Source organism: Rhipicephalus sanguineus, chromosome 6 (genome assembly GCF_013339695.2).
Source record: "Rhipicephalus sanguineus isolate Rsan-2018 chromosome 6, BIME_Rsan_1.4, whole genome shotgun sequence".
In the NCBI taxonomy this organism is placed as follows: domain Eukaryota; kingdom Metazoa; phylum Arthropoda; class Arachnida; order Ixodida; family Ixodidae; genus Rhipicephalus; species Rhipicephalus sanguineus.
The window spans coordinates 97,552,057-97,624,145 of NC_051181.1; positions in this window are offsets into that span (position 1 = coordinate 97,552,057).

Sequence of the window (72,089 nt, forward strand, 5' to 3'; positions counted from 1 at the left end):
ACGCCCTAATAAATAGGACTTTTCATTGTACATGCATCAGAAATAATATGATGACTGTGCATGTATACTCCGAGGAAAACTACAAAATGAACAATGAATATGTATATATGAACACACACACATACAGTTATTATTGCACATGATATCTGCCACAGATTCCAATGCTAGTGTACCTGCTACTCAGGTATCCTCAAAAGAAAGAGCATTGAAAAGTACATGAACATGAAACAAACTTAAGTGTCTCTAAAGTTTGTGAAAATTCAGCTAGCCAGCAGCCTTATCTACCCAGCCTAACAATGTAACAAGAAACACACAAACGAAATAAAACTGCACAAAAAAGAACATAAATTAGGCGTTGTCCTTGAGCTTGTCGAGAATCTCCAGCAGTTTACTGCTTGCCCAGCAACATGGAAAACTCTCTTCCTTGTGCAGCAAACTTTGAATTAGTCCCAATGTTTGGGCGAATGCAGACGGGTAGGTAACATCCTTTATGTAATGTACGGAAACACAAGAAAACTGTCTTTTCAAGCGTGGAGTCATCTTTCAGGGTAACACGCTCGTCCTCAGCACAAAAAATAAACTTTGTTGCCGAGCTCCAAACAATCATGGGCCCTGGCAACCCATGGACATCTGCAAGATACTGGAAAAAAGTAATAATAACTATTATATGTTTTATGTTCTGTACAGCACATCTTCATACAAAAAGCTAACAATTCAGAGGCAGTGGATGGATGAATGCCAGCACTAAAATATTGCAAGCTTTAGATGCAAAACCGTGCATAAATTGACATTGTTATGGGCGTGGTTTATGCCACAGTAAATAAATAAGATTCAGCCACCCCCGATACGCAGCTATAGGTGCCACTGCTTGAAATTTTGCTAATGCATTCAAAGCAGCCACAAGTACAATGTCAGATCTCACAAGTGTATAAGCAAGCGTTTCTTTGTGTTTCGCACGCAATGTTCATATCATATATCTGTTCCATGAAAATGGGTAAAAACAGCAGCCAAATGAGTGTACTGAGACCATAAGTTATGGAAAGCAGAGCCTTGGCTTGCTTCAATAGTAGGCTGAAGCCACCTCTCAGTGATGACATATCATAGGTGGTGACAGATGGCATGTGTGTTGGGCATGTCCTTTTGCACTAAACTTGAGTGCTGTAGTGTCACGCTCACAGGGCAAACCTGGAAATACCTGGTTTATGTTTCTGTTGGGAAATGGTAGAACCACAGGACAATCAAAAAGGCCCGAATGGGTTGCCTACATTGACTTACATGATTGCTTATGTGTGTACGCCTTTGTGCATACAGATGTACTTGAACTATCTTAAACTATTTTAAACAAAGGAATTGACTGGACCCTATTCAATGGCAGAAAAGGAACTCTGCTACAAACAAGGTGGACGTTGCGACAGAGTCCACACTGAAAAAACTAAAGGCCATGTCACCACTAGGATACACAGCGGTTCCCAGTCATCATGTAAGGTGGCTACGCATGTAAGGTGGCTACATATAGGTTAGTATCAATATTCTTCGCAGCACCAAGGAAACAAACTTCAATCTACATGGATGTTCTAATACTGAAATTTGACATATAATCTTTCGTTGAGTGAATGATACAAATTACATTGAAAGTCAATGTCAGAGTACTTTAGCAGACTCAAAGGGCCCACTTTGTGTACACAGATGCATGCAGTGAATGGTGCTGTTGTATATAGACTAATATCACAACTTTGCAGGTCCTTTCGGCTGTCAATGCACACGTCTGAGAGTGGTGCAACCACCTGCTTATTGAATATTGTCTTTCTTTCATTGAAATTAGAGCTCTTTTGCAGAAAAACATTCTTGTATTCAAAAGTATTTTGTGTTTGCATACAGCATAATTGGGCGTAAAATACCCTGAATATCTCCTTTCAACGTGGTCATGACAAACATATGTATTGGTCGTCTGGCCAGACATAGAATATCTTTTTTTTTAAATTTCATATGCTGCGCCGAAAATTGCTGCATAATTGTGACAAAATTGTCGCTCGAAAGAAAATTCTTCAATGGAATGAGCTAGCTATAGACTTAATTGTAATTTATCAACTCTCCACCAGAAACAAATATCTAAGTTATATCTGTTGCAGTACCTAAACGCAGATAAATAGTTACATTGTTTATGAACGCTTTACGATAGTCATGCAAGTACAATACTGATTCCGTTTTTGAGCAATATATGAGAGATAGATCCGCTTCAGGTGCACAATTGCAGATGCTGCTTGATATCGTTCTTGATTCGCGAACCACATAATAGTGAGCAACAGTGTTTCGCTTTCTGACAGTTTGCGACCTTCATGCATTTCTAAGAAAAGGTCCGAGCAAGAGGCTCTTCCGATGCGCCTTACACAGATCTATAGAGACTCGTTAGGAGCGGTGCTTTGTTTCTAACAGCACAATTAACACAAGATTGGGAGCATCAAAATAAACTCACCCAGTCGTGCATGGTTCACGGGGCAGTGCTCGCAGTAGGAGCACCAGGCAACTTGATGTGGCACGCCTGGTTCCCCTGGCTGGCGGTTGTACGCGAGCAATCTGATGCACTCACACTCACATCGCACTGACACACTTTGCACTCACACGTGCCATCATAACTGCACACTCCTCTCTGAATGCCTTTGACGTCGGTCGAGGTGTACATCCCACGCAGCAGGGCCTGATCGGCACTGCCGAAACGTTGAAGCACGCCAAGACGATCGCGGGACCGAATTCTCAACGAAAAGAGAGAGACCATGCAAGGAGCGGGCGCAAAAGAGACGGACACCGCTCGACGCGCATGGGAGAGAGAACTGTAGGGGGGATAAGTCAGCCAGCGTGAGCAGGGAGAGAACGCGATCAAAGGTGAAAACTTCCTTCGCACGTTGAGTTTGTAGACGACGTGGGCGTTGTTTGAGTGATAAATTTGCGTATTCACGAGTAAACAGAAACAAAGGCACGTCTGGAAAAAACAAAAACGGTGCGAGGCGAACGAGGCAGCAGAGGCGACTGACGTAACTCGGCACGGCCGCTGCGTTTCCAACGGACGTGCTTCGCACGAAATCAGATACGATTGCCACGGTCAGGGAGGCGCTGGCTGTATTAATGGCTGTATCTCGAGTTCACCGGCCGCATCCTGTGCCAACACAGGAAACACTACACGGCGTCAACGTGGACTTCGAGCCTTGAGCACGCTCGCTCGGCGCTCTCTCGCTTCTCGCCGCGGCGCCGATCTCAATTTCCCGCATAAACAACGGGCCCTGTATAAGCGTTGCGTCCGCTCGAGAAATTTTCGCGTCAACGAACCCGGGCTCCATATAAGCGTTGCGTCCGCTCGCGGCCGCATATAGCGGGCCCACCCCGTCACCGCAGAATTTGTCACGCTTAATGGCGATTGAAGGGCCGCTTATATGGAGTACCTTGTGGTGGAACAAAAATGGGCCGCTTATGTGCCGGACGTTATACGGGACTTGAATAAGAGTGCAAGAAACGGCCAGAAACGAATGCTTGGTAGAACTTTGATAACGTCGGAAAATCATTTAATAATCTTCTGGAAGGCACGTTTTACACCGGATATTTTGCTGCTCTGCGGTCCACGAGCTCGTCATTTCTCGTCTGGGAAGCCTACGTCTTAAGCCTAACGTCAATCTTTCATCACATTTAAGAGCACAACATTAATACATAAATGTAAAAGAACGCCAAGTGCCACTTCAAATGAGGAAATTTGGGAATGCCAGGATGTTTGTGATCTTTGTGTTCCTGACATGCGAGATATCCGCTAAAACTGAACTTGAAAAGGATGGTGCCAACACCCGCTATTATCAAGAAAACATGCTGATATTCGTGGCGAATATAGGCTGCAACAGAATGGGTTGAACCTTACCTCCATAGTTGTAGCGATGAGCCGTGTTACAGCTGAATGTTACACTTTCAGCATGAATTGAATTAGATGAGATGATTTCGGCAATTTGTTCTACCATGCCTAAGGCATAGCTTTCGTAATAAAAACATTCTGGGGCCGTAACAGCCATATGGCGAAGGATTGCCGGTTAAGCAGTATTCACATCTCTTCTGTAGTTAACAAAAGCTTCCTTAAATCAGACTGGAGCGTGGGCGCCTTGATTGATGGGTTTGTTTAGTGTTTATAACGGATCCTTCTCCTTAAAAGAATAATGCAAAGGCTTATTCTGGTACACATCTTGACGAAGTTTGCTTGGAAAGTTTTAAGAAAGATAGCGAGGTTTGGCGTGCTGTTTGGTAATTCAATAGCGTAATGCGCGAAATTCTGGGACACCTTACGCGTGCTCTACTTTTTCTTCTTCCAACACAAATATACACAGATTGTCATGCTAAATGTATCATGGTGTTCTACTTTTGCATTGCGAATTGAAGTGTCTGGGGCGTTGTTTTTATAGAAGGGTGTTGAGCAAACTTTAGCATCAAAGTAAAGCCATCGAGAAATCGCGCTTTTTATTTGTCTCAGTAAATGCATTCCAGAGCCACTCATGTCCTCGGGGCTGAAACGAGGATGGCTCCTAGTCTACATTTATAGCTGCGTGCATTACTTCACGCGGAATTCTGACATCCGATAAATCTCTCACTGACGGGCCTTTTTTGAATAAGAAGGTCTGGCTTACATCGGATCTAGAAAACGCGCCTTATGCTGGGTTTCGTATTTTTTATGCTCATTTTGTTGCTAGAAACTCCAATGCTAGGCAGTAGAGAAGTTGTATATGCTGGCTAAATTTCTCGCAGCCGAAACTGAAACGACAGCACTCGCGCTCTAGACTTGTCAATGTCGCCGGCTCGCCACATTTTTATCGGCGGCATCTATCGAAGAAGAGGAAACTGGTAGCTCGCTATTTTGTAGAGAATATGTCTGGTAAAAAAAGAACAGCGTGCTTTAAACTGCCGATACCGTATACAATAGTAAGAGATGCTGCCCGCAGCTAAAATACAAGAACGCTCTTTTCAAAGCACATTGGTATGGATATAAATTAGCACGTCAGTTCAGTGACAATAGTGTTCTGTTACTGGCTTACAATGTTCCCATTTCGATAACTTGCCGGATTTTTTTCGAGGGATCAAAAAAAGATCGTGTGAAGTAGCTAGAAAATGCCCCTTGTGCTGACTTAATTAAAACATTTCTCTCGAAGTACACAGGCATAACTCGACACCGCTTTCGATTTCGCTGTTTTGCTGCACACATGTACTTTACAGATAACACGGCGGACAAAAATGTCTTTGCACTCGGTGTTCATACTCTCGAATAGTGTTTTTCCTGCCCTGCTCCTTGCCGCCTCAGTTCCTCCTTGAAGAACCGAGGCAGAGAACAAAGGAGGCTGGAATGTACAGCTCGATAGAGGAGTGCCTGTCTCGACACTCCAGGAAGAGAGAAGCTCGCTAAGGCGAAACATTCGGCATGCTGTTGTTTGGTCCAGTATGTTTATTTTAGTTTCGGCGCCTGGAGTAGGCGGCTTGTGAATTCAGGTGAACATTTCGTTTGCTTTCTTGATCCTCCGTTGTGGCATCTGTCGCTGTACCGGGACAACGATCCGGTCCGTATGACACTGAGACCTACAGGAAGGAACTTGCGAGCTGCGAGTGCATCTTTAGGGTTTACTTTATCTTTTTGTGTGTGGCGCTTACAAACAGATCGACAATGTCTACGCTGTATCGAAGAAAATCGATTTTTGTTTTTGGTACAAGCCGGGTCAAAGTTTGTCGTACCATTCCTGAAATTGTCAACGACACTTCTTTCATGTTTGTTCGTGGCGCTGTAAATATATTGAACATCGTGTAGCCACAGTTTATATGTCTTGCTCTGCTACACACGATTGTTTCTGCACGATTGCCTACTTAATTTAAGCCTATAAATTTGCCAGTCAATTTAAATGTCCTCACCTATTTAGCTAAAGGTGATTCAAGTAATGACTGCCACATCGACAGAAATTAGTTACTTGAAATAGAGACAAGGAAAGGACTCTAAAGACGGAGAATTCGCTCGTTATTATGGTAATAACGTGCACAAACATGACCGTTTTCTCTGCCAGGCCGCACTGCTTTTTTGCATAGAGCCATGGTGATCTCGCTCGATGTAGATAGTTTTCAGGGAAGCCACACTTAAGTGTATAATGTGCATAGAATGTTCTTGTTCGATCAGAACATTTCTTCGATAAGCAGAAATGTGACAGAAACCCGAAGGTACAAGAAGCCGGTCTTTAAATGCATTTGCGTGATTCCGTACCCTGCACTTGAAGCACTAGATTATTATGAACAATTTTCTTGCAATACAGAAAGTGGGTGCTGTTAGAGGGATTAACGTCATTTATGATTTTACGCTCATCTCACGTCTTATCTCGCCTGTTCCACTTCTTCAGAGCCTAGGTAGTGGACCGCATCATAAAGAAAAGATATTGAGGCAGACAATGACGGGTCGTACATACATGGTCCGGGTAACCTGCCATTAAAAGGCGCTCCTTCTGATTAACAAAACTACTAGTTTTCTTATGGGGGCATGATTTGCGAAGCGCGTTGCCAAAACAAAGAGTGGCAATTGCTTGCTTGACCAGCTTAGAATGGGATGATTGATATGGAAGCAGCATCTTGGTGTCGCGAGGGTGATAATCCCAACACACATGATGTTCAAACAGAAAAATTCATAGGTCTGAAAACTGAATGGCATCCTTAACGGGTAGCTCATGTGTTATCACCAGACTGTCAAGATGATGGGTGAAAAGATTAACTACATCACTAACATGTACTTATCTCAGTAGCAGAAAGTGGGCTAAGAAAATTAGACAGATTGATACCTGTGTAAACAGTTCTCAGGGAATGAAAAAGGTTGTCGTGCCGTATATTCACAACGTGCCACACGCCCTGAAGAAAATTGGAAGTAGGTTAAGGTAGATGTGCTTTTTTCTGCCCCACAGAAACTAATGAGCATTTGCAAGGCCAGGGACCCATTAGCCAAGAGGCGTGCAGAATGTGTGAAGAAACATCAGAATCCATTTGTGCCATGTGCAAATAATGCAGCGTATCGGTTCCCGTTTTCTTACGGCAAGGTCTACTTTGGGCAGTCGGGGAGATGCCTGAATGATAGGCTAAGGGAACATAAGCAGAAGTTGGGCCGTTATCGTGATGGGCACGTGTCTGTGCATTGTAATGATTGTGGGTGTCAAGCGTTGTTTAGGGAGTGCACAGTCGTATATAGGAATGCAGATAGGACTACCAGAGAGATTGTGGAAGCCGCCATGATCGCGAGGGCCGGTGATAGCTGTGTCAGCTGCCCGTCGGTGGCACTGACTGCTAATGAATTGGTCTTTCTTGACGCTGCAGGTTTTCATGGCCGATGAGTGGTGCTTTGCGTACGGATCTATTTATACCGTTTCTTTCGAAAATAAACAATCAGTTGAAAGTTAGCGCTCGCCCTGTTGTCTCTTCCTCGTCCGTGTGTGTTAGCGCTATGCCCCATTCTGAAGCATATAACCAACTAGCCCAAAAAGCCACGTAGGCTACGTTGTTTCGCACGACGCGCAGCTCGTCGTATACCGATAGGCCCGGTGCACCCTGTATATATTACGGAAAGGGTTTCCGTGCGGTAACGTTCACGCATTACCATTCTTTAGCCGGCACGTTACTACCGCACTTTCCGTGCGGTAAACCGGAATTGCTAGCTAAAACACTCTAACATAAAGACGCAGGGTAATCCTTAGGTGCGAGTGTTTCGTGACTGCCAACGGGGAATCGTGTGCAGTCCACAACGCACCACCACTTGCCCCCCACATCTCACGCACTACCACGAGGAACTGAAATTCACACGCCCAGCCAACGAAGCGCTGGCCAAGCACACATAGGGTTGCCACCTTTTACTGAGAAAAAAACCGGCCCTTCGACGGGGGAGGGGAGGGGAGCTAACAGGAGATTAAAATAATGTTGAAGAATATACGCTATGTCAATTCTTCGGCATGCAGTGACATTAATGTAACATTGCTTTCATTGAGCCAAATAAACCCAATGCACAAACAAAAGCAGCACACTCAGCTAACCAACTAGCCAAATTGCAGACATAAAAGTAGCCGTGATTAGAATGACGCTTCGCTTATTACTGTGAACGTGCTGCACTGAAAAGGAACCGCAATGCTTCGTCCATAAAAAAGCTCTTCTTTTCGTCTGAATCCAACAGGCCAGTGGCATCATAGACACAAAGGAACGTTAAAATGCCCATATGCCACAAAAATGTCCGGTATTCATGTACCCATACACGCGCAATACTAATATGCTATATTCCAATGATCGCTAGACTTGAAGGGATCCCAGAATGTGGCTGACTAATAGCGTAAGAGTTTTGGTGATTGACGATAAATATTTACCGTCGTAGTTGTTGAACTGACGCTTATAAAACACCCAAAAAATAAATAATCACGATATTATGACAAAGCCGGCCAATGGCGGCCGGCGCGGACCGGCAACCGGCCCACCATCTGAAAAACCGGCCTGGCTGGTATGAAACCGGACAGGTGGCAACCCCAAGCACACACAATTGTTGCCTTGCGGATAGCAGGCGCTCTAGTGGTCCCTCGGTTCCGTCACTTCCGCTTTGCCAAAAATGACGTCACGCACGCAATGTTGCCAATAATTCTGGGAAGTGAGGTGGGGAGAGTCGGGACAATCAATAAAATTCATTTTCATTGAATCTGCGCATCTCTCCAGCTTGTAATTTGGCATAAATAACGGGAACGTGAAAAGGAACGAACTTTATTGAGATCCATTGACCTCGAAAAATCGCCGGAGCTGGCCTTTAAGTCCGAAAAATATCAAATGGATCGAGGAGCAGGGTACGTTTACAAGGGCGAGTTTACAAGTATGAACCAACTAGTCTGCAAAGAAGTTTTGCAGCAGGGTACAGTTTGACGGCTGTTACTGCTGATTTTTAATAGCCGTTTCTCGCCCTTGCTAATGATCAACACGTACAGAAGCTTTATGATGACTCGTTCGATAAACACGCGCCTACATGAATTCATACTGAGTAGTTCTCTCGCGTGAGCGACGATGTTACTGCGGGGTGGGCGTGCCTGTATACTGATTTGCAGTTCTATCGATACCTACAACTATAAAAGCGCTCAACAAAACCAAATACAATTCGTTGAAAAAAGATGCCGGTGTGTTAGTTCACTAACGCGTACCAGCTGACAGGTATGTACTCTGGCGTATGAGTCAGACAAGTACCGGCGAGTGCGGCCGGCTGCTTTCGGAGAGCCTGCGTCCGTTGCTGAAAGCGCGTCGCATCGATGGCCACCGCTCCTTGTGTGGACACCGTACACATGAAAAAAAAAGGTTAATTTAGGTTAACGGATGTCCAGACTATACTGTACAGTAATTCTTACACGTTGGAATTGCGTGTACTTAAACCAAGAAGCGCCGGTGGCATGTAGCAGGACTCGGCTGGTACGCTAGGCCTAACGCTCGATGGGGGTCGCACTGGGTAGGACCGATCTCGGCGCAGATGAGTTGCGATGGTTGAACTTTCTGCATTTTGGCTTGGGAACCTTTTTAACTGTTACCTAACGTATAGCTGAAGTAAGTGGAAGTGCCAGAATTACCCGAGATGCGTTTCCGGTGTGGCGATATCGAACGACGGCTGTTTTTCTGGCCTCCGTTGGGAGAGGTCGCGAAGCCAGAGCTCATTAACTTCTTGCCAACTGCCGGCGATGTAACGATTTGCTCTGTATGTTCAGACCGACGCCTCCAGACTTATAAGCATTACAATATGAAGTCATTACCGCAACACATCACGGATGCAAAACTGATATATATGCGCGACATGCACAAAATGTGTATTCATTGCTGCTGCGTCCTCCGCAAGAAATAACGACGTTATTGGCACTGTGTCATGGTCTCTAGATGGTTAAGCACAACACAGGAACACCGAGGATAACGAAAAATTGCTTTATGCGAAAAAACCACTGAACTATTTACATAAGAATTAGTGAAGAAAGCCCGACTATATAAACAAACATCCCTTGTGCACACTATCCCAAAAACTAATAAAAATATTTACAGTTTCATCACGGGTTACTGGCGTTGACGTGGCAGCTCCGGTGCTGAGGCGACGAATTGTCGTGTCCGCGAAGTGCGTTGCTTCACCGGAGCACGACCGTCTGTTGCACCGTCGGGTAGCTGCAGTTGCCGGTCAAAGCCGCGTCAGGTACTTGCTTTGGCTGTACCGCTCGTCGTCCGGTGCGCGACCCACGGAGCATAGCCGCAGAACCTCTGCGCGTCCTCAGGAGAAGGGTCTCGCTCATGCGCGCTGGTCGCCCTCCTGGTCATGCCTCCCAGGTCACAGTACGTTGCTGCGAAGGCTGGGGCACATTTCCAAGAGCTGTGCTGGCGGACCTCAGGCGAACGCCTTGCCACGACCACCGCTCGTCCGTGCCTCTGCCCGTTCCAAGCGCTCTCTGCCTTCCTCCTTCTCCTCGCCGGCCACGTCGCCTCTCGTGCCTCTTCTTCTCCCTCTTCTTTTGGTTCTTTATTCAATTCTCCTTCAATGTATGGTCTTCTTTCTCTTTACTCTATATTTCTTCGTTTGACATCTGTCTTTTCTCTCATTTCTTCTTCCTCTACTTCTCCCTCTTCTGCCAGAAGTCAACAAATTCATGACAATGATACGCCCTCCTTTTGAAGAGCTTTTCGGCATGAAAAACTGCTCCTGACGTCCCAGGGCCTTCCGTCGTCAATGTGTGTCATATACATGTTCTCTTGATGCACTTCACCGGCGCACTCACATCACATCACTATCACCAATCACTTCACCACCCATCACGGCTATTGCACTAAACGTCACATCACATGTGTCGTGGACAGTTCATAGGTGACATAAAAGCATCATGTCACTGTGTCTACTGTAACAATTCGACCAAATGTTCACCATAAGAGTAAAGTGAAGTCCTAAACACACTCGCTTACAGTAGAGAAGTCACTATGCCGACTACTCAACATATTCGACAGTTGGCTGTCTGAAAACTCTCGTGTTTCTAAACTGCATGAAGAAAGCCCTAAAACATACAAGCAGGGTACCCTTAATTGTCACACTGTGACCATTATCACAATAATTCTTTTTCGCTTGCCCATCTACTTGCAACATCCCTCTAGAAACTTTTTAACATCTCTCCGCAAACCCGGCCAGAACACTACTTTAGTTAATGCCATTACAGTTCGCCTCACTCCTTTATGCCCCTTGGCATGGCACTGCTCCAATACAGATAGTCTATACCTTGCCGGCACCATCAATTGCATACACTCTCTACCTTTGTGCACGAACTTCCTGTACACCACGCCATTATTCAGTACGTACGTCACATCTCTTCTCGTTCCTTCACTCATTGGCTTCTCTCCGATCCTACGTACTGCATTTTTCAGTGTCTCGTCATTTCTTTGCTGTTTACCTAGCCCAGCTGTGGGTATACCCAACTCATCCAGTGTTGCAGATGGGTTCACCTCCTGTCCTACCTCTTTTTTAACTAAATTCTGCTTTGACACCGTTGCACCTCTTTTTGCATCTTTCGTCTTTCCTACGCGACCACGTATGCATGTACTAGCCATTTTCCATTGTGCCACTGGGTCGTCAACGGCTCTTACGCCTTTCACATTGCCTAACACCACGTCATACAAGGGCTCTTCTAGACACAGTGCAGTTACACGCCCTGTGAAATATGGGGTGTCTAACCATATTCTGGCCTCCGGGAAATATCTCGTTGACCCATCTGCCAGCACTACTCGTGACGTTTTTCCTGTGAGCTCCCTGTCGTTGACCAAACTTCGTCTAACTAGCACCGTACTAGCACCAGAGTCTCGAAGTACCCACACATGTTTGTTGTTCACTGTCCCTTTGACAACTGGCATATTAGTATTTTTCAGGCCAGCTGCGGACACAGCTGCACTCACTACGTTCGGTATCTCAGTTTCCTTTCTGTCATCTTTCTGTCCTTCTCTATGAGCTATCACCGCTGATACTTGATCTCGCGGTTTCCTTCGACATTCCTCAGTCTTATGGCCATCTCATATTACACACCTGGCAATAACTTCTTTCCCGTTGTACACCGCATTCCACGAGACAGTTACGGGCTTGATGACCGATGCGATTACAGAGGAAGCACCGTTCCTGCATCTGCTGCTTTCTATGCTCATTGTTTCGGGGCTTAAAATTCGTCTCATCTTCCTCTCCTCTGATCCTGTCTTTATCCATATGTCCTAAATTTTCGATTGCCTGAGCTTCCATGTATTGGTCGGAATAATCGGCTACCTCTTCAAGTGATCCTAGCTTCCTCTCCTTTAGAAACACACATAGCTTCGGGTGACAACAAGCAAGAAATTGCTCCCTAACCATGCTGTCACGCACACCCTCATACGTTTTGGGAGTATCAGCCATCTCCATCCATCTGTCAAAGTAGTTAGACAAGCGGCCCACAAATTGCTTTCCCGTTTCACCGTCTTCGGGCTTACATTTCCGAAATCTTTCGCGGAAGCCTTCAGCAGTCAGCCTGAACCGCTGAAGCAGTGCTTTCTTGACTTTGTCATAGTCCATTGACTCGGAGGCGGGCATTCTGCCAAATACGCTCAAGGCTTCGCCTACTAAACAGAGACTAAGTGCTGTCGCCCACTCGCTTCTATCCCAACCTTGTCCCACCGCAATTCTTTCGAACCGGTGTAAATAGGCATCTAAATCATCTCTCTTCTCATCAAATGGAGCCATTAACTTCCGCGGACAAATGCTCTTAGCTCTCGGCAACTCCCTTTCGCTAGAAACCGACGATCTACTGTCATCATCTCTGGGAATAGATGCGTCTGCCAAACGCAACTTTAAGAGAAGAATCTCTTTCTCAGCTTCACGTGCCTCGCGAGCTTCCTTTTCCGCGCGTTCGAACAAGCTTAGCGACTCCTCTCGGCTGAGTCCCAGCGCAGTAGCGATTCCCAGCAATTTTTCGTAATCCATGCTCCCGTGCTATGAGAGACCAGTTGGGTAGGATAATCAATCCTGGCAGGCTCGCCAATATTTTGTCATGGTCTCTAGATGGTTAAGCACAACACAGGAACACCGAGGATAACGAAAAATTGCTTTATGCGAGAAAACCACTAAACTATTTACATAAGAAGTAGTGAAGAAAGCCCAACTATATAAACAAACATCCCTTGTGCACACTATCCCAAAAACTAATAAAAATATTTACAGTTTCATCACGGGTTACTGGCGTTGACGTGGCAGCTCCGGTGCTGAGGCGACGAATTGTCGTGTCCGCGAAGTGCGTTGCTTCACCAGGAGCACGACCGTCTGTTGCACCGTCGGTAGCTGCAGTTGCCGGTCAACGCCACGTCAGGTACTTGCTTTAGGCTGTACCGCTCGTCGTCCGGTGCGCGACCCACGGAGCATAGCCGCAGAACATCTGCGCGTCCTCAGGAGAAGGGTCTCGCCGATGCGCGCTGGTCGCCCTCCTGGTCATGCCTCCCAGGTCACAGTACGTTGCTGCGAAGGCTGGGGCACATTTCCAAGAGCTGTGCTGGCGGACCTCAGGCGAACGCCTTGCCACGACCACCGCTCGTCCGTACCTCTGCCCGTTCCAAGCGCTCTCTGCCTTCCTCCTTCTCCTCGCCGGCCACGTCGCCTCTCGTGCCTCTTCTTCTCCCTCTTCTTTTGGTTCTTTATTCAATTCTCCTTCAATGTATGGTCTTCTTTCTCTTTACTCTATATTTCTTCGTTTGACATCTGTCTTTTCTCTCATTTCTTCTTCCTCTACTTCTCCCTCTTCTGCCAGAAGTCAACAAATTCATGACACACTGCTTGAATAAAAAAAAGCGTGCTAGAAAGCAAAATGATCACTGTTGGCTGCTTTGGGGTAGTAACATATTTGTCTCTACATTCGACAGGGAAACAGTAAAGGTGAACGTGATTTCACATATCACGTACATCATGAAAATAGTGCGCATCTCATCGTCTTTCTCTGCCAAGGTAGAATTTGTGACACATATGTTTGGGACCTGTTAGGATAGCATCTATCGGTACCGTCAAATCAAACATTCGATATTCAACGATACCGAAGCATTCCACCGCGCACAATACTGAAAGCAGCGCGCGGCACTGGCAGAAACAGTGCAGGCTCCAGTATGTGCCAGCGCCCACGAGTAAAAATTCCAGCGTCTCCAGCGCTTCCCAGTGAGCGTCAGCGTCACAGCGGCAAAGCCAGTGCCGATACCAGTGCGACCCAGCTCTTTCCCAGTGCGTTCGCCGGAGTACCAGTGGATCCGAGCGTATACCAGTGTTCCCAGTGCGATCAAGTGCCAAAAAATGTACTGGTATCACGCTGGGGGTACTGGAACGGCGCTGGTTTTTGCAATAGGGTAGATAGATAGAAACGCTCAAAGTGCCAAAGGTTCGCTAAGAAATAAAATGCAGTATAGAACTACTGGCTGACTGTTTTGGATGAAACCGATTCCCACAAGGCGTGGGATCTGCCGAATGTTTTTTTTTCTGTTTTTTGTTACTTTCTTTTCTGTCTCTACATTTCTCGTGATTACATTTTTCGACTGACGTGATCATTTACATCCGGCCTCGAATGACGACAGTTTCCCGGCTGGGTCCCCTTGTGCGCCGCAGTACTTCCGGTGTTCATTTCCACGGGAGAGTTAACTTCATGCTTTCTCTTTCCGGGCTTCGATATTTTCGCCTGCAGCGCAGGCCCGGCCCCATATCGTATTTCGTATATCCCACACGCTCACCAAGCTCAAACCAGCGCCTACAGCCACGTGAAGCTCCTGTCTAGTGGAAGCTCGAAAGGTGCTTCAGGAAAGGGAGCTGCGTTTGAAAGCAATTTCTGAGCGCTCTGGTTCCAACTTCGTGCGTTCACTGTTCAATGATTAAACCTCGTAAGGAGAAGGAGGAGGAATTCAAAAGAAAAAAAAAACGTTGCTTGTAACACTCCGAATCTATCCGTGATTGCGTAATTCTGAGAAAGGAAAATGTGAAAATGTAGACCAACGTGAACAGGATTGAAACACTTCCACATCTTTATGAAGTGTATTTTTTTATAAGATTTATTGCAACACATTTCTGCGAGTACAATGAACTACAACAAAAAAAAACGGGGAGAACATATTGGAGGGTTGTTCGTGTAGTTACGTGGTCGCGTGAGTTAGGGAACAACACGTCACAGGAAGTTCGTGAAGTTAAGAGCTGACTAATCAGCGAGCGAATTCGTACGTCCTTATGCAAGCGTTTCCCGCATATGTCGGTGTCTTTGCTCAAGTGGGCGATACACAGACAGTTCCATGCAGTTTAGCAGACTCGTCTCTCAACTTCATTTAGGTGAAAGCTTTGATACCTCATCAAACGCGAAAACTGACCGTCGCCGGTGTCGACGTCTGTGCGAGTGATGCAAAACATCATCACATGGTCACATAATTATGACGTCACATATCGCCATAATTTATGACGTCACAATGAAGACGCATAAGGCAAACATAACCAAAACCGTGGGCCTTAGAAGAGACACGCTTTTGCTTTTGCGTATATTCGACGTCTCTGACATACTGCGGGGAAATGATTGCTCACAGTATTACTGCGGCTACAAAATGCCAGCTAAGGACCTCCACTTTATAAATACGAAATACAGAATGAAACCGTCAGCCAGGGACAGGCTGGCACCTCAGTGGCGACATTTTAACTGAAGTACAAAAGCCCAGATAAACAAGAAAGTTTTCGCTGTTAAACTGGGGCCTGTCACAATGTACAGAACTTATTCGCACCTTTCCTCGAGCGTATGGGACGCACACGTGCATTGGCTTAGTTATATTGGGCCATGCAGTCCTGAGTTCTTCGCCGAAACACTTGCTGCGCCTGGAATCATCTATAGTCATTAGCGAGCACAGAACTAGTGCGTCGGGTTAGCCAAGCTATGTGTCGCGACTGCAAATCCTGCGTGCGCAAACCATCCATGTTTCAGCCCCGTATCGCAAAGCAGTGGTTGTATGCCCGGCTCTTGTAGCTAATTCAAAGCTCCGAGACGCAATTCAGCAGAAGCTTGCGAGACTCCCAACTCTTCTCCTGCTTTCTGGTTCGTTGAGCCCATGCCTGCTGAAATATTTGTGGTACTGAAGTGTCACAAATCATATCTGTTTATAAGAATTACGTATACCGGCTTCTGCAGTCACGGTCAAACAAGAATCGGATAAGTAAAGGTATGGTCACCGCAGAAAAAGATGAGTACGAGTGGCCATGGGCGCGAACGCTCGCTTCTGCTAACCTCTTTCTGCGGTGACTATAGATGTCATACACAAGCAGCATATTCATTTGGCGGTGTTGCATATGTTACTAGGGCAACAGAAATTTAGAGCACTACTCGGGATGTTAGTTCAGCGTACTTGCCTAGCAGTTTCGATAACATTGCGGCGCACGAATATGGGATTATCTGCCATGAGTAAAGTTTAACAACACGGATATGATGTGCCCGAAAATTAGATAGATAGATAGATAGATAGATAGATAGATAGATAGATAGATAGATAGATAGATAGATAGATAGATAGATAGATAGATAGATAGATAGATAGATAGATAGATAGATAGATAGATAGATAGATAGATAGATAGATAGATAGATAGATAGATAGATAGATAGATAGATAGATAGATAGATAGATAGATAGATAGATAGATAGATAGATAGATAGATAGATAGATAGATAGATCCGTGTAGTAGTAATCGTTGAAAGATGTGTCGGAAGGACAAACCGGAACCGTATATGGTCCTCAATGATGCATTTCTGCGCATCATTTATCCTAACCGTTCGTGAAATTGCACTGAATGCGCCAGTTGCTTCGGAATGACAAGGTATTTGCACCACTAAATGCGTATATGTCAATATGCCTGTGCAGATCACACATATTGTCAGAAATTTATACCTTAGTAGCAATATGATCTGATTCTGTTCAGAGGAGGTCAGTCTTTGCTCGTTTTAAACAATCTAAACCAATAAAGTTGCGTTGAAAACCAATCCGTTGCTCCATGAAGCACAGACTCACGTGCGCAACTTTCATCTTTTGCTAACGCACGCGAGCATCGACAACGAGGCAAAATGTGAGTCGCACGGTAGAGCGATTAGTGCCTTTTTGCATAAGCGCACAAATTAGAAATGTTTGTCATGTGATATAGGCACGGGGTGCGCAAATGTCCTGCCATAGTTAATGACGAGATAGCAGCCCACAAGAAAACAATATAACTAACCACATCACTAATAATAATATCTGGGGTTTAACGTCCCAAAACCACTATATGATTATGAGAGAAGCCGTAGTGGAAGGCTCCGAAGATTTCTACCAGCTGGGGTTCCTTAACGCGCATCTAAAACTAAATACACGGGCCTCCAACGTTTTCGCCCCCATCGAAAATGCAGCGGCAGCGGCCAGGATTCGATCCCACAACCTTCGGGTCAGCAGTCGAGTGCCATAACCACTAGACCACCGGTGCGCATACCATTAATCAAAAAAGTCACAGTTTCGCCGCAAGGGCGAAGCAATGAATGCGATAGCAAGGAACTAATGCTATACGAAGTGAGGCTCGCCAATGGATACTCTCAGTTTGAACAGCGCTTCTGTTGCAAAGGCGGCCGAAGCAGAGAAGGAAACTAGCGTGCTTCAACTGTCGAGCTGTGACACTTGATAGTTCGCGCTCATCTTCTGTTTCTTCGTTTGGCGGCGTCCCTGAGCTCGAGTGACATTCGTACGCGCCGTAACATGAGCGCGGACATCACGGTGAAAGCGTGAAACATTCCTCTACCCCTCGCCACGAGAAAACCGCGCGAGCAGACAGCGGAAGGGCAAGCTTCTCCCATGTGCAAATATAAGGAGAAGCAAGCGAGCTCGCCGACGACTTTTAAAGGCGCCCGTCGGGCTCCTAGCGCCACCTCGCTGGTAATGAAGAAACGATTATTGTCGCCTGCTGTCTCTGAGTCCGTCCAGCGCTAAATGGTGTGTATATAACGCTCGCCGTTAGCTACGTGGAGGATATGCGTTTCGTGGCGTAGTGGATAGCGCCGCTCGCTGTGGAGCAAGAGGTCCCTGGTTCGATTCCGCCCTTCGGAAGCATTTTTCTGAGTGATTTTTCTTTGGGGCCTTTATATATACATACTTATACATATACGGTGCATGACGGCGGCGGCGGCGACGGCGACGGCAAAATCCAGCCGAGACTGTCCATATAATTGCTATCGCAATAAAACCACGTTTAGCGAACACGTGCATTTTTGTTATGAAAACGCGTCACACAAACTCACGTTTTGATTTTTGTTCTCATAATTTGATCTCCTAGGGGCACAGGTAACATGAGGAGCACATGCTGATGATACAATAACTTTCACCTCTTTTTTAACACCTTTTGCAAACGTGACTGCTCATACAACGCTCTTCCGTTAGGGAAGGCACCGGCCCCTCAAGATATGTGTCTTTCTGCTAGATACATACTAACCCAATAATATTATAGCAATAAATAAGACTAACTGACACGTGATGGTTTTAGAGTCGGCGTTCAGTTTAACAAAAATACAACAGAAGAGAGACAGAACAACACGTTAACAACACGAATTTCAATTTTCTTGTTCCCATGTGCTCCTATCTCTGTTCGCAGCCTACTCGATTTCACTGGCGCGGAAGGGCACTAAAACCGAATTTTCCTTACTACTCCATATTTCTCCGCACACGTAAATCTACAAATCGCACAAAGTCTACTTAAACAGATCTGCGTTCACTGTAATTTCATTTGGAACGATTTACCTTCAAGCATTAAATGTTGTGCGGCCCTTCCAGTCTTTAAAAATTACATTGGGCAACACTACCTGGAATAATTGTGCGCTAACCCTGGCTGTTTTACCATAGACACTTTTTTCCTCACTTGTAAATTGTCTTTCTTTGACATTGTTCTTTTTCTGTTTAATTCATCTGAAGTGAAACGTGTGTTAATCTACTTACCATGCTTGATTTTTCTGATAATAGCGTTCATCACCATCAATGTTTCTGTTAATAACCGAGGGTCCCACTGTAGCTCTTTTGGGACCCTCGCCTGCATTATTGTGATCCTATAAGTAAATTTTTGAAGCCAATAAATCTGAGTCTCAATCTAAGCTTCCCGGCATTCCATCATTCCCTTTCTCCCAGCTTCCTCGGCCTGTATTATTCATCGCTCTCTATCATTTTTTCTACCAGCTTCCTGTTTAACGCCCCAAAACCACGACATGATTATCAGAGACGACGTAGTGGAGGGTTCCGGAAATTTCGACCACATGGAGTTCTTTAACGTGCACCTAAATCTAAGTACACGGGCCTCAAACATTTTCCCCTCCATTGAAAATGCAACCGACGCGGCCGGGATTCGATCACGCGACCTTAGGGTCAGCAGTCGAGCGCCATAACCACTAGACCACCGTGGCGGGGCAGCCATTAAAATTCGATTAAGACTATTGAAGAGTCGAGCAACTTTTGCAATCCGTGAAAAAAAATATTCATGCCACATATCTTGGCACCCCACAACTTTCCCATATGAACAACTGGCCTAAAGTCAATAATGAAAATGGTAATTCACGAATTTTATTTTTTAACCTGTCCCTTCAATGTTACTTTAACTGCGGCAAAACATTTGCACTACGGCACAAAATTGGTTTGCGAAGAAAACAGAAGCATTATTACAACATTTTTATAAGAAGATTTGTATTCTCTAGGGAAAAAAAGACGTCTTGTACACGTGTCAACAATGCTAATGTCATCCACAAAAGAGCACGCTTTTTGAAACTAGAGCAGGCTTAACATACAGGTTAGTAGCGAAAGAAAACCTGTGACGTAACAGCGAGACGATTACGACACGGTGGCTGGCTTACGAAAATAGACAGCAACATATTTGTTTAGACAGCCTGAGAGCGCATTTCCCTGTTTTTATTCAAGAAAAAAATAAAATTAGCACAAAACAAAGAGAGCACCGGGACAGCGTAAGCAGGTTACCAGGGATTCTCCGTTCGTAAAAAAATAACTTGCGTCTCTTTCTTAATTCCCTAGTGGCCGCACCATCGGTTCCGGGTTGTTATTTCAGGTCGCCGACTGAACAATCTCGTAGCGTGGGTAGAGGATACAATGCAGCCTTTTTGGGGATGCTGGCAGCACGGCGACCGAAGGGTCTACTCGATTCCTCTGGGGACGCCTCCATGGCAGTGGGTATATTCTCCACGACGTGAGATGAGCCATCTCAGAGGGGTGCTTTGGTGTACTATATTTTCCAGAGTTGCTTCGTTGTTCGACGTACGCCGTCAGCATGAGGCAACTCACTCACTCGACTCCATCTATCCGTTACCGCTTGCTTTACAGAAACATCTCAGAAATTGTGCACGATCAGAGCCTGTGTGCAGTTCTAACGCAATAACAACAACGACTACAGAAAAACGTACAACGGTACTTCGACCACGCAAGACAACTTTGCCGATCGAGAGAACGCAGCGGTCATAACTTGACAAAAAATTGATTAGCCTATTAAGCGCGAGGTAATAACTTAAATATGTTTCCTTATTGCAAGCGAATTTGCAAAGTTCCACAGGAGTAAATATTTGGTCTCAATATTTAAAAAAAAAAGATTTTGTAAGGATTGGCGTTCGCAGTAACTTAGATTCTGCGACTCTGTACAATGACATATTTTAGTGCTACGTTTTTGTTGTTTCAATTAGGTTGAAGGGTACGTAGCTCGAAATAATGCAGCGAATGAGACTTCCTCAAAACACCGGCGTTACTGTTCCTTTTCTAAGACCATTTGTGAAAGCGCTTGTTCGTGAGTTCTGAGATCAGCGAAGACCAGTGCAAAGATGGTGTGACATCACCACCAATAGAAAATTCTAGCTAGTCATCTTGTGTACAAAAACAATCTTATTTTGTTCTAATGCGTTGCGATCAGTCAGATACTTAAGGCACTTTAGGATGACTTATGTCACAGAGATTTGCGTATAGGAAGTTCAAATCGACCAAATGGGAGAGCCAAGAGGCGATATTTTAACAACATTAATTTGACACAGGTTAAAATGAACGGGGGGTACAACATCAACACGCAGAAAACTGAAGTGATGCCCAACAGACTCAAGACAGAACATCGGCGTGCAATAGTCAGGCAGGCACTCGAAGTGGTATAGGAAGATGTCTACTTAGGACAAGTCGTGACCGTAGACCCGAACCACGAGACTGAAGTAACCAAAAGAACAAGAATGGGGTGGAGCACATTTGGCAAATATTCTCATATCTTGAATAGTAGTTTACCAGTATCCCTCGAGGGAAAGGCATATAACAGCAGCATCTCATTAGTACTTGCCTACGAGGCAGCAATCTAGAGGCTTACGCAAAGGTTTAGCATTAAATTAAGGATGATGCAGAGAGCCATGCAACTGAAAATTATTCCTACAATGACAACGGTCAAGAAGGCAGCAGAGTCGGCCAAGGAAGAAACACGTGGTAATGAGATCTAGAGTCGAAACGAAGAACAAGAAATTGCCATGGGCAGGGCATGCAGCACGAACCCAAGGTAGCAGCGTGTCATTAAAAGTGAGAGATCTGACTAAAAGAGAAGGAAAGAACGCGAAGGGGAGACGGAAAGTTTGGCCAAGTACCAGAGGAGATGAGAAGTCAGCGACAATGTCGCTTCTGTAGCAAGCACAAGACCGGGTAATTGTAGAAACATGTTAGAGGCATTTGCCCTGCAGTGAGCGTAGTCACGTTGTTGATGATGACGATGAGGTGAATTTGAAAGAGGTGTCACATTTTGAGGTTATGAGACAAATTTTACAGCAGTCATCACAGATGTTAGGGATAATAAGCGAAATGAACAGAAATAATATGCAGAACTATTCGCATTTCTGAGCTGATCACTCTCCTTAGCAGTTGTATTGCAATGGCTCCTTTTTATGACTTATTGACACTAACCATGGGACCAGAAGAGCTTTTCTGATTTCAATACCTTAAACTCTTCATTGTATCACTGCAGCTGGGAACCCTTCGGCTGACATTGGCAAGTGACAGTGGCAAGTGGTTCTCCCAGAGCGACGCACACGTTTGTAACCAAATGCTCTCTTTGGCACACAATACACGTAGGCGATGATCGCACGTAGACCTCTTTCATTTGTCACGCCGGTCACGTGGACTTGTGCTTCGCCACTTTTGCTTTCGCTTTTGTTATTTCTGCGTTGAGCATTGTTCGTTTTGCACTGAAAGTGTAAATAGTACTACACCTAACGGCAACTTCGTCCTCTGTTGTAATTCTAAGTGGTTGCTGATAATTTTTCGCGGAATCAGTACGCCTCGACACCACGTATAAATGAATGCTTTTTTTTTGCTTGAACAAAACACAAAGTTCCGTTGCAAGGTAAGGCAAAAGAGATCGCAATCCTGCTGTCTATGATGTTTATCTTGCTAGAGTATCAGAAGTACCTATTTGGAAGTATCAATACTTATAGAAGGAAAGTAATACAAAAGATATTACAACATAAAATTTCGAAACTACTCCCAACACACTTTTTTAAAACACACTGCATAGTGCCAACTGTTTCCAAGACAGCAAGCAAACAAATAATAAAATTCTTCAGAAATTGTGAAGAGAAGCTGATAGACAATGCAAGGTACCCAGAGTGAATCGGTTTTTGGTTGTGGTATATGGCTTCGTTTTTAGCCCGGAATAGAACGAAGTTTGTTTTTTTAACGTTTATTCTCAGTTGGTTTACTGTCAACCATCCACCTACATTTTCAAACCCGTTATTTTCTTTCTGCTCAGGTTCTGGCTCAGGTTGAGCCAGAAAAAAAAAAGTTGGTGTCGTCTGCATATAGGATAATGTTCGAAGATGAAGGAATGCTTACAATGTCATTTGGTCGATTCCACGAAAGATCGCACGTATATATAAATGGAGTGAAGCGATTACTACGCCGTGTACTCTCGGCGCAAGAAATGCATTCGCATTTCCTCACGATTCCCTTCGAAGAGGTGGGGGCATTTTTTTCTTTACAAAACAGTTCCCACTTTCCGACAAAAGATCATTAATGTTGTTTAGCGAAGCTCAGAGAAGAAAAAAGATGTGTTACTGTATTTTCTTGTTGCTAGAGATGTCCTTTACGCAGTAGCTACCACGCCCTAGAAACGCAACGTTTGACATTTTCTGCCTTCGTTCTAATAAAAATGAGGCAACATGTTTTTTTCATGATATCATTCTGCAGTCCTTTGAGAACATTTTGGGGTACTTTGAACAAAATTGAGATTGGATTTTTTTTATTATAGATTTTTTAATCGAGGAGCACTTTTGTCTTTTTCGTGTTTCGAGCATGAAAATTTATTACATTGAAAATTATTAGAGAGATACAAATGCAGAGGTTCATCATTCACATAAAGGCCTATTGATACTGCAAATATGAACAAGCTAAAATGTTCACAGAAGTAGCCATGGCGTCCCAAATTTGACTGATTTTCAAAAACGCAGCGTATTTCGTGAATTTTTAAAAATACATAATTTCCTCAGAATTCCATGAAATGATAAGACCCCATTTCCTCTTTACTTCTACTTCCGCTAAAAAGAAAGATATTCGTAATATATAGCTTGAGTAGCTGCCAGCATGGTTCCGAATTTACGAAAACGCACTCTTCGTAAAATGGTCGTCATCAACTGGCGACGCTTGCAGAATTTTCCTGTGTTGAAAAAATTTTTTATTTGAAAACGAACTGCGATTTCGTACTGTGCAGTCATAAGTGCACAACATACAAACTTATCAGGAAAATCGGAAACATCAAGTATACACCGTTTTTTGATCTTTCGTGGAATCGACCATTTAGTATATAGTAAACATGAGAGGTCCTAATATTGATTCCCGAGGTGCACCATATTTTAATGTTACATGGTTAGAGCAAGTGCCATTATCTTGCTTTGTGTATTGTTGTCTTCCGGTCAAGTAGCTTTACTAAAATATTTAGAAATGACACGAATTCCGCAAATATTTAATGTTGCTAGCAGAATATTATGTTGAGCAGACAATAATAATTGTTACGGTTTAACGTCCCAAAACTATGATGTGGCTATGAGGCACGCCGTAGCGGAGGGCCCCGGAAATTTCGACCACCTGGGGTTCATTAACGTGCACCTAACTCTAAGTACACGGACCTCAAGCACTTACGCCTCCGTCGAAAATGCGGCCGCCGCAGCTGATATTCGATCCCGCGACCTGCGGGTCAGCAGTCGAGTACCAGAACCACTAGAGCACAGTGGCGGGTATCATGGTGAACCGAATCAAACGCTTTGGTGAACTCAAAGGATAGAGCAATAGTAAAGTGTTTAATTTCAATGCTTCAGATTAAGACATTTTTTGTATAAAGTAATGCGGTCTCCGTCGATTCCCTCGTTTGAAAACCGTATTGATGTTCACTTACCACATTATTTGCGGCAGGGTAACTAAAGAAACGAGTGTAAATTATTTTTTCACCAACCTTAGAAAAAAATTGGCAGAACTGAAATTGGCCGGTAATTCCCAAATCCTGTTTTATTTCCACCTTTAAAGACAGCACTAGCACGGGACATCTTTAATCTATCCGGCAACACTCTAGTAGCCAACATCTGGTGAATTTAGAACTAAATGGTTCTATACACCAACCAATGCCATCAACGAAAATTGTAACCAAAATTTACCCTGTAGCATCAGTATTCATTAGGAATTCTGAGAGTGGGCGCATTATTTTTGAGCAACCAAGAGAATTGTGCTGGTTTTGATTTTATTGGTACATTTATTATTTTGTCTTCTTTCTTTTAACATAAAAACCGAAATATATGGGTCTGAGCTAACGTGCTGTAACCAGCCTACCCATAGCTCGAGAACGATACGGAACGATACATAGCTTGAGAACGATACGGAAGGTAACGACGGGATCAATTTGTGTTGCTGCGCACCAACATATTCGAGTCATTTCCTTGAGACCTCTTCTGTGTTGTGCGGAAATCGCTGCAAATAACACATATACACACAGTTAGCGTAACACGTCTGTTTAGATGAAACCAGCGAGCACGGGAAAAGTAAAAGTACATTTGGCAGCAGCTCCTACACCATGGGCAGGAGCTAACATCAATACACCCTTCAGAAAAATGATACAGTGTTCATTTTCCAAAACATAGTGGATCATTTTTCTCTCTTAGGGCCCAATGGATATGGGAAATTACAACCGGTAACGACTTCCCAAAAATGGCTGCACGGTGTATATAGCCACAGGAACGTAGACGCTTCCACGTTTATTGATGATAACAGAGGCCCGACAGCAAGCTTGATTGCTGCCTCATGTTGTGACACAAACATTCCAGAGGTTACCGAACGCGTTCAAAAGCCGCCTGCGCGCCATCGATCTTTTGCTATGGTTCCAAATGATAATAATATATTATGGTGTGGATAGGCCAAATTATATTAAATATGTATTGCAGAGAGCATCATTTACGATCATCTAATGTTCCCATATTAGAATTTTCAAACAAGTGACATTGCAACTCCATAGCGTTCCCATTTTTCAAGAGACCATTTAACATTACATGTGTGCTTGCCGCCAGTACGACGCCTAGCACCTAACTCTGTCCTCACCCGTCAATCTAGTTTAAAAATTATGATGGGTAAAAAAAATATATCAAAATGTTCTCCATATGTGTCTCGGTGTCAAAAGAAGCTCTTCGTGCAGTGCTACATATCTTGAAGCGCTGGCGCTTTTTCAATCACCAAACAATGCTAAGTCTTATGTTTTCCTGTGCGCTCTGAGTGCTCAATCTCTCTGTACATTACTATTTATTCTAATGCGAGAAAATTCCTGGGCTCGTTGTGCTATCCCACTGTCATCAGAATTTGGTGAACGAAAACGGCACTCGAATTACGTCATATTCGATGCTGTGCATGTGACTATGAAAATCAAACGTTCTCACTTCGAACGCTTGAAAACCAAACATGCGGGAACGGAACATTGAGAAATGCTCTCGCGTTTACACATCGTTAGAACTGCTTATTTTCATATTTTTAATGATATATTTTTCTACTTTTTCCTTACCACAAGTTTGCGGTAGCAAACGGAGAGGTTGCCATGTTGGCCTGTTTTGCACCTGTTTCTCTCTCTCTCTCTACCTGTCTCTATCTAACCATATCCAGAGAGAACGAAATTAGCACAGCTTGCACCAACTCAAAGTCAAAGAGCTCATTTCGCAGAAATTTTGGGGTCGGCGTCGTTTGTTGTTAGGGAAAAATCAGCGCTGTCCGGACCGTGAGCGAATATTCGAGATCGATGCAAAAAAATAAACAATCTGCGGTTAGAGTGGGAATCGAACCGAAGACTTATGCGGGTCAAGCAAGTGTTCTACCACAGAGCCACGCCCGTGATCGAAATTGGTTTGAAAAATCACAGCATATCTACGGGGGGAATGATGATGAGTGGGGCGCAGCTCCGGAGGGAATCATCGGTAAACAGTGCAACTCGTCTGTGAAATTCCCCCAGTACATAATTTAAAGAGTGTGAAACACCGTGTATATATTAAACATCAAACGTTTATTGTACTGTTGGTTTACGTGGTCCCTTCATTATCACCGCTTTGTGATCGGTGAAATGCAGGGAAAGTGCCCGTTCCCGAGCGAAAAAGAAAGCGCGCCAAGAGCGAGCGCCTTGTCAGCCTCCATCTGGCGACGAGCGAAAGAGAAAGCGCGCCAAGAGCGAGCGCGTTGTCTGTCTCCATCCGGCGACTCCGAGCGAAAGAAAAATCACCGCATATCCACGGAGTGAATGATGATGAGTGGGCGAAGCTGCGGAGGTTCATCGGTAAACCGTGAATCTTCCGTGAATTCTGCCCAACCGACGTGAGATCGGGCGCGTTTATACTAAAGGTTCGATGAGTTATGACGACTTGCAGCTCACTTTAATTTTACATGTACGCTGTGAATTTCCATTGTTTTGAAAACCATTGCTTTAGAGAAATCTGGCGTCTTTAGTTAAGCAGCTGGCGTTCTTTCGTTCTGCTTTTACAAAACATCTGGCGTCTTTCGTTGGTTTATTTCATCAATCAACGGCGTTTTGAACAAAATTTTTATTGTTTAATCACGCACAGGAGAAATCTCACCAGGCACTACCTTGGAGGTAAACAATGGCTGCTAATGGGAATGAGAGACAGAAGAATTCGGCTTTTAGCTAACACTTACACTTCTACTTCTACTAACGTTTCCTACTGGAACATGCCAATGGCTGCTAATGGGGAATGAGAGACAGAAGAATTCGGCTTTTAGTTAACGCGCATGCTGCGAATTTTTTATTATTCAACAACGCACAGGAAAAATCTCCCACCGGCACCACCTTGGAGGTCAAAGCGCGAGACTTGTTACGGACTACGACTACTACTACTACTACTACTACGATGACGACGATTACGAGGGACGAACGGGTGCCGCCTTAAGGAGCTTCGCCCCTAAAAAGCGCGCCAAGAGCGAGCGCCTTGTCTGCCTCCATCCGGCGGCTCCGAGCGAAAGACAAAGCGAGCCAAGAGCGAGCACCTTGTCTGCCTCCATCTGGCGACGAGCGAAAGAGAAAGCGCGCCAAGAGCGAGAGCCTTGTCTGCCTCCATCCGACGACTCCGAGTGAAAGAGAAAGCGCGCCAAGAGCGAGCGCCTTTTACGATCGCAGGCATCCAATGACATGCGCCATTCGCAATATACAAGCGCCTTCTGTCATCTTTAAACAGCAACTCTAAGAAATATATGAAACGCCATCTAGTGAGAAATTTATTAAACTATAGCTCTAAGAAATACATGAAACGCCATCTAGTCAGCAATTCATTAAACTAGAGCTGGCTACATACATACATACTACAGAGGAGGGAACGACCCACACCCTAAGGAGCTTCGCCCCTAAAACACAATATGAATGTTATGCAGTGCAAGGAGAGTCGTTAACACATGTAATATTGCGCTGGAAAAGCGCAGAATCCCACCAGGCGTCAAAACATGTGATTTGCGCGACAAGTGCTTGGCTTAAAGGTCCATCAATCACAAAGCAGACAGGCATAATTAATTATCATTATCAACCATAGTATCTACTACTGGTGCAACTGCGAGGTGCGCGTGTTGCCTTAAGAAGCCGTAGTGGGTGCTTCCCTGATTCGCAGAAAGTAGAATTGTGTCTTAGTGGGCACTGCGCAACTGTACTTACAATATGCCTCCTGGATAGTTTGAAAGAGCCGATTCAGAGATGCATTGAGGTTCCTTTACTTGCTTAGGTCCCGGCTTAGGTGTCTAGCGAGAAACGCAGCCAGACTCTCAATTGTGAAGGCGATGCGAACAGGGTCCCTTTAGGCTGTGGATTTCTACTATTCAAGGCGAAGCTCACGCGTCATCCAAGTTTTTGCATCCCATGCCGGACAAATGCGCGCACGTGTTCTGCAAACGAAGCAGATCAGGAAGGAGAGGAAGAAGAGGACGTTGATGAAGAAGAGGCCGAAGAGAGCGCGTCCATGATGATGATCATTTTCTACCTCGACACACAGCCAACCTCGACCGTAATAACTCTGCTCTGAAAAGAACCATCATTTAACCATGCTGTATCTATTGTACCAGTCAACTGCACAATGTGTCAAGTAGGTATGTGACATCAAGAGGCCCATACGCACTCCAGAAAAGTGTTTCAGTCATAGGTTGAATCATTAGTACACACTTGTGCATCATTTCAGTAGAAGACGAGGAAAGGGCACACACTATGGAGCAACGTCACTCCTTAGTGTGCGCTGCGCCTCCCTCACGCCCAGTGGTGCTCTCGTCGTGCCCGCGCGCCGGCCCTTAGTGACATTAGCACCTCGTGGCGTGTCAGGGGTGGCAAGCGGGGCGTTCCTATCCCCTATAAAGTCTCCTCCGCGTGCCGGCGATCGCTCCGCGCTATCCTTACACTCATCCGAGCCCTCCCCCGCTTGATCTGCGGGCGCGTTAGGACACGTCGTCAGCAGCGATGTTCCGTGCAGCGACTTTTCACAGCGAAGCTTTTTAGCAAATCATTTCGTGTTCACCCATACCAGTGAGTGAATGAGTGAGTGAGTGAGTGAGTGAGTGAGTGAGTGAGTGAGTGAGTGAGTGAGTGAGTGAGTGAGTGAGTGAGTGAGTGAGTGAGTGAGTGAGTGAGTGAGTGAGTGAGTGAGTGAGTGAGTGAGTGAGTGAGTGAGTGAGTGAGTGAGTGAGTGAGTGAGTGAGTGAGTGAGTGAGTGAGTGAGTGAGCGAGCGAGCGAGCGAGCGTTTATTGTGGTCCAAAAGTGGCAGAAGCTGAACGCGACTGGAGGTCCTGCTAGCTTAGCCAGGTGGCTCCACCCAGGAAGGTGCCGGAAGCTGGAGCCTCTCGGCGATGTCCCGGGCCCTCTGGACTGCAACCAACACCCCATACCAAAACGCTATCATTCGCATAAACCACAGAAATTGGGTGAATCCCATTACTCAACACTGGTCCACTTAACATGAAGAATGCAATAGTTAGCCCAACAAATGGCGTGCGCGCCGCTATAGTCACACCACTGTCACATGAGAGTTTGGGGTTGTAAAAATTAGTGTTGTGAAACGTAGATCTGAGGAGATAAGTTTTCTGGAAGCGCGTCATTGAGACAATCGCCGTGTGTACACGTGTTTTCAACACGGGTTCATCTAACCGCATATATATATATATATATATATATATATATATTATATATATATATATATATATATATTGTAACGCTGCCACCACACGACGTCCACACAACAGAAAAGAACACTATATTTCAAACACAAACATGGCACCGTCGCCTCAGCTTCACTTCATCCTCCTTGTCTTCCTACAGTACGACTGCCCGTACCATGTGGCTTTCTTCCTCGTCATCCCAGTTGGCTACAACAACACGTAACATCCACCGCTGCCACCAATTGTAACGCTGACACCACACGACGTCCACACAACAGAAAAGAACACTATATTTCAAACACAAACATGGCACCGTCGCCTCAGCTTCACTTCATCCTCCTTGTCTTCCTACAGTACGACTGCCCGTACCATGTGGCTTTCTTCCATGTGGCTTCTCCGAAGAGACGTATTTGGGCCATGTTGTAAGTGCTCGCGGCCTCAGCCCTGACCCGTCCAAAGTAAGCGCACTGGTCACCATTCCGCCTCCGACTACGGCTAAGCAACTCAAAAGTTTCTTGGGATATGCGTCCTATTTCCGCCGCTTTATCCATGGCTTCGCAGTACGCAGCAACCCGCTGAATGTACTACTCAAGAAGGGTGCAAAATGGCGCTGGGGTCAAGAGCAAGAAGCCGCCTTCGCCGACCTTAAAAGTGCGTTGCAGTCGCCACCCACACTAGCCCACTACCGGGAGGACGCGCACGTAATCATCCATACCGACGCCAGCGGTCTTGGACTTGGAGCTGTTTTACTGCAAGCCGATCCTGATGGCCACGAACGCCCCGTCGCCTTTGCTAGTCGACGGTTAAGTGAGCCTGAAAGTCGATAACATGCGTCTGAATTGGAGTGCCTAGCGGTAGTTTGGGCGGTGGAAAAATTCAGGCCCTACGTATACGGCAAGTCGTTCACCATTGTTACCGACAATAGCGCTCTCCGCTGGCTTCAAGCGAAGAAAGACCTCAGCGCGAAATTGGCACGCTGGGGGATCAAACTGCAAGACTACTCTTTCAAAATCGTCCATCGCAGTGGCTCTCAACACCAGGACGCAGACTATCTGTCTCGAAACGCCGCACCTCAGAATTCCCCAGCGCCAGCTCTCGCATTTCTTGATCTTCGGGCAGCTCAACATGCAGACAAGAATGTTGAGGACATTACTCGCCGTCTGTCTGGCGCACTGCCGACTAATATTCATCGTTTAGAAAAGTTGAAAGCTGCTTACGCTCTCCGGGATGGTATTCTGTGTCATCGTACCACGAGAAACTCTTCTTGGCTTCCTGTCGTGCCGCAAAGTGTACGACAGTCCGTGCTTTTTATGTGCCACGACGCGTTTGCGGCTGGTCACCTTGGCCAAACGAAAACGCTGGCCAGACTCCGTCAACGTTTCTGGTGGAGAGGCATGGCATCTGACGCACGTCAATATGTGTCCTCTTGCTCCATATGCCAGCACAGGAAAGCCCCACCTCATCCCATACAAGTACCTCTTCAACGCATACCACCACCGGAGGCCCCTTTTGAAGTCATTGGCATTGATCATCTGGGGCCACTACCACGTACCCGGCGGGGCAACAAGTTTCTGATAGTCGCAGCCGATTACCTAACGAAGTGGACCGAAGTTCAAGCCGTCCCTGACTCCTCTGCGACTCATGCTATTTCTTTCGTGACCGAACGCATAGTGTTCCGCCATGGCACACCACGAATGTTGATCACGGACCGCGGCACGCCATTTATGTCTCGAGCCTTTGAGAGATTGCTACACCAGTACGGAATCCGTCAAGCTGCTGCCTCACCAGAACACCCACAAACAAATGGACTGGTCGTACTCACCAACAGAACGCTAGCTGACATTATTTCTTGCTACGTGAGCCCAGAGCACGATGACTGGGACGACTTCGTGGCATCTGCTGCGTTCGCTCTGAACACGTCACGGCAAGAAACTACTCGAGAGACCCCCTTCGAGCTTGTATACGGAAGAATACCAAAGCTTCCTCAGGAGTCACTTCTCGGCATTGATCTGTTTAAGGCAGAGCCGGATGGGTCAGAAGCGAATACTACCGCTCTCCTTCAGCAAGCACGCCACCGAGCACGCCTAGCTATTCTACACAGCCAAGCAGCTCAAGCTCCACTAACAAAGCAGCGCCAATCTACGCCGTTTCTTGTCGGGGACCTCGTGTTAGTTCGACGCACACAGCGTGTACCGAAGCGTTGCCAAAAGTTCTTGCCGCGCTTTTTCGGACCCTACAGGGTCGATAAGCAGTTAGGGCCGGTGACATTTCGTCTTAGCGCTATTGCTGAGCTGAAGGACAAGCGCACCAAGCGCATATTTCCAGCCCATGTCACTGACATGAAACTCTATGTGCCACGACATTTGTGCGCAACCTTTTCTTCACCAGGTGCTTCAGCCGACAGCGGCGGGGTGGCGGAAAGTGTAGCATCTGAATAACAACTGTGTTGACACCAAGAAAAAGGCGGAAAAGAAGACGGTGGGATAGTGGGTGTGAGCCAGGGTGGTTTTGGCCGTAGGAGAAAAAGGACAAGAATGGCTTCGTTCAGGAACGATGCTTGAGGTTTGCATTAAACAGTGACACCTCTTGCTTCGCACGTCTTGTTACAATATATATATATATATATATATATATATATATATATATATATATATATATATATATATATATATATATATATATATATATATATATATATATATATATATGTGTGTGTGTGTGTGTGTTTGGTGTTTCAATAAATTTTAAGTTGATAGTGTGCGCCGTGTATCGTTTGCCTTCCTTCGTGTTTTCGTTCTTTCGCGCACCACAGCATTAAGATGAGTTACCAACTCGCCCAGTAGTCTGTACTTCTCTAGTGTACAGCTCTCGCCTAACCATGCGCAGCCATGGGTCGCCCGAATATAAATCGCACTCTCGAGGAAGAAGGCGCAATCTGAGAAGCGAGGCTCTTCGCTGCGCGAGCAAATTCAAGCAAAAGTTCACCGTCGCTACAGCCAAGTTCAAGCCAAGTTAAATCAAAAGTTCAAGCAAGAGTTCTGCCTAGATACAGCAATAAATAAGCACCAGACCCATCACCTTCGCTGTGTATCGAGCACTGCGCAGCTCAGTGCAAGCTTTGAGCCATTTTTTTTCTTTTTCAGTGAATTTTTGACCATCATTTTCCATGAAAGGGAAAAAGGCAATCTCGCGATAATGCACCGAATTTCAGGGGTGGGCAAATTTCCTTATAATGTCCAAAAATGCGGTTACGAGGCGCTTTTGGATTTTCCAATGACAGAGGCCAGCGGGACGCACGCGTTTGCGGCAAAGGCTACGAACCACTACGACCTAGGCGTCAACGTGGATGCATCCATGTCAAACGGTGCTATAGCTGCCAAACACGAATAGACATTGTACAAGCTCTCATCAGTGGTGCGATCTTATACGCATTCCAAATGAGCACGGAGGCGTAACGTTACATCCAGCCGCACGCGAATGGCCAATGTGAACCGCGACAGACGTCTCGGCCCTGCATTGATCAATCGCTTGCGGCTGCATGTAACGCCATGCCTCCGTGCTTATTTGGAATGCGTACAAGATCGCACCACTTGATATCTCTACACAATAAGCTGTTGTTGTGGCCCCTACCCTTGTTCCGTTCCAACGAATGGCGATGGTGTGTGCATCTATGTCTGTACAGCGAGAATCTGTACTTGAACCCGAACGCAATGTCACAATGTCATTTTTGACAAAGGCCGGTCTCCGGCCGAAAGCTCAGATTAAATGTAATGTTTTTCACAGTGAATTTCTCTATATATATATATATATATATATATATATATATATATATATATATATATATATATATATATATATATATATATATGTGTGTGTGTGTGTGTGTGAAGGAAAGAATATTACTTTTAAGGGCTCGGTTCTTAGAACTAACAGACAATAATGCCAAAGAAAGTGTAGGGGATGTTATTCGTTGTAATTAAGATAAAGTGTGAAGAAAGTGAAGTGGACGGAAAGATGACTTGCCGCCGGCGGGTGCCGAGCATGCTACCTTCGAATAACGCGTCCGATGCTGTACCACTGAGCTACGGCGGCGGTCATCCTGGTCGTCAGTTGCTGCTGTGAATGTGGTACGAGAAGGACGCGCGTGCGCTTGCTCTGTGGAGACTGGAAGTGGAAAACGCTGAATAAGCAGGTACTTGTGGATTTTGTGTGTACACAAGCTGTGGAAGTCGACGACCAAACGTTAACGCAGTCTACCCAAGTCAACCGAAAACTCATCAAATTCTACGGGCTAACTCCATTGAAAACACTTAAATGAAACATTAAGCTTGCCAAGTTTTTCTTTAATTTGTCATTTTCCCAACGCCGCAAGGACGAGGTGGACGAAGTAGACGCACAACTCTCGTGCTAAGGCGCTAATTGTCAGAGTGGCCAATCCCCCTCGTGGGTATGAGCCAGTCTCCTTAGGGCAAACAAACAAACAAGCTTTTCTATTTTTAAAGACGATAGTCTTTCTTGGGGAACTTAAACGCAGAAATTTTGGTCTGTCTTTCTGTTTGTTGGCACGTCACTCGATTCAGCCACCCGGCCAAAGTTGAACCACTTGCCCAAGGGCCAGCCACCTTGAACGGATGACTAGGTTCATACTTGTGTACATTGTTGATCAAAAAGCAAACATTACGCATATCTGAGGCGCAACATCACTAGGTAAGTATTAGGTGCTGTGTTCCTTTAATAGAAAATACATAGATACTTAATTCTAGAGACCCTAGTTTCTTAAGCTGCGCTGAAAATGCGACTGCGCTGAAACTTGTCTTCCTCCGTGCCGTCTGCACGAGCTCATTGTTGTGTTTCGGTTTCGGTTCTGTATTGTACTGTATGAATGCCATGAGGCGCCGCTCTGGCATTCCTGTTTTACCGAGGCGACGTGTAAATAAAAGAGTGTGTGGAGAGCACTCGTTGAGTGCGGACGTTTCTTCTGCTTCGACGCTTCGCGCCAAACCGCGTGTTCGGGCTGGCTGGCGTCCCCGCCGGTCGCGTTGGTCACCGCCGGTCTTCGCCTGCTGCTGCGCCGGGACCACCAGCCCCCAACACAGCACTCATGTTTCCCAACGTATTGCCAGATGGCGTCCATATCTCACGCAGCGCCTCTTCTATCGTCTTTACACGACATTTGCAGCGAAGCACCCAGATACGCGGCCAATGTTTTTCGACCTCACGCAACCTTGAAACAGACATTTAAGGCGTTGCCTGAAAATGGAACATTTCGTGTGGTGTAGCTCAGCTCTTCAGCGTTTCTCGGAAGAAATGCATCCGCCGGCAATGGCGTTCCCCCTGTGAGGTCAGTGGGCCAGGCACCCTGCGTACAGCTTCAGCGCTCAGGCTCAAACGTACGAGTCGCAGCATTTTACCTGTCAATGCAGAGCAATTATGTTGCGAGAATTGTGACGCAAGCATTGAGTCGGATCCGCTAACATTAAAGTTGACCTACTGTTGCCTCAGTAATGAAACGTCTGTATTATTTGCTTCATTATAATAGTAGATCCGCAATTCCGTGACAGAAAATTCAAACATCTAAGAACTAGTGGTTAGGTTTGCATGGAGCTAGCTGCACTTAGCCACACTATTTCTTGTTTGGCGTTTATGTGCTGTAGTTAACGTTAACAAAACACATGAGTTCATGATTCATAAAAAGAGCTCCAGTCCACGTACTGTTGAACCTTTAATGAAAGCGCCTGCCTTAAAGCCAATAGGTGTTTCCGCCTTTGTTTTAGATTACCTTCCGCAAAATCTCTTGAATAAATGGGAATCTTTTCACGTGACGCATACAGCTGACACGAATTGATATCCACAAACGTGCGCGCGATGGGCTTTCGGCATGAATGCCCTATATCTTTATCATTATTGGGTGTTTGAACCACGCAAAGCCGAATGGAAAGCCGTGCGTGGTTTTCATTCGACTTGCAAGAAAAGGTGAAAGCTATCCCTTAGGCAAATGGCCAGTCAGCCTTCATGAATGAAAGAAATCCAGCCTCTGCGAGATTGATCGCCTGTATACACGTCGTTCTCCTAAAGGAATAACGCAACACGCTCTAGAATGTCTGAAGCATTCACACTGAGGGCGATGCCACTTTTTATTGCGGTGTTGCCGGCGCAATGGCTCAAAGCTAGAAATAATGACAGCGTTTTACTTCACAATATAACGCTTTGACGCGCACGAGACGTCATACAAGAATGCTAACCGTGGCACACTCGGCAATTGGGCAGAAAGCCGGTTCTCTGCTTGCACCTTTCGAAGCAACGCAGCGGCTAGCAAAGCGAGCCCGCTGGAAAGGCAGGTGCTCACAAAACGGGAGAATTATTGAATGTCCTCAGGCACCGAGAAAACCAGCATAGTGCGCGCGCGTTCTCGCTGCTTTGAATTGAGACTCCCTAATGAAGATACGCCCACCCGCAACCTAGCCTTTAATTTCCTTAGCTGAAATATTTTGAAGCAAAACTCAGACTATGCATACCGTCTGCCTTTGGCGTTAACGAATCGCATAGCACCTCAGTCTGGGACTTTGCATGGTTATATATGACTCAAACTGCTTGGCGTTCGTTTGGAGAAGTGTCGAGGAACGCGACGTGCACATTGATCTTTTCACAATCTGTCCTCTGCATAAAAAGGCTCTAAAATTCAAACGCAAGTGTTCGGATGACGACGCTGGGGATTACGTATTACACGTCCGGGTGAGAACAGTGCTGCACCAACTGACAAGTGCGACAAAACTGTTCGCTTTTACTAAACCGCTCTGACCTGTTTTACTTGCAGATTTCATTTCGCCTAATGTACAAGTTTGTGAGTATAACGTTACTTTTCGTTACCGAAGCTTTCTTTGCGAACAGACTGAAACTTCCTTGACCATGCTTGGGAGTGTTGCGGCGGCTGCTGCTATACAGTGCCAATACGGGGCACCGGATATAACGCTTGTATTTTGAAGTTACTCGTTAAAAGAAACGACTTGCGCGACTGGCTAGCTTTAATGGTAGGTGCTAAAACAAGCGCAGAAATTGAAAGAAAACTTTTCGTAATTGGAGTGTGTGACATAGCCACCGTCCCATTCTGCAGAATGTACTAGCTGCTTTATAGTTGTAGCTCACTCTGATGTTTAAAATGCTGTGTTCAAAAAGCAGTAGCACTGACCGGACTGGTGTGTTGATGCGCGACTTGCGATTTTACATATGCGAAAATCCGATAATTAACTACAAAGAACAATCACGGCTTTGTTAATAATCAAAATAGTTTTCAAAGGTTTTATTTACCGGGTCTGCAGCGATAACGCAATTAAAATTCGCGAGATAGATGACGATTGGTGTTGTGTGGCAGCAAGACACCTTCCAATACACTTTTTATTTTCGAGTATACACTTGTCCAGTGGCGTAGGCAGAAATTTTGGGGCAGCTACTTGATCCGACATGTGGTCCGGGAAGATAATTGGGGTCGAATGTCATTTTGTATTCTGTATTCCATGTAGAAAAAAATTGGGGGGGGGGGGGCACGGGCCTGGGGTGCCACCCCCTGGCTACGCCACTGGTGGTGGAAGCCGCGACTCTCCGAACGAAAGTTAATGCGTATTTGTAAAGAGAGATGTATTTTGCAATTCGGGACTAACCAAAAAGCGTAACAGGTAATCTACGAGTAAAATTAGTCTACTTCTGCTCACTGAAACGAAGAAGGACCTGCTTTTTTTTTTCGGGTTCGTCATACAGTATTATTAAGGCGAAAGCCTTGTATTCCTAATCAAACGGGAAATTTGACCGTAGGCTTCGGCGTCAGCGGCATCGGGGACGAGTGTTGCAAAATATCATCACGTAATGACGTCACCATAAGACGTCACAGATCGCCATACCTCGTGACCTCAATACCACGTCATCATGTCTTCACTGTGACGTCACGTGACGTAACGTCCCATGATGACGTCATCACATGGCATCGTAGCTTGGTGAAAGGTGCTTGGGTCACCGAGGCAATGCAAAACCACGTGAGGTCCCTCCAATCCACGAGGCAGTGCAATACTACGTTAGGGACAGAAAGCTCTCAAAGTGTGACGGAGCAGGATAATCATCATCATCATCAGCCTGTCTACGCCCACTGCAGGGCAAAGGCCTCTCCCATGTTCCGCCAATCAACGCGGTCCTGTGCTTTCTGCTACCACGTTATACCTACAAACTTCTTCATCTCATCTACCCACCTAATTTTCTGTCTCCCCCTCACGCGTTTGCTATGTCTTAAATTCCAGTCAGTTACCCTTAATGACCACCGGTTATCCTGCCGACGTGCTACGTGCCCGGCCCATATCCATTTCTTTTTCTTGATTTCAACTATTATGTCCTTAACCCCCGTTTGTTCCCTGACCCACTCTGCTCTCTTCCTGTCACTTAAGGTTACACCTATCATTTTCCTTTCCGTCGCTCGCTGCGTCGTCCTCAATTTAAGTTGAACCCTCTTTGTAAGTCTCCAGGTTTCTTCAAGTCTCCAGATTGATCGCCCACGAGCTGTGGATGGTGTACTAGACCCAGGGGGAGTGCTCGGAACGGCAGTACCGCCGATGCCTCGAAAGTCAAGCCAAAAGACGGTAAAGCCACTGGTGGCGCAGAAGTCGTCACGACGATGAGGCGTGACGAATTCTGCGAACACACTCCCTGAGTTCATTTCTTCTACGGTGGGGCCTCTTTCACGTTCTCTTTCCTTCGAAGAACAACGAAATTTGCGGTACAATACAAATGTGGTGGCACTACACATATTTGCGTTCACCGTCAAATTTTGTTTATTTTGCTTGACATTTTGCGTTATTGTTTGTGGCAGGGCGTAGCAACTGAAGCGAGTTTGAAGAGCTTAAAAGAAAACCAATAGAACCGCGAAAAGTTATAAAAAAAAACACCCGGGTCTTTTGAGCGGCAAGCGGGCATTCCACCGCCGCACCACTTCTGTGGAACCGCGCGCAGCTCTTAAATGACCACATGTTACTTGCTACTGGTCGTAGAGTCACGGGTGGCTTGGCCCTGTATCGGCTTCACTTCTAGAAGCTCGTTCTAAGCACTCCCTCCTTGGTTCTAGTACAGTGAACTGTGGAACTCACACCTGGATACCCGAGACGTTCTCGCTTTTTGTATCTACCTCTCCTCTTGCGATAAGCGCTTCCCTGGCATCAGATCTGATGCGACTTTTACTGATCCTACTAAATTAGAACCATGAATAGGTTTCATGGTGGAGGGTATAAAGCGGTGCGAACACAGAGGTACCAGAAGAGAAACAACCCACGCAAGCGCTCGTCTCATCCGCTTCAGTTCTGATGGCCCTTTGTCTGCTTTGTTTCATGCTCGTAGATTCTTGTATTTAGAAAGCATATCTTTAATTTCGGTGCTACGGTGTTGAAGGAGTTCTAAGAAACTACAGCTATAATAGAGATAAATATTCATACCTTCTCTCAGGGCTCACCGCGTTGTCTGGTCATTGCATCAACACCGTGCTACGCTTGACAATGGCACGGTGCAAGTCATCGATTCCTGAATGCATACGTGGAATACTACCTACGATGCGTCTGCTACCATGCTTTTCTGCACAACCTCACGAGCGTCCTTTCTTTTCGTCGGGATTGCGCATCTACTCCTTTCGCCAATGTTGTGTAGTTACGTTGTGAGTATTGCGCGGCGAGTACGACAACGAAAGCGTGTAGCCAAAAAAGGCGCGGTCCAAATAAGCATGCGTTTTACAAAACGACGACCATGACCATGACTGTAAGTGCTGTCACGTATACTGTCCTCATATGGTTCAAAGAAGAGCACCGACTGATTCTAAGGGAAGTGAAGGCAAAGAACAAACCCCGCTTTGGGAGTATTCGAGCTAAGAGAGGATCAGGGGCCCTTTATACGGTTTTATCCGTGCAGAACCTTGCATCCAATGACTTTATCGATTCTCCACCAAAGGTACCGAAAGCTCAGTCTGCGTTCGGTTAGCTAAAAGGCTTACCGATATAGAATTACATCCGGCACAGATGGGCATTCGACGCACAAGAGTAACGATGGCTTCTAGCGTGAATGAGCCTGATGGAGATGAAATCTAAAGGAAAAAAAAGAGCAAGAAACTCATAAAGGGCACGCGACTATTCTAATAAAACAATTAAATGAATGAAGGTGCCTTGGAATGTGATGTACAGCGGCCTCTTTTTACTGTTCTCTTGGTTAGCTCTAATTAAAGCGGATAAAAGAGAACAGTGATTGATGCGGTCCATGAAAGAGCGCCATTTTCGTGCTGTGCAATATTGAAAGCGCAAGAGAGGTCCACATCACTTCTAAAACTTTTGGGGCTAACGAAATCCCGGTCGAACGAGCTGGCCGTGCTTATAGATTCTCTTTGTCCATCCAGTTTCATTACGGCAGTTGTGATATCGCGGCTTTGGTGAAACAAGATACTCTTATAACTGATTGTCGAACTATCCACGGCCGTCATTCGCGGCATTCGGTCCTATATTTTTATAAAGTTAACTATTTAAATGTAAGCGAAAAGTAAGATGTTTGCCTCAGATAAATTTCTGACTAAGTCTGTGAAGGAGGACCTAGTCTTGCGTACCTAATATGAAGGACGATCGCTGCGCAAAACTCGCAAGAATTGAAGTCTGCAACGAAGAAACGGAATTCCTGAAAGCCTTTGCTGTTTGAGAGACGATCATAAAGTGATTCTTTCGTGGAACACATCCTTGCTTTTTCATATAGTTTTATCGTGCACCAAAGTTTCTTCTTAATTTCGTAAAAACTTTTGAAGTTTGAAGTTTGCTTTTATTCCATATACGCAAAAAGTTCATAAAGGTGACGCGATCACTCGCATAAAAAGTTTCCACTATATGAATTCCCTATTCTTAATATTTCTATATATTCCCAAAACCACTGAAATTTTGGCGAATCCCCCGCAGTGGGTACGAGCAACAGTTAAAAAGTGAACAAGAACTAAAACATCTTGCCCGCTTCAGTGCTTTTCTACAATCCGAAGGCATTGCTTCGATGAAGGTAGAAAATACATCCAGCGAGAGCGGGGACACTGAGCCGAACTCCACACAAGGTGATGAATCCTCGGAAGGCGGCCTTCAATCTGCCCTAAACCACAAGTCTAAACCAGTGATCATCAACGTATCTTCGGCGTCAAGTTCGTCCGCTGTGCAAAGTGCGCCTCACCGATGGCTCATTCCATCCTCTTTGCGCCACAGGACGGTGCCGAAAGTCTACGCGTGTTGAACAAGCTAGCTCTCTCCTTGTATATTGAAAACAATGTGCCGAACGAGCTCAATGATGTCCCTCTGAAAATAATGAGGAACATTCTGCCAATCGATGTGAAAAACCAGTGTGCGCTGAGAACACTGGTTTGTCACATCTGTTAACACTGCAGCATATAAGAAAACTGGAAAACACCAAAGCCGATCCATTATACCAGCGGATGGTGCCACAGCAGCAGGAGCCGTTTATGGCATTAAAACTGAAATCCGCAAACTAGACCTTCCAGTGCTCATCAAACCAGCGACTTGAAAACAACGTCAATTTGAACGTCCGTGACCTCGGTTACATATGTTGTGTGAGAAAACCCGCCAAGGTTACTGTGTTCCTTCCTACTTGAAGGTTGGCCACTTTAGACGCCAGTTCAGACCATTTATTCCAAGACCTACGCAATGGTTCAACTGCCAGAAGATTGGCCATTGGAAGGGGGTCTTCTAGCACCGATATAATCAGAGCATACGAAAACGCCTGGGTGATTTAATGGGAGAGAATGGCGCACGAATGCAGTGAATACGAAAGACTACACGTCAATTCGGCATCCGCACATGTTCTTAGTTCCGGTTCATATGTGAAGTACCGGACAGGAACAGGGAGCAAGGGGTGTACATAGAAAACAAAACTCGCAGTTTCCCCCAAAAAGGGCGTAGCAATGAATGCGATAGCAACAAATTCAAATGTTATTTATACGAACAAAGGTTACCAGCTGACTCGTTTAGCAAACGCGGCCTCTGCAGCGACCCAAGTGACCTTCGCGGTTTCTGTGGCTTCAACGCAAACTTTCACGATGAGATCAAAGCACTTGCAAAACTATTAGCGACCCGTTGACCCCCCCTCTACCGATAAACGAACGAGCACAGGCGACCATGCCCTATAAGTCAAAGTGCGGACGCCCTCCGGCTCCCATATCCATGCGGCGTGACGAAACATGGCGGGGCGATGCCCTTTAGAACACGCCATTGGGCCCTTTGCGCCATGTCGCGGGCGATAGTCTAGTTGACTTTACAATATTCTGCATGTCCACCCCTAGTGGAAAGTCCAGTGGTGCTGTCCCATACCCGATTATTGGACCAGTGTGGCGCTGGGTACTGGGGCGCTGGGTACTGGAGCGCTGGCACGTTGCACGAGGCACGCTGAACACTGTGGCACGCTGCACACAGGGACACCCGTTACGGACCGAAATCGGGCTTTTAAATTGTTTTTAAAAATTGTGGACATGCCCAGATCGTAATTAAAGCTCAGCACGAGCAGTGAGACAAAAGAAACCTAAATAAAATAATGATCGAGCAAGTCAGAACCACCACCTCGAAGCACCGTACATTCTGAGTCCGATACGTTACGGCTACACCACACTTGGAAGACGAGAGTCGGTCTCTTTTTTATGCATGGTATAACTAATTGCCGTAGCAAGTATTTCCATTTTCTTGTTCAGAAACGCAGATTTCAGTCTCTTCGTGCTCGCGAAAACCTAACAAGATAGTTATTTGTTTGCTATGTGCTGCCTAGGATGAGAACGTCTATATGGCACGCTTTGCCGCAAGGTATATGTAACCGCAGATGCGTTGCGGCAATCGCGCGGACTCGCTAAGCGGTTAGTCATACCTATGTAGAAAACAACGAGCATCTGAAGTGCACACAGAACGCTTAATTTTCTTCATCCATTTGGACATATTTTCTGTCCTTTTTGTTTACGTTCCGCGTACTATACAGCCGCAGTAGTTCACTCTAGCTGAACCGACCATTAGGCTTAAAGCTGTACTCCGTGCGCCACGATCGCTGTGCAGAACGTGGATATTCAATTACGAAGAATTCAATAACCGTTCAAATCTAGTTCCCATCATAACTGACTAAAGCGACGTCGTATCTGCGTCTTCGGCTACCCAAGTCAGAAGCTGAAAACGTCGAGATGGATCGTTAGAGCGGCTAACTGCTGCCGGTGACGAGCGGCTAACTGCGGTACGAGCCCATATGGAAGGACTTACTGCTAGAGTCGGTTGATGTTGATTATCAGACTAATACTAATGCCATACTGTTTTGCGAATGAAAAGTTCTTTCGATGCAGTTATATGACCTACATTCAAGACATTCGATCACACACTTCAGTGAAAGCGCACGCGCGCTCGCTCGAAAGATGAATGTGTTTAGCGTATGTACGTCCGCCACCTAACTAAAACTAAACCTAGATGTGTGTAGGGCACAAAATAGAATAATTTGCAAATATTAGATACATTTTTCTTTCGAAATCTCGCGATCCAATATTAAATCATTGTGCACCCAGCGCGGCTAGTGCCGCCAGTGTTCCCAGTGCGCAGGCAGATAACAGCGCGGCCAAGGCCCCCCCAGTGCTCTGTAAGAACCTGAGTGTACAATATTCCCAGTGTCGTTCAGCGCACTGGGTGGCACTGGCCACGCTGTACAGGGTGTCTCAGTGCCTCCCAGCGCGCTGTAGTACACTGGGACACACTGTACAGCGCTTCCTGTGCCACCCTGTACGCTGAAAGGCACTGGGACGCACTCGAAACGCTGTTTTTTTCCGATAGGGCCACGTTTCTGCATTTTTCTGCCTTTCTTCGTTCACACCCGTAATCATCACAAAGTGCTGATGCATGACGGTCTCGATAACAGTTCAATTTTTCATAAATTTCAACTGTTAATTATATCAAAAGAACAATGAAATAGTTCAAATTGAGTGAACTTGTTTCGATGAGACATAAGCTTTGTGATAATAGTCGGCTTGCAAGTACATTTTTGAAAGTTGCCTGCCGGGCTATAGCAAGAAAGACGTCAACATTCATGCTTTATTGCGTTAGCCTACGATGCAGCTCATTAGCCACTGAACTCCTTTAGTACGCAGAGCTGAAAGCCGTTACCCAATTTTTTCAGTAAGGCTTCGTCTGCAGCGATCGGTGACGATTGATTCCACTGGCCGAGCTATCGTTTCGCCGGAGTAGAATGTGATTCCTTCCCAGTCCTGTCCTACTTTGACTATCACCTAAAATCTGTGACCACGCTGTTGAAACCAAATAAACACGTAAAATTTTATTTTCTCTTCTCTTTATTTTGTGAATGCTGTAAGCCATAGGCTCTGTTCCTGATAGAAGCAACAGAACAATTGCTCTCCGCCGTTTGTGACTACGAAGCCCTTCGGCAATACGAACTTCGCTGTTCGACCGGATCCCCCAACACAAAGGGTTTCATTTTACGCCTTCGCTACAACCGCTCGTAAACTCTTGATTGCAGCACGGGCATTTCCCCACCAAAGTGCACTTGTGCCATTCTGAAGGTGGTTTGCTATTTTTTTTTAACGCTTGAATGTTTCTTGCTCGCAAAACTATTTGTTAGATGTCAGTAAGGAAGAGCCAGTACCTTTGACAGCTGTGACACGTACACATTCCTGTAATACGCTTGTCTATGGTTTCTGAGTGAAGCACGCAAAAAGGGAACATAATCCTTCCTTTTCAGTCCCTGGTTTTATATTAGACTGTCTGAAATATATTAGTGAAACCGGCAGAGACTTCATCTTAATCAGCCATGAAACAATTGTTTTAAAACGCTTTGTGCAGTGTGAACTTGACACAAATTTGCCTCTCCAAAGTAGAAAAAGCAATTTCTATTTCCACATTCAATGTGAAGATAAGTTATTGCCCGATGCCATGTCTGCCTTGCTTTTCTTGCTTACTGGACTCGTATAGCAATGAGTTTTCGCAGCAAGCTACCTAACCAAGCCCTTACTAATAACAATATCCGAAGCGAAATTTCGGCTGGAACTGAACGCGACGCAGTATTCTTCGAAAGTGCCTGAAACAGAACGAAGCCTGACCTGAAAAACTAGAGTAATATGGTTATTGCTCCGCAGCAAAAACGTTCAAATACTTTTGGGTACCAATACATACATGTATGGTGCCGCCATCTGCCAGAAGCGCCTGGTCGTTGCGATCTGCACTGGGATTTGATATTTTGTGATTCATCATCTCTTTATTAGTCTGAGTAATTCATTGTTTATACATGTTTCTTTTTTTTTCGGAATCGCTTTATGAGAGTCTAGCGGTTGTGTTTTTTTTTTACAACGTGAGCGATATTGAAATCAATACCACAATTCGTCTTGGGAACCGAAATCTTTCTCAATGTTGCCTACTGCGCGCATTTTCTCGTGTCCCCAACCTCTGTGATAAACCATCAGAGGCGTCTTGGAGGCTTCTACAATGTTATGCCGAGTTTATTTTAATTTTGCCGCTAAAAGTGCGCTTTAGCACACGACACAGACGTCATACAAAATTTCGAAGCTTAGCCCATCGCACACGCTGCAACTAAATCCAAAATGTCTTCCCAGAAAGTCTCTTTTGAATTTAGGGTATGTTCCTTCAAATTTTTTCACTAGAGCAGAAGGCGTCATTTTATCGCGACATGTGTTATCGTGTCTTTTGTCCCAACCTTGATGAACACCAACAGATAATAAAGCCAAGGAAGCCATAGGCCGCGTTAATTGTATTCTTTTAAGTGCATTGTAGTAATTGAGATTAAGATATCAAGAAGGTAAAGTGGACAAAAAGTCAACTTTTCACCGGCAGGGACCGAACCTGCACGCCCGATGTTCTTACCAATTGAGCTACGGCGGCAGTTGTCCCCTCGTCCACTTTATCGGGGATTTATGCGCACAGGACGACACTTGCGACAGAATGCTCGCTTGGCCTCATTTAAGGTAAGCCTGCTACCCAAATTTTCACAGTCGTTATGATTCCATAGTCTATAGCAGCGGTTCTCAGCCACCGATGTGTCGGAGAACCCTTTTGGACTGGTCGAAGTAATGGCGGACCCCTTGATGTGACGAACCGGGGTGGGGCTGATGTAGTATATACGGAGTTTTTAATTGAGGCATTGGGGCAGCCGAGGCGATCTTGTTCAGAATGTTGCTGCAGTACCTGCAGCAGGACCTGGCACTGGGAATAGGTCAAAACTCGCCCCCAAAAAATTTGTTTTTCGTGGGTGGTGGCGTCGCGGAACCCTATTTGAGAACCACTGGTATATAGCTTTGCAGAGAGATAGGAGCGTCAGATATACCAGGGTTCTAACGAGGCCCGTAGCCAAAGGGGGCCCTAGCCCCCCCCCCCCCCAGAAGTTTTGTGAAGTTGGTGTTTTTGCCAAAAATTAATAATAAAAATAAGTGTTTTTCTCAAGAAATCAAAGTTTTCAGCAAGTGCCCCCCCCCCCCCCCCCCGAAAAAACATTCTTGGCTACGGGCCTGGTTCTAACTATTAACAATCTATGGTTGAAACCAAAATGCGAGAGATCTGACTATAGTTCAGTAATTTATCTCCTCGTATTTCTTAATCTCAATGGTTACCTCGGGCCTTAAAGAGCTCAGCTTCTCATTGATGAGAAAGATAGGTACGTTAGTGGCATCATGTACAATGGACCTCTTCAATGGGAAGTTTATGAATGACTCGCAAGGCTCATTTCTCTCTGTCATAGGAATCAGCTTAGGAAACGGGTGAAACTGTGCCATAGGAAAAGCAGAATAAATACGCCATAGCGAAAGGCTTGCAGCAAGAAGTTGTAGGACGCTTTGGCTTCGCTTCACCAGTATAATGTGATAGCGTGATTGGGCCCCGTTCCCATGACCTTCTCAATCGCTAGCTCCGTTTCGCTTCTCAGTGTACACCTCAACCATGCCACAAGAAAAGGACTGTCTGTACGAGTTACATTCGCCGTTTAAAGCGATCCGAGCATGTCGGCTACAAGCACAGTTGAGAAGTTCCCATTAGGCCGTAATTCTTCCTTTTCGAATTAGAAAACTACCCACTACGCGTCGGTAAGGCAACCCGCGAACATACTCACCTGTTCACTTCCTTTATGAGTTTGCTGATAATGAATAATAAATATCCGTGAGTGCTTTGTCATGAATGGGCCTCTTATCCAACCATTCCTTTTAACGCGATAGCGTTAGAGAGCTCGTGTCGCAGAAATTCCGCCGTCGGCACCGTTGGTTGTGAGTGAAAAATCGTCCGAGACCAAAAAATCGAGAAAGAAGCAAATAAAATAAAGAATAAAAATCTTCGGTCCCATTGAGGATCGAACCCCGTTCGCGTGGCAAGCAGGTGTCCTACCACAAAGCCACGATGTTACTTGCACGTGCTTCGGAAAAAAACACTACATAAGTGCCATGTAGTGGAGGGAGTCTCCTAACACATTTCGTTCGGCAGGTGTCACGACGAAAACGAGCCCATTCGGCGATTTGTAGGCGCATTTGGGAGGCCATCAAACTACGTCGAAAAAGGCCGGGATAGCGCAGCCATCGCCGCTAAAAACCCACACGAACTTTCAAACAAAAATGGACGACTATGTCCATCTAGCGGAAAGCATATCAAGCCAACGCCGGCTTGCGTTGATCAAGCAAACAGCAAACTCTAGATAATGTGCTGCCATCTGTGAGGCATTGTGAGACTCTTCATGGCCTCCGAGATCGCGAGCGCGCGGCGTATGTCTTGGACGCCATGCGACTCTTGCTTTAGATCAAAAACCTGTACCATTCGCGCGCGCGCGTGTATCTGTGTGAGTGTGTGTGTAACAATACACATTAATAAGTATGCACTTAGCGGTTGAAGTGCGCACTAGGGGCCGGACTTCGCTATCGCGTTAAACTCTTAAAGGCGAAGCTTAAGGGTCCCCCAGTTTTTGCAATTCACATGTGCTGGCGCCCGGCGGATTCTACGCTTCTGCCACGCAACATTACATGCGTTAAGGAGACATCTCGCACTACATGATATTCAGATAGGGATATTTTCGGAAAGAATACTTAGCAATGGCGTCCTTCAGTATTTTGTTCGCTGTGCACGTACATTACACAGATTTGTAATAAATACCTTGAAAGAAAAAAAATAAACCAATGACGTGGCTCTGTGATACAACTGCTGCTTGCCACAGAGGTGGTCTGGGTTTGATTCCCGCTTGAACCGAATGTTTTATTGCGATAATAATTATATGGACACTCTCGACGGGTTTTCGCCGTCGCCGTCATGTCCTGTAAAAATTCCACATTGATGACATCACCCCGCGCATCGTATGTTCTACCGCGGTTAAAAGTGCCCGAGCGGGGGCGACTAACTCCGTCGCTCCGAGGGCGCATGCGATAACATCACCCGCTCGGGAGGCCTGCCGTCCAAGCAGAGAGGAAACGCCCGCCCGTCTTGAACGAGCATGAAAAGACGCAAAAGGGAGGGGGTGTCGATCGACCAGCAACTTTGAACTTTGATTTTGAGGGGGTGGTCGCGATCGCTGGCGCGCGCGCTATTTCTGCAGCGATCCGCGGGCGGCTCGTATACCCTTATGCTCCTTATACGTGCTGCGCTCTCAACTCGAAGAGTCTGCGGAAAGAACGCCTCTCCCTGGTGCGGCCGTACTCTATTACACAGCGTCTTGTAGAGTTACGCGAGGTCGGATCCAAAAGAGCTAGCTGCCTGCCTCACTTCGTATTAATATACAATTTGTTTCTATCGCATTCATTGCATCGCCCATGTTGGGAAACTATGAGTTATTTATTTATTTATTTATTTACCTGCATCTATCTCGAATTTTAACTCACAGCCAACGCCGATTTTTAGCTCATGACCAATTACGCGGACGCCGACACGGGCATTTTTGCGAAACAGGCTCCTATAACGCTATCGCGTTAAAACATACGTTTGCAGCGACGTCCAAGTCACTGCGAAGTCATGGGAAACGACACATCTGATCGCATGGCACATGCAGCACACCAGGGGAACAATTTATAACCACTTACTTTAGCGGTGGGCGATGCGCGATGTTCACTGAACAAGCTGTGCTGTCGATTGTGCAAAGAAACTTGGCGCGCAGAACTCTGAATTATGTACCATTGAGCGTGGAGTAGAATTTGATAGTCCAATACAGGTTAGCCGATCCATACAAACAGTAATTCAAAGGCTTCAGAAATCTAGGCATCTAGACACGGCTATATACAGAGAGCCTCCCGTATAAGCTGAGACAAACGAACAGGACTCCTTGTTTGTTTCAAGATATTGACGAAGACATGGAGAACCGTCTTCTACCCTGAATTGTGATTGCGAAGAATTATTATGCTTCCTCCTAAGAGCCTTCTGGAAAAACCGCGAGTTTTATGTTGATTAAAGGTGCTCTTCATAATTTAGAGCGAAGGCTTCTATCAATATCGAAAACTGGGGGCCTCTGTCTAACGGATAATTCTCCAAATATCGCTGCAGAAGCAGTAGCACTATATCTGAAGGAATCAAAAATATCGCAAAAACGCTGAGACGGATAAATATTATTGTTAGCTATAGTATTATTTCCAAGGCATCTTCGGTAGGTGTTTGTCGCGTTTTCTGTACCGTTCTAGGATTTGTTCCTTCGAGCATAACAGCTGTATTTAGGATTCGGCAGTTACGAAACAATTTGCAAGTGCCAAGTATCTGCTGAGTGAACATCTTGTGAAAGTGTTCTGTAACCTGGCAATATTTCGTTTTTTTTTAGAAATTTCTATTTGTGTGTGTGTTTTGCGGACGTACCATGTCTAGGTACGTGAGAGTTCACGCATGTGCCCATTTGCACAGTTTTCTTGGTGTCTACTACTTTACGACAACTATTATGTGAGAGGAGTATAGTCGGTGATATCCATACGCACCAACGTCTCCTCAAATACATCAATTGAAAAATAAAGGGCTCAACGTGTCAAGTTGAATTTTTTAGTGAAACAATGACACTTACATACCTACCATTGCTCTCAAATTTCCGCTTCTAATAAATTAGGTGACGTTACATTAAGGGGCAGATACGAATCGCCTTCATTAAATCTGGGGTGCCACGCTGTTTGTACCCTCACCTCCGAAAGATAACCAGCTATATCGTCGCTGCATCTTGTACACATTCGCCAAAGGCCTTCATCTGACATTTCATTTATTTTGCGCGATGAGACACACGAGTCAAATAAAGCTTCAGACAAAAGAAAAAGGATCAGTGCAGCCCCTATGTACAGTCGGAATCAGACTCTTCTGGAGCGGCCAGTCGGCTGCTTCAGCCACGGTTCTTTCTGCAAAATATCCGGAGAACGAGGCCGTAATGATACCAAACATAGTCGTACCGCATGCTGGGCCCTTCTGCTGTAATTAAAGCATGAACGGAAGCTTGTAGCTTGCTCAAGGTAGCAGCTGCCGATGGCGCCAGCGTCCACAGCCACGCGCTCGACCGCTCTAGATAAGTGTGATTCCGACTGTACAAAGCACTGTCGCAAGCGAATTCCTTAGTCGTACTGTACTGCCTTATAAGTGTGTTATAAAGGATGATGTATGCAAGTAGCTCACATAAACTGTAGCGCAGTGGCGTAGCCAACGGGTTCGGGGGTTGAATGGGGGTTCCAACCCCGCCACCCTTCCCCGAAATTTTCTAATTCACCATATGTATATGCACACCCACGAACATATATAAAGCCTGGTTGAATAGCTGCCCCCCCCCCACCCCTGCAAAGAATTCTGCCTACATTGAGGCTGCAGAGTACATTGGCGGTCCGTGAAGTGGCTGGGACATTTTTGATAAGTTTTGAGAACCTGAATGTTGCCATTTTCGGCACACCGGTGTTCCTGAATATTCAATTTACTTGGGAAAAAGATTATCTGTCGATGGTGATCAGGTGTAAAAAAGCGATAACTCCAACGTGGATACTGTCCGTGTATCTGCGCTTGTTTAGAACCCTCTCTATCCATACTTCAAAATCATATCGGTCATCGGAACTGTAAGCAGCAGCAGCAGCAGCAGCGGCAGCAGCAGCAGCAGCAGTAGCAGCAGCAGCAGTAGAAGCATCATATAGTCTGAGGACTTACCACGATGCCTTACGAGGCATGGTCAGAAGTTTTATACAGAAAATTAGCAGGACGCGTGGAGTCGGGAGATCAACCCAACCCCAACAAGTAGGCGATCATGTCAGAAGGAAAGAAATTATATTCCAGGCTCGACAAGCAATGAGAATATTTTCACAATGCTCAACATTGATGTTATCAATAGCAGCTCTCAACAAACATCAGCACCTACGCTGACACATAAAATGGGTTGCTTCACTACACACGTAGTCACAGGAAGTGCCGCACCGTATTTTTTTTTTTTTGCGCTAAGACTTCCACTGTCTGAACCAAATAATAAAATATCGACACGCGCCATTTCATAAAGGTCTCCAGAAACACTCAGCTCGGCTGCGTTATGCAACGAACAACGCTACCCCACCATAAATAAGGCAACACATCGCTACTCTTGAGCAAACTTCCCTCTTTTTTTGCTGCCAGAAAGCAGCATCAAGATAAACGGCAGGTCATGCAGCCAATGCAATTAACGAGTTGGTTAGTGAAACAAAGCTTCCAGGCTAGGTTAAACGCGGGGTCGGCCCTTATGAACACGCTTGAACACGCTCCAGAGCTTCTCTCGACCACTGCAACTTCTCTCTGATGCTGTTAGTCTTCCGCGAACATGTTCGCTGAACACTTACTATAGTTTAGGCGAGCCGGCATTCTTGCGCAGCACGTGGCCCTGCTGGAGGCTGGCTCGCTTCCTGGTAATTTTTCTGACTTGCGACATTGCTCTCCTGCTGCAGCTTCCACTTGACCAGCGCAGAATAATGGGGTAAATAGCCTAACAATGGCGATGTTATATGTTACATTTTGTTTAGTTCTGGCACGTTGCACAAGGCGCTCATGCCACAGCGACAGACCGCAACCTCCCTCGTCTTACATCGCATGCTATATATATAATGTCGAGTCCTCCATGGCCCATTGTTTGAACAGACAAGGCTTTTTCTTTTTATTTATTTTTTATTTGTTTCTTTGTTGCGTTCCTGTACATTTACAAGCCACTGTAGCACATTTTCGAACATGCGATGGAACGCGTGGTCGCTATCCACTTACATGGAGTGCCTTTCTCAATATGCTTCAGACTAAGATGATAACCTCTCATTCCCTCGGTGGTCGGAGCGGTTCGACTTTTCTTCTACTGCGAAGGATTCCAGCGACTAGCTATGAGTATGACTGATCGTGGCGGATTATGTATTTTTTTTAGGAGCGAAGCGCCTTATAGCATCACCTGGTCGCTTGTCGCTCCGTCCGGCGTTCCCCGCCGTCGTGTCTCCCGTATCACGCAATAGATGGCGCTGTCCCATAGAGATGCATGCAAACTGCAGTTGGGTGACGATATACTAGATGGCGCTGTCCCATAGAGATAGAAAAAGAAATAAGTTAAAGAATAAAATAAATAAAATAAAAAATAAACAATAAAAAAGAAAAAACAATAAAAATTTAAAAATAAAATAAATAAAAAAAGAAGAAAAAACGGAAAGAGATTATTTTGTCGAGCCAGGTGGCACACTTGTCACCGCCCCGTTATAAAGGGGACGCTCATAACTTCCATCCATGTGCAATATGGCGGTTGGGTGAATGCATGCTAGATGGCGTTATAGGTGCCGCTACTCTCAGATTGGCTACTGCGCGCGTTATCTCTCATTCTCCTTGATCGTCGCCGTACGTGGAGGAGTACGCTTGCCGCATCGTGCTACTTGGCGGACCATGGAAGACGAGGCGCGCCGGGTGCGGAAGGCCGCTGCGTCTCATGCTCGTCGGCAGGATCCCGAGGTGCGAGCTCGAGAGGCTGCCGCCAAGCGCGCTTGGCGGCGCCTTCGCGGGCGCGCACCGCCTCGAGATCCCCCTGGCACCGCGCTCGCTTGGCGGCAGCCTCTCAATCCTAAGAGGCTCGCTTGCTTGGCGCTCGCTTGGAGGCAGCCAGGACGCCGCTGCGGAACGGGCTCAACGAGAAGCGGATCCCGAGACCATGATTGCTTCAGGAGCTTCACACAAGCTCTTCTTCATTCACCCGTGCATATGCTGTAATTTTTTCTAGATGCACGTGTCCAACTGCATCTGGCTGCTGTTCCACAAAAAACCTGTAAACGTGAGCTTTTCACGCGCGTACATGTTACAGAGGTTAACGCGATTATAACGCCTGTATAACGCGGTTATAACGCCTGTATAGGGTCTTTTTACGAATGAGTTACAAGCACCACAGTGGCTCTGTGGTAGAATACTGGACTGCCACGTAGAGGGCCCGCTTTCAAATCCCATACGATCCTGCGCGTTCTCTTCTGATTTTTCATCTCTATCGGCTACGCCACCGACGGCGACGCTGGAACGCAGGAACGAGCGCCTATGAGCTGCGCTGAAAAACGATGGTGCACTGTAACCATATTCGCTTTGACTAAGGGCGGTCCACCAGCCACCGCGTTAGTTAATACAGTATCAGTTCTTTTTGTTCGTTTAACGTGTGTATCTTCAAATGTATATATATATATATATATATATATATATATATATATATATATATATATATATATATATAGGCTCTTTTTTTATTAAATAGGTATTTATAAACTACGATAAAAATCAACGAGTTCTGTGAGATAGTGAAGACTTGCTCATGTGCTAAAAAAAGTAGTGGAATCACGAGCAAACGAAGGCGCGTGCACTATATTTTGGATATTGTAAAAGCTACACAACAAAGTAACTGCGAAAAATATCAAGAAGCTCTTAAGATTAGGTGATTTGTCAAAAACGTGCCCGTAATGTACATCAACCAGCGCGACAATAAATCGATATATTAACGCAGCATGCAGGTAACTGCTTCTGGGGTTTTTTATGCCGTCAGAGAAAGTGTAGAATTGATCAATTAAAAATGATGCGCTAATTTTCGGTCATAATGTGGTTTATAGCGTGATTAAAGTATCGTAGCTAGAATCTTACTAAAGGAATGACTTGGTCAGTGGCATGTCTTGGAACTGGTATAGAAGGACACGCACGTGTTATTAATGATTATTAAAGGGACACTAAAGTGGAACAATGAATCGCTTTATGTGTATAAATTGTACTCTGAGAACTTTATTGTCGTGAATTTCGCCACCTTATGTTCACTAATAGCGAAGCAATATCCAGGTCAAAGTTTCGTCTTTAAACTCTAGCTGAAATCTCCGCGCTAGATGTCACGGACTTCAAAGTGTACCTTTTGCATTTTGGCGACATTGGCCCATCGAAATTTCCTGCAACTTGGTCTGTTAAGCATATGGTCCGCTCATAGGACACTGTACTTAATTTTTACTGATCAGGAACTAGTATGGCGTCGTACATGCCGTCAAAATTTATGACAGCGGAGCGTTTGGTGCGGGAATTTCGAGGGGGCGTCGCTACCTGAATTTCATTGTCGCGCATTTTTAAATGCGAAGCATTTCTTAGCGAACCTTTGGCACTTTGAGCGTTTCTATCTATCTATCTATCTACCTATCTATCTATCTAGCCGCCTACGTCTGGGTGCTCCCATGATCGCCTCCTTCACCTGGTGTAGGCCAAAATTAGCACGGGAGGGTAAGAGGACTTGACGAATATGACTGTCTGGTCATGACATGAATAACGTGAAGATCCTGTTGCCTACGTCATCAAACCCTTTCCTCCAGACACGTGTGGCACATAACCGTACACCACGGGCGTGGTATACGGGTATGCGCCACAGGTGATTGGTAGTTTATATCTACCAAACAACGGCGACAACAGACATTGGTAAAAACCGACACCTGCAGCGTTGGCCTGACGAATGCAAAGAATAAATATCTGTATCCCAGCTGGAATCGAACCCAAGCATTTTGCGTGGCAGCCAGGTATTCTACCACAGAGCCATGCCAGGTCTGGAAACTGCTTTGTAAAAACACCCTATGCAAGCGTAATGTCGGTGCAACGTCAATTTTGGTTGGGGTGCTGGCTATCTAATTTTATAACAAAGCAATAAGCGCTACATATGTGCTCCTACAATGCAGGCGTCATGTCAGGTTAACGTCTGTGGTCCTAGTGTTGGCTCCGCTTTTATAGCAGTCTAATAAACATTTCTGGTATTCCTATGATTAAGCAAGCTATATTCAAGCGTTGCTCGACCCCGCAGGAATACACTAACGAAAGTTACGTATAATATTGACATCATCGTACCGTACAGTGCACTTCGTTTCGCTAATACTGACGTATGTGCTCTAACGTGAGTGCTGACGTCACGTCAGACCATAAGTTAACCTTTAAACGCCAGTGTTGTCGACGTGCCTGGTAAGCCCACGATGTGCACACAACTACTACACTTACAAAAACACGTCGATCCACCTCGTAACGCTTGACTCAAAGCCAAAAAAATGCAGCATTGAACTACCCGCCGACTGCTTCGCATGAAACCGATTCCCACAAGGCGTGGGATCTGCCGAATTTTTTAGCTTACCAAGTGTCCCCTCCGCTTGTTAGAGTAGTGTTTTCGGCAATGTTAAATTGTTATTTACTAATACGCAAAAAATCGTTTTTATTTGTAGTGTCCCTTGAAAACGGTATCGCAAAGTAGTTTTAGCTGGACCTATCTATGTATTCTAGATGACAGATGGCTACCAAATAAACAATATTTGCTGCGTAACAAGTGCCGCTGGTCTTCAACATTATATTACCGGCAGTACTAGCTTGCTCAGTTAACCGTCATCGTCATGTGCACGCTTGCTTCACAACGGGATTTCTGACAAGGATCGCAACCAACCTTGAAGACACTGTTTTTAGATTTGTTCTTAAATGACCTTTGCGGGTACCGCACATTCTTGCCTAGTCTGTAGGCAACACGTGGCGTTGGTTGGAAGAATCCTACAAGGCGCTGGCTCTGGATAAGTATGTTGCGGTGCTTTCGGAGAACAGGTGCAAGATAAAAGTTAGAGTAAAGTTTATCTGTGAATGACTACAATTGCTTCCTTCAGCAATGCAGAGTGTTTTTCGATCTAACGCGTCAACGCACTTCACGCCGTTATCGAGTAACTTGGGCGGATATTTGTGTTTAAGAAGAGCAGTGCGTAGTTACAGTTTCTACCGAAGTCAAATTGCTCTCAGTGTATCTGCCTTGAAAGTAAGGCCTGGCTATATGATTGACCGACAGGGGTGTCTAAATTTTAAAGGCAGTCACACAAGGCAAATGTTAATCGAGCATTGCTTGCAGGCAGTCCTCACACTGTAGGCGCATTAGCTACAAACACCTTTGAGGTAGGTGCCCAACCAAAGGCTTTCAGATAACGTCGTCAATGCTGCAAAGGGACAGTTTTTTTTGCAGACATGGTCTTACCCTAAACATCATATAGGAGACGCCAACATCGAGACCTGAAAGAAGCCCAGAGGCAAAGGTCAATAATGTTCTATAGCGCTGATAGGATTTTGTCTTCAGCGTGACTCGATGTCGTTATCGCAGCAAATGATTTCACAGAAAAACCGGTTGTTGAAATCTACTTTGTAACTTTTTCCCGGTAGATAGGCGGTGGAGCTTCTACTGCGAATGGTAATTATTTTTACAAATCGCTTAGTGGTTATATTCTATCTATAGTCATTTACCGGACCTTGAGACTTTTTTACTAAGATATCTTGTAGAACACAAGTGGTTCGGAAAAGAACTCATTTATCTTAGGCTTTCTTGCACCATTTCTTGGTAGAAACTGCCCCTAGGGAAGGAACATTTCCTGGGATTGTGAGACCCAGCAACGCATATTTTCCGTAACATTTTCAGTCGAGGATTTGTTTATAGGGGATAAGTTATTGTCTGTCTTTTTCAAGCTTTTGTTTGTAGTGGATAGGTTAGTAATTACGTATCTTTTTCAACCTTTGATATGTGGGTCACAAAAGAATATCAATGGCCGCTTGGTCGCGCGCGCTAGTACTTGCTGAAAAGTGAACATTTTTCTAACTTTAGCAGGAATCGACGCGTACTCAGGCCATTGCTTGAAAACTAGGAACTTGGTCGTACTCCTCATTCTTTCAGCGTAGAAGACATTAACGCCACCATCGTCTGGTGGTAAGAACGAACTGTTTCCAAAAGCTCCTTAATTACCGCCAGCCGTCAAATAACAGCGAACGGCAGGTGGCAGATGCAATAATTGCCGGCCCATTGCGAAGGTATGAACAATCAATGAAGCCAAAAATGAGAATAGACAAGGTGATCACATGCATCCGGCAACGTCCATTTTGCGCCCTTGCGGAGTATCAGATTACTGACGTGACACAAGTCAGAACAAGTACATCGACGATGCTATCCGATAACGCTCTCTCTTCGGCACTTTGTAAAGTAACCTACCGGTATTTTGCAAAGTAACTTACCGGTAACCTACCGGCACGCGAAAGAAGTTGTTTGTCGTGTTTTTTTTATCTTTGACAATGAAATGCCCTTCTACGCACATGTCTGGCCGGGAATGCACATGTCATCGTAATTGTAATTCACCTGCGCTTTTTTCCTGCGTGTTCTTTTTTATGTACTGCATGGATTTCTGCCGAAATATCCAGATCCCATTGGGCAACGTTTGTATGTGAGAATATGCATAAGAATTAGAGTTTGTTTTTCTGTTTCACATGTTTGGCGTTATTCACCCGTATGCGCTTTCATTTTGTCTTCCGTGTTGGTAGTATTTCACAGGTATTTGTGTTTACCACGTTTAAGGTCTTTCGTATCTGTTTGTTCTTGCAGTGCAGTGTTCGTGTTGTATGTGTTTGTGCTGTATGCTTTTTGGTTTCGCGCCTTGCCCGCCTACCAAACGCTGTCATCAAGATTTAGTGTCTCTTGCAAAGCATTCCTTTGCCATGGACCGCAATGAAACATGAAAATGGATGGCCGCCGACGCTGAATACGAGTGACTACATTGACGAGCGCAGTCGGTGTGAACAGGGTTGCTATGCAGGATGGCCCGAGTTTGGCGAAGCTCAGAATCTTTCCGAGCTCTGGCGGCACCCCATTTTGCACGAGCTAACAGCCAGAAAAGATGAAATCCATCCCACAGCGCGCGCTGCTTTCTATTGGTTACGATGGAACGCGGCGTCACGTCAACGGCGGTCCACGAAGTTAGGTGGTGTCTTCAAACCAGAGGAATCTTCTTTCAGTTGTTTGTCGTTGTTGTTTGACCAAACTAACGTGCTAGTTTGGTCAAACAACTCGTTCTGGCAGACTTGATGCCTACACGTAGTATGCGAGGGATTATTAGTCAGCTGCCAGCTCGTAAAAAGAATCACGTGCTACCTGACGCAAACAGGCAGAGAAAGAGTGTTCCACACTCGCCGCCATGACTGCGATGGGCGCTGACTAACACTCCTAGGTTTAATGCATATATATACCCCATAAAGTGAACGGGAGGATGACTGTTAGTTGTCATTATTATTGTATCTAACAAAGAAAGACGAGCCCTTAAATGTCATCTACTTTCCTACCTTGAACTTATGTAGCCGTAAGGCTGATTGGTCTTTGACCGAAATATTACGATATTAGCTGTGCTATATATACGAAGCAAATGTTAAAGTAGACATGATAATTATTGAGTCAAAAGCTATCATTGCATCCATCGTACCCTTCGTTGCGAGTATCTTCGCGAAGTGTTACCGTAAAGCGCCCCGTCGCCTTTCGCTGTGCTCTCTCTATAATCACAAATGTGTCTAGCAACCTGGAACAACACTTGCTCGGCAACTATCAATCGCGAGTGATGGTTGAAGCACTCGCAGCACACTCGCTACTTACATAGTCATGCGTCAAATTTAAAAACAAGGGAAATTATTTGGCAGTACTCTTACCAATCATAATATTCAGGTAAACAAAGGCATCACCTTTACGCCGACACTGCCGTCAGTTCTCGCTCAAAGAAATAGGAAACCTAACAAAGTGGCGTCGCATTACATCCTGCTGCGTTTTGTTTTCCTGTCCCCGCTTCACTAACAAGCATTATCAATAAATAATGGAGGTGATGAAGGAAAGAAAATACACCGACCAAAGAAAAGTTTAAAAGAAGCGACGTTTCGGCTTCCATACGGAAGCCTTGTCCACAATGAAGCCAAACGACTAGAAGTGTCTCCTATATAGGCTTCAGCACTTGACGGAAGCAACGCGCGCAGGACGAGGGAACGTTTCCATCATTACCATTAATTCTGTGCCTTGTAGATCGTATCTCGATGGAATCGAGATGCAGGCGTGATTTCCAGTTTTTTTCCCTCCCGATAATACTCGCATTATTCTAGTCAATGGTGTGATAAATGGTAGCTGCACATTCTGCCAGTGCATTAGATGCCACATTCTTCTTTTCCACATCTTTCTTATGCGGGCGCAGGCGTTGTCTGAAGTTGCCGGTCTCCCAGATATAGATACTCTCGCAATTCACACAGGGCATATTGTACGCAGCACCGGGAAAGGCTTCTTTGGTGGTTTGTCTTTCCCACTTACAAGTGCTTGCCTTAACTTGCGTACAGGCACGTGGGCAACATGAACGTCCTAGCCACACAACACGCGTGATAAGGTCTCACTTATCCCGGGAACGTAAGGTGTTTCAATAAATAATGGAGTTTTACCTAAATACTGAAGGACTGAGCCATATAAAAGGTAACTTTCGTAAGTCCTGTCTGCCATGCAGTTGCCACCTTCGCGAATGTGTCCAGCGTTATGATTGGCAGATAGAGAGGGAGAGTAGAGCTCTTGATTTGGAAACATATTTCTCCAGTACACGTATTATAACCGACATGCTAGTCTGCAGCAGGAGGGGGTGGTGGAGGTGTTAAAATTCTCGTAAGGGAGTGGTAAACGAAGCAAAATTATAACATGAACATGAAAACCTGATAACGGGTATTTAGAGGTGGGCCAATAGACATAATAAAGTTTTCCTTTAGTATGACGAAGCCCATCTTTGATACCAATCTGACAAATATCGCAGCAATAAATGCAACACCTGCCGCTGCTTTCGAAGGCAGACAACAGGAACTATGTTACCACGCAGCGCACGTGCAGAGTGAGCAGTCATGTTCATTTGGTGCTCAAAAAACACTCGAAATGACTTTTACGAAAAGCATTTTTTAAGTAATATGTCATTCTTCCCAATCTGCCATTCGTCTTCAGACTCCAGACGTATAGGTCTGAGGGACAAGTGTTCGGATTGGTAGACATTTTACCTTAAGAACAACTCTGGCGTAAGGTAATTTGGTGAATTCAAGCTGTGCTTTTTCGGTCCTGTGGAAAGTCCCCGAATAGTATAATTCTCATGACGAAACGGTGGTGAATTTATTTGACGCCAGCGATATTTCTATTTGCGACCGATATAGTTTTGAATTAACTGGCACACACTTTTCTGAATGTAAGAACGGTGTGAGAGAAGAATTCAACCAAGAGAATCACTTAATACCATAGTTCTGCTTCGTAATAAGGAAGACATTCTGTGGTAGAAGTGTCTACAATATTTCAATCCATCAAATGTAAATCACTATCTAATGCTTGAGTAATTCCTTCTTTCCTGAATTCCACATGCCAATTAAAATCGGGAATGGTAAGGGTAGCAGAAGTCGGGTATGCCTGGTCATTTTAAAAGAACCAAACGTACAGTCCTCAGCAAGCTTACCTCGAACGCTCCGCAGGGTGTCCTAAAACGGTTTGATTGACGCTAGCGCCGCGTAGCTTTGGGTTGTGTTGCCGAGATTTTACCAATGCATGCTGACGAAGTATCCAAGAATACCGAGGTACGCGTATCATCTCGGCAACAGCACCCAGCGCTTCGCGGCTGGCATCAGTCAAACCGCTCCAGGCCACGCTGCGCAGCGTTCGAGTTAGGTTTTCTGGCGTCTGTACATTTCTTTAAGGGAAACAAACAAAAATAGACGCGAGCAATAGGTCATAAAATAAACGACATGCTGAGAGTCCTTAAGAATCGTAACGAAAGTATCCTTCGTACACATACACATACACGCTCTTTCATGTCAAAGTACACATTCGTTTGAACTGAATTTTAATGACTCCCGGAAGTCTATTTGTCACCGACGGAAGTAGATTTGCTTTCGTCCTGCTAGAATGCGCATCACGTCTTCGAAGAAAGTCATTCCGTTATAAGAATTGGTAATGTGAGCTGGTCTCGCAGAAGAAAAGAGTGACGCAGAAAAAAGGAAGCTTTGGAATTAGATACCGCACGCTAGAACTTAAGACCTAGGTACGTGTGTATTTACACAAAGTATTTAGAGTTCTAACGACCATGGGCCAGTTTAAGGCTGGCAAAATAGCCTGGATACCTCGACGCACTTTTCTTCAAGTCTGTCGGGTCTTCGTTTTTGAATCAATGCTCCGGTTCTTTTTGTAGGAGATACTGAACTGCCAAATGTTCTGTATTTACCTTTTTAAAAATACGACAGAAGCTTGATTAAAGTGGAAACTTGTAGAGACAATAAATTTTCTTCCATTTCATACCTTGTATCTAAAGAAATACACTTAGAAAATCAGTAGCTACTGAGACATGTTTTATTGTGAGTCGATGGAACCTACGAAAATAGAACAAGTGCCAAAAAATGCCTTTTCGGAGCCCTCTGGATTGATTTGTGACAATGTTTTGTGCTATATTGTGCCACTAGTATAAAATGCACACAGTAGTCTGTATATGGCGCTCATCGGAAAGCAAATGCGTCGGTCGGCGACTTCAACCGGGACCACGTACTCGGCATACAAGGGCTGAGTTAAGTTATTTAGGCTTTAAAAGAGATATGCCGTCAACACTCGAGACCATCCTCATTGTTTTCCAGATTAGGAGGTTATTTCGTCTTTAACAGCGCCATCTTTCACAAGGTCTAACAAAACAACAGAGGAAATGTGCTGTGTTGTTCTGGATGCCGGCAGCGCGTACAGAAATGTGGTTGATCCAGTGTGGTAAGATACCGATATGACGTCCCATGAGTCTACAATAAGTATCCTTGGTTGTCAACCATAATATTCGTAATCCTCAATTCAGGTGTCGCGCATTGCAACCCTGTTGGGTTGGAATCGGCACGCAGTTAGATGATAACCTATTTGTTCTTACTCAGTGCATAGAAATATCTAAAATAGAAAACATGCCCTTGTACTTAGCTTTTCTAGACATAACTAGTGTGTATGACAACGTTAATGAATAAATTGTGTGGGATATATTTAAAGAAATGGGCAGAGGCGACAACTGTACGCAGCTTTTGAGGGAGATATAACGAGACAATACAGTTGGCATAGAATGGGAAGGAATGAGCAGCAAAGAGAACGTTAACATTAGCAAGGGGATGAGAGAGGGATGTCTTTTGTCCCCGCTGTTCTTCATGCTGTACATGGTGTGGATGGAAAAAAGGGCTAGAAGGTAAGAAGACGACAAATGAGGCTGAAAATGGCTGTATGGGATGGAGAAGTTTTGAGGTGAGGGAAAGTGAGAGCAAAATGAGGTTCGAGGAGAGGCTAAGGCAATATTAAAGAGAGCAGATGGGCGGAGAAGATGTTCCGGTATTTGTATAGGAAGATCGTTGACACAGAGTGCAGAAAAACAACTAGCAGGCTCACTAGCAAATATGCGTCTGGCAAAGTAAGCTATGTGGCAACAAAGAGCGTTAAGCGAAAGGTCAGAGGGGCGGAGAGGATTTAATGGACGGCAGCGATGGAAAAGAAAAACACCGTCTCTGAGCAGCTGCCTAAAGGGCAAAGGCGAAATAAGGAGGGAGGCATTTACGATAATTCAAGGCGAAGCGCTTTACTATATATATATATATATATATATATATATATATATATATATATATATATATATATATATATATATATATATATATATTTCCGCACTCGTGTGCGTTCGACGCCAAATAAGGACACGAAGGACATGAGCCGGTGTACCTTTTGGAAGAAGGTATGGCTCATGTGGTACTCGGTGTTTCCACTTCTATATCCGCGATAGTCCTCCGCCTGCTTGCAATAACCCATACGATTTTAGTGTGCACTGCAGCATGTACTACCACACAACCTTAGGCCATTGTTTCGAAGTTGCACGCGTATGTTAGTGTACCTAAGCGCGAGATCTATAGCTACTAACTCTCGTGAACTACGAGTAGGAAAGGTTTACCGTAGTATGGCGAATAAAACCATCGCTTTCGGTAAAAGTTTGTGGTTAACATTTTCATTACAATTACAGAAGAGTGGTTACACCATTCTGGTGCCCTAATTTGCGTACCGTATCGCGTTATGCTCGCGTTGTATTGTGCCATCACGGTCGCTCCGGAATAGTTAAAAATAACAAGAAAATGACAGCCTACAGCAGGCCTGGGGGACGTAGTTGCACTGCCGCTTCTGCAACATAAAAGTTCGCAGCTTCGTTGACGCAAACCCATCGGTGACTGCAAACTTCTGTGGCAGCACGTCCATAACGTCCGCCAAAAGAAAAGAGCACACTGTTCCGTCAATCAAAATCATTGTTGCGCACCAAGCGCAGCCTTCGGCAGCCTACCAAAGCATACTGAGGCCGGCGAATGGCAGTCAGAACTTCCTGGACAACGCTAACCTGACCCAGACTACCACAGCCTACACAACTAAGGGACGCACCGGAACCACAGCCACGGCCGCTCGATGAAAAACACACGTGCCACAGCGGACGTGTTGATTCCGGTAGGCTGCCCTGCAAGCGAGAGAGAGCTACGGCGTTCTGGCTGTCACTGCAACCTGACATGACATGCCGGCCTACATGCTAGGCAACTTTAACTGGCGTTTGGTATTATGCTTCCAACGCGCTGTCAAGTCAGCTGAAAGTGCCGAGAAAAACATTATACTGGATTTACGAGTGCAATGAAAGTTCGCAGCCGGTATTCATCAGAATCTAAAGAATAAAAAATAAATTACAAGGTTTCCATTTCATACAAAGAAACCTGCTTGCGTTGTTCGAATGCGAGCTCAAATAGTATGACATATGTTACATGTGTATGACCAATGTTGGAAATGGTTCTGTTGTTTGGGACCCAGCCAAGGTAACCTTAACGTCCGCTCTTTAGGGCAAATAGAAAACCGAGAAGCCAGGTTCGCCCTGAGACGGTACGGCAGTCGCGAGAGCTGCACTGCAATTGAAACTGAGATTGGATTCTGCCCCCCCCCCCCCCCCCCGCCCTCGTTATAAACTGGGAATAAAATTGTGCTGGGTTCATTCGATGCGCGTAAATATACGCAAGCCTAGCAACCTCCCAATACTCTTATACGTCAGTTACAGAGTGTAAGCTATAAAGCATGTCTACTTGACATACTGACCGCTAGTATAAGACGAAGACAGAGAAGGAAACGCAAGAACGAGAACATGGACGGCAAGTTTAGACCGCTTTAATCATTTCAACGCGTAGCAATATAGAGACAAACCTGGTATTCCCAGCACAGAACAACGAATCTACTCATCAGCCAAGTAAGGGAACCAGTTATGAAAAAAGGAAAAAAGAAAACGGAACCCTGGCTGAAACAGCCTAATGCATGCATGTAAAAATAATGTCTTGGCTTTTCTAATATGATATGCCTCCATCAGTTCTCGTGCAGACTGATCCTGGCTTCTTCTCGCTAGTATCTTAATTGCTGAGAAACGTGGTTCGTAGGCGCAGTATTTAGATTGCTCAGGCATGTGCGTCAATTCATCCACCCTTAGCTTTTGTTCATATCGTCTCGCCCGATGGTTCTGGCACCGCTGCGGCGGCCCTATTTAAGACTTACCCAACATCAGAAGGATTTCTGCGCAGCTTTTGAGGGGAACTTCTGCGCAGCTTTTGGCTCAGAGGGATTTCTGCGCAGCATTCAGAGTGAACTTGTGCGCAGCTTTTGGCATCCAGCTTGGCATGCTTCTTGCCACAGTCTTGCCTCATTTTAGGTTCTCTGGTGGTGTCAGGGCAGACCGGCACCAGCTTAAAAGGCGCTGCCTGCAACTGTCCATGCCTGCCGTGCCTGCCTGCAATTATCCTTGGGTTGTGAGTAACCTTGTGAACATAGCTACTATTTATGCAGCATGCAAATGCCATTATTATGCGAACGTTTCGCGGGATCATTTATTCTGTGAAGAACACCATTCCAGCATCCATAAAGAGGTGACGCGACCAGGACACGGACGGGCCAAAAATACAATATACACTTTCTCTCAACTGCCACATTTACTACACCAGCACCTATGCTCATCTGCTCACATAACTCCCATTTAAAACAGAAAAAAAAAAGAACACAGAGCTCCTGTAAGATACGCCACGCTCACCTTAAAATTCGTGAATTGAAAAAGAGCAGTTACACATTCTCTAATGTTACGAGTACAGCAGCCTATTTACGATCCCGCGAAAAGTTTCAAATCCGCACGACAGTGTTTGAAGGAGCAAAGTCAATGGTCCCTGTAGCAAATATACACTTTCGCTGAAAATACGTGGCTCATGGGGCCGGATACAACTTGCGCACTTTGGTCAAGCGAACGCGGCTCGCGCTTGAACCGGAACAGGAACTGTGAATACACGGGCTCACTTCCGCTTCACTAACGCGAAGCAAGCTACACTTATAGCCGGAAGTGCCGCGGTAGAGGTCGCGACGCCCTCGCTTAGCGAAAGGTCTGGCAAAGAAATAAAGTATTCACCTATGATATCAGCTTTCATTCGGGTCACATATAGTGAGCCTATGGCAGCGGTTGTGCCATTATTGTTATGAACGAATGGAAGCATTTTTTCCCCTTGGCGAGTTACCCTTCGATTTCTAGCGAACACAAGTAAAGATGGCAAGAGCAGAGTGATGTCGCCCATTGGCCTTTTGTTCATGCCGAAGACATACGCAGATGACTAATTTGTGTTTTGCTTCTAAGGTATGATGCAAAAATGATCATCGCACGGAGCTGCGAAGCGCACTTCTCCGTTCACTATGTGCTCTTGCACTCTGTCTACAAAAGGTAAGACATAAAAAGGAAGAGGAAAGGCACAGAGATTAACCAGATTCTAGTATTCCAGTTATCAAACTTGCAATGGGGTGGAGAAATAGAGGTTGGAAATAGAGCAGAGAGATACCAGCTAAAATAGGAGGAGACAAAAGCGTTATGAAGGCAAAGTTTTTGCTTAACGGTGGGAGTGAAAACAGCGGTCATGCGTTCGTTATAAGAATAATTTGTTATTTGTTATCAGCAAGCCAGGTAGAGCTTTGTGGAGAACATTTTGCTTGAGAGCGAAACGTTTTTAGATATCTACAGATTACTATTTGGTCTTTATAGACACGTGACAATTCAATCGTAAAATAACTGCTGTTATAAAGACCCTCAAAAAAACAAGGTCAGAGACTGTCCTTCACTATAATGAAACCGCCACAGACAATACTATACCGTGCCATGATCACTAATTCAGGAAGCAAGTTGGAATGCCAGATACCTTCTAATTCCTTGGTAAAAAAAAATCACCCACGTCTACAATGCCGCCTAATGAGAATTCTGAGCGCACCTACTTAGGTGTTTTAATTTTGCGATAAGTTGAGGCACGACTGCCTCGCTAACCGGGATACCGTAGAAGGCAGCGCGTGGGCGCGTTCCATACCAGCTGTCGCAAACAGACCTCCGTTCATTTGTTTTTTAATTTCGAGAGTTTGCCCAACGGCATACATAGTTAAATATACAGGTAGAGGCCGGCTTCCGCTATATACATCAACAATGCTCTATGGTGGGGCCCATAGAGCCACAAATCATGCAGCGTTTTATTTGCATATATGGTATCGGTGGAAGCCTTTACCGCATACCATAGTAATGACGTCATCGGCGACCGCACGACGGCGCGCAATACTGTGGCGCCGCGGGTGCCCGCCGCGGAACCTGTTGTCTCCCAACTGTGGTTCCGTCCTCCTCGCGCTCTTTTCGCTATCACCGTCTTTCATCCTCCGCTGCGGTCCGCGTTGGCTCTCTTTCATTTTTCGCTCTGCCGGTTACGACGACGCCGACGCCATTCAACGCAAAAACGGGCGCGTGAGAGCTGCGCTATATAACTCGTTTATTATGGGCGAACTTGTGCCCGCTAAACTAGATGCACCATCTAAGAGTCGGCTGGAGCGCTCCAAGAGTCATAGCGTCATTTCGACCAACGCACGTCTTCTTCTCCCAAGATCGCAGGTCAACCCACCCTCTCGCGACCGTGCGCGAGAGGCATGCATTGTGCTGTCACAAGAAGCGCGAGCAGGCACGAGGCATTGAAGACGCTAACACAGCGGCTCGCTGCGCTCTGCTCAACGGAGGAACGGGCGCCTAAGAGCTGCGCTCTAAATGGAAACTCACTGTGAATAAAAATGAAGTTGAGCAACTGAGAGAAATGCGCAAACAGCTCCTTCGAACCCTTAGAAAGTTATGTCTACGTCCATATTTCACTTCAGAAACGCTCTTTCCTCCTCAGCTTTGCCAATTGATATATTGTTCGTAAGTTTACAATGTTAACCGCACTGCATATGCAGAATGAGAATTGATGAAGTATTTGATCTATGGCTACGAAGGCGACGAAATTGATAACATCGCAAGTTTTACGTTTGCACGAAAAATAGCTTTCCTTTATGATGTATATTTAATCGCAATTCTTGCTCTTGTGAGTGGAGGTTAAAGTTGAATAGTGCCGTGTCATAGTGCATATGCTGTGTGCGAGTCTTCTGAAATAGCCTAAAAAGAAGAGTGAATACCATTTGCCAAAACTAAAATATTCGAAAGAGAATCGTTCCTTCGATGTCAGTATCAGTGATCCCACGACAGGGGGTGTCGCAACCATTCCTGCTCCTTCAGACTGTTCTCTTTGGTCCTAAAAGCCGTCAGTGTGGGAAATCCTACTTCATCACATGCGATCATTGAAAATGTATCATAATGTACTTATATACAAATGACAACGAAGGCCAGCACGCCAGAGACGTTAATGCCTGTTATTCCAACTCAAATGCTGCAATAATGGCGTTTTCTTTCATATCGACAGGACTAAAAATGATGCCCGTTCAATTTATAGCAATGAAGGACTAAAGAGCTTGAAAAAAAACCATAAGCCTACAAAACTTCGATTAACTTCGAAATAACTTTTATGCTGACAGAATTCACGTATTCACGGATGGCTCTACCACCCAAGCCAGCTCCACCGGTGCCACCATCATCCCATCACGACACATCAACCTCACTTACAAACTTTGTCACGTGAGCACATCGACTGGTTCGGAGCTTGTTGCCCTGCGAGGTGCCGTCGATTATATCAAGCAACAACCGGCTGAGCGATGGGCAGTATTCTGCGACTCAAAGGCGGCTCTACAATGTCTTTTGTCGGCACTTCGTCGCGGATCGTACGAACAACTTGTGTGGGAGATACGAGAAATGCTGCACTATGCAATTGAAAGAGGACACACCGTTGTGTTTCAGTGGATACCAAGTCATTGGGGTATCTCCGACAACGACCCCGCCGATGAAGCTACCAGAAAAGCACACGTAGAGGCGAACCTTGTTTCTATACCGTTATCTAGGATTGATGCGGCTCGATACCTGAAGTATGCTGGCGCAGAACATGACACTGCAAAAGTGGCAAACATCACAGTTCACACACCATCGACTGTATTCTCTCGACCCATCTCTACGTCTGCGGCTACTACCTGGTCTTTCCCGGGAGGAAGATACAGTGTTGTGCCGTCTGCGTCTGGGTGTAGCATTCACCAACGCCTACTCATTTACGATAGAGATGGCCGACAACGCCGAGTGCAACGACTGTGCCGTTGATGAAACTATTGAGCACCTTTTGTGTTACTGTCCGACATACGCAAACGAGAGGCTTCACCTCAGCACTGCACTAAATCAAATGGACGGAAGCGCTTTCACTGTCACGAAACTATTGGGAAAGCGCTGTTGCGTTTTCTCAAGGATAGCGGATTGATTCGCCGTTTGTGATGTCAAACGCGGAACTCTTACGTCGGCTGAAAGAGTGACTGTTCTCTCCTCCTCTCTAACTTTCCTTCCCCCTCCCCCCTTCGCCAGTGCAGGGTAGCCTACCGGGCTCAGCCCTGGTTAACCTCCCCGCCTTTCTTTTATTCTTATTCTCTCTCTCTCTCTCTCGAAATAACTTTGCTCTGTTGACCTCCCTGCTCCCTAGAGGCGAGAGAAAAAGCGAGCTTGGTTTGAGTGTCACGTCTCAAGATACTTGATCTTAGGAGAGAGGGAAGCTCTGCAAAAAACACCACATTCGTTCGGTCACGGCTGCACAACATTTCGCTAATGCATGGCCCAATAGCACTTGTCCAGCGACCAGAGATTCTCTTCAGCTCTGTGAGGTGCACTGGTACTGTTCTATCATGACCCAGATAGAAAGAAATGACATTCTGTTCTTAAAAATAAACATAACGTGAACCGTTGGCGGCGTAAAACACTATAAAACGGAAAGGACATCGGGGCTCATGAACTATTTTGAAAGCGCACTAGGGCCACCGAAGATGTCCACCAAGTTACCAGCGTAATATTATATCATTTGTGCCAACGTCACTGATGAAATTGAACACTCTCTCACATTTCATTTCGGTTAAAGAATTTCCGAAAGTATACGGCGCCCAAGAACTAGTATCTCTGCTTAGTGTGTCCTCCTAAGGTTTGCAGCTTTGATAAATAGCTAGCATTTGTGTATGGTGAGTTACAAGCCAGGGACGTCTTTCACTATTTATTGTAGAAAGCAGGGCCAAATAGAAGATCTTGCCTCACTGCCAGGTTTTAATGAAGCTAATTACAAAAAAACAAATCGGGAACCCTTGCCCTATAGGGAAAATGGGGGCAAGCGAAGCTTAGTGTGTGGGTGCCTGACGTAATGCACAATAAGTAATAATTATTTAGGTAATTAATAATTAATTATATTCAATCGTGAAACGCTCACTCTTAACTTGCTCCTTCGTCCATGCCGCTAATGGCACCGTCATCCACGTGCTCAGCCGCGCAGCACTTCAGTTAACAACTACGAGACATCAATTTCAGGAAACAACGACGGTCATGCGTTCATATCGAGGCAACCACGAAATGTGACAATATTTACGGTGAGCAGCTTGAGCAACATCTCATCCTTAGGGTCTCGAAAATTATTTGCGGTAGAGAATTTCCTTACTCCCTCTTCGAATTTCAATAGTGAGTAAATAACGAAACACCGAAAAGATCCCGAAGTGATGGAAGGTTTACGCCAATGACGACATGCCCGTAGATCTATGAGAGGTGCGAACGCTTAGTTTCAGCGCGGGGTTCTGTTTCTGCAGTTTTGGACATCCGCGTCGTGTCTGCGATTGTCTGTGGTTTAACGCGAACCTCTTTGCGCTGAGAATCAACGCTAGAGACAACCTAGCATCACCTAGCTAAAGCCTAACAAGGACCTAGAAGCAACCTACAAACAACCTGCAGCATCCTATCAACTTAGAAGCAACCAGATTAGTTTTCAGAATCGTCCAGTTTCGCTGTTTCAAGTCTTGCACGGCTTAGTGCAAGCTTCTCGAATTTTTTCGAGTATCTTCTACTGTACTGTAATCTGGATTAGGTATTTTTTTATATCTAATTCAGATTCAGACACGTTACTGAGTATCGTGGCAGAACAGCGCAAAAAATGGGACGATGAGCACACGATGGGACAATGAAGCTGCTTTTCCTTGCACCATGTAAAGCATTATCGAAATTGATAGCTATCCCGGCCGGCCAAGTCCCTCGATAGCGTTTGTACTATTTTTCGCCTTTTCGCTTGTGATTGTTCGTCTGCCCATGTATTCTCTGCCTTTCCAATATAGAAACCAGTTCATAGTAACAATATCTGGGGTTTAACATCCCAAAACCACGATATGAATATGAGGGACGCCGTAGTGGAGGGCTTCGGAAATTTCGACTATACTCGCGGACAACTTTTCTTGGCAATGAAGGGAAGGTAACGGGGGCGGAGCTAATGCACATGTACTGCTCCGCGAAGTAGTCCGGTTCGGCGCGCGTTTAGAAATTAGGTTTGGTTTGTGAACCTTCCGTACCTCCTGTGACGGCCATTTCATTATTCGAGCGGCCGTCACAGGCTTACACAGCCAATTGTTAGTGAAATTCGTCACAAGCTCCCTCGGCGAGTCGTTGGAAAAGCTGTAGGGTGATGAGCACTCACCTGAAGACGAAGGCGCCATTTTGACTGTGAGGTGCACGTACAAGGTGCGACGTTTTCACAGGTGCAAAAACGCGCAATGACGCTGCATAAATCAAAACAAATATAAATATCTCCTTGGTGCGCGCTGACCCTCTTTTCAAACAGCGCCCCGTAGAAAATAAAGCAATGTTGGCGTTTTTATTCTCACGCAGAAAACACGGACGCAATTGTGGGACTATAATCTTCGGCGGTAGCACACGCGTAGTTCGGCTCTCTAGCCTTCCCTTCATTGCCAAGAAAAGTTGTCCGCGAGTACACCTGGGGCTTTTTAACGTGCACCTCAATCTAAGTACACGGGCCTCAAACATTCTCGCCTACATTAGAAACCAGTTCATAGTCGTCGCTGTGTTCTGTGTGCTCATCTTCCAGTTTTTTCAGCTGTTCTGCCACATTTTGCATGAACCAATTAGCCTGCCTAAGGACCCCTGTGCGTTACTGATGATTGGTAAAAATCTGTACTTAAGTACATTTTTTTGTAACGTGTCCTGCATGCAGCATCCAGGTATATTGTACACGTGTGCTTTCTTCTAAGCAGCATCCACACGTATACTGAGGTTTCCTTAAGAAACCTTCGAGAAAACGTTGTCAATTTCTGACGTTCCAAGTTGACAAGCACGCAAGTGAAAAAAAAAAAGCATTTCTTTTTCCATGACCCATGCTGCAGTAAAAAGGAAACACGCTGAGTGCCTGAATGCACGTCATCAACACGTTATCACTGAATGAATGGTAGCGAGTGTTAAAACTGCCCAATTACACTGCCTGTATTTTCTATGCAACTTTATTGTGACACGTGTCACGCCCTTTCGCGCAGTACTCGCGGGGTGGCGACGTTTTCTTCTCGAAGAACAAACAAACGAGCACTTCGTAGAAAGAAAGCGCAATTAGGGCGCCAAGACAGGTATCACCGCCGTCCTGTGAGAAGTGCAACCCTAAACGCGGTACGACAGCTCCCGTCGACGGGAGGCGCAGGCGCATCACTTGCCCGTAGCTGTGCGCTGTCCTCTCTCACAGCCACTGCACACAGAAG